The following is a 72,089-nucleotide window of genomic DNA, read 5'->3' on the forward strand; positions in this document are numbered from 1 at the left end:
GCCCCATCCCCCACCACAGTCTGGGCCGACCGACACCAGCTCCAATCAATCGCACTGTTGCTTGCACCGTGACCTATCAGCACTGCCACGAGCACTGCCTCAACCCGCACTGAAGCCCTGGTCTCACTGACGCCGCTGGCCGACCATCAACGAGCCGCTGCCTGCACTGCGACTTGAGGGCACCGCATGCTGCACTGCTGTGCTTCACATCGCAACCACGACGGTTGCCACAACCAGCCCGCACCAACGCAGTCGGCCAGAACCAAAGGTACTGTTTACGAATCTGCTGCACATTAACGCCGGTCTGCACGGATGTGGTCGGCCAGAAGTATCTGATTCTGTTGTTTTCAGCACCTTAGTAGCACCGGACGGAGCTACCGAATTCAAGGAACTGCATTTTTTATATTTTTTTTACGGTCCTCCTATGTGACAACTTGCAAAGGTATATGATCAGGTGTTATACTGTTCTGGCGCTCCAAGCCCACAGCCTGTCAGGCAACTTTTCTACTGATGTACCTTCCTGCTCCATTGTGAGAGGTAAGGGAATCACCCACCCAAGCTCTCTCTGGAAGCAGGTGTCGTAATCCCTGGACCTTTATGTCGCTGTTTTGTGGTTTATTCAGACGTGAATGCAGCTATTGGCTTCCAGGTCTTGACTCTTTTTGGTAACCCGCTTAAGCAGTCTAATCTACCAATGCGTTTACCTGATTTGAACCATCCTGCACAGGACAGTGGTATACATGAGACCCATATAATACAAATTCCCTTTCCTTGATTTCTATGATTATCAAGGTGAATAAGAGTTGTTCTTGCAGCTTCCTATCTCTTCCCATAAAATCAACCTCTTCTAAAACCCCAAATATAATCAGTGGTAGGCTTACCTCTATTCTTCTTTCCATGAGGATAGTCAAAACCTTACCCACATCCTGCCAGTAGGTTTGAATTGCTGGGCATTGCCAGAACATATGAACATTATCTGCTTTCTCCCCATCGCACTTAGGGCAGTGCTTAATTTTCTCTCCTATTTTGGACAGTTTCAAAGGGGACCAGTACACAATATGGGATGTAAACAGATGGTTCTTTCTTAACAAGCATATCTGACAAAAGGGTAGAACTTCCTTCCATCTTTCTTCTGGCAGAGTGTTGGGACCATCTTCTGCATGGAACAGCATCCAATACCAGGTTGAGACTTCTTTCTTTTGTGCGTTGGTATCGCAGATCTTTTTCCACCCACTCCATGGAGAAGCATACATCTGGTTGTTCACGAGCCCAACTTGTTAGTTGCAGATACTTAAACCTTGAAAGCGTATTGTTTGTTTCTAGAGCGAGGAGGTCCCATGAGATTGCATTCTCTAACCCCAACAGCTACCCCCATTTTTCTATCCCAGCCTCGATTAGTGGGGCAACAGTGAGCATAAAGGAGGTCCAGGAGACTACCAAATTGGAGCCAATTGACAATAATAGGCGATTCCAAGGATTCTCCTGACCTGTATCCACAGCTTACATGCCGCGATCAAGACCCTGAGTTGCACCTTTTTGAAATATTTGGGGTGACAAAATTTAAAGAGAAAGTGGCTACTCTGCTCTGCCAAGTCTTTAGTAAGAGCTCCAGAACGAAGCCGCCCCAATTGGAAGTTATCTGTGAACAGTGCTCTAAAATGCTTTAATTGGAAATCCCAACAGTACATTTGGAAATCTGGAAAGGCCACTCCACCCTCAGTTGTTTTTTTTGCACAGCTTCTTCCAGGCTCTTCTGATGCCCTTCTTGGCCCAAATAAAGCTGTTCAGCTCACCCTGTACCTTCCTCATACACTTAGTCTCAAAATGCAGAGGTGACGCATTAAACAAAAAAGTACATTTTGGGAGGAGCGTCATTTTGATAAGGTTTGTTCTGCTGATGATGTGTAAAGGCAGGTGGGACCAGAGTTTTAGGAGCTTTCTGATTTCTTTCATGAGTTTTGAGCAGTTTGTCTCAGCCATGATATCTAAGGGTTTTGTCACTTGAGCTCCTAAGTTCTTGATCTTTCTTCTCTTGTTTTTCCAGGGTTATGTCTAGTGGTATATTCAATGCCATGATCTCGGTTTTCCCTTCATTAACTGAGTAACCTGATACTTTCCCAAACTCTATTAAGATATCCATGATGCTGGAGTAGGCGCCTATGAGGTCTTGTGTGTAAATCATTAGGTCATCTGCATAGAGGGCATTTTTCTTAGTCCATTATTGGTACTGGAATGGCGATATTCGCTGCTCCTGCCTGATTCTCCTGGCTAGGGGTTCGATGTATAAGTTGCAAAATAATGGAAATAGAGGCAGCCTTGCCGGGTGACTCTACCTATCTCTATTACATGTGTAAGAGCGCCATTGACCAGAATCCTTGCCTTTGGGAATCTGTATATATTTTGATTACGTATTGGAAGTTGTTGCCTACCTCTTTAAGTCTTAGAACTTCATATAGAAAGGGCCAGCTCACCCTGTCAAATGCCTTAGCAGCGTCTACCATCATAATAGCTAAGGGGAGTTGTTTGACAGTGGCTAGATCAATTGCACACACCAGATCATGTACATGCTCATGTAGATGTCTATTCATCATGAATCCCTTTTGTGAGAGATTGATTTGCTCTCCCAAGACTCCACCCAATTTTTTGGCCAGAATATTTGTGAACAACTTGTAATCACTGTGAAGCAATGAAATCGGCCTATACAATTTGCATTTTTTTAGAGTTTTTATTTGGTTTTAGGATTAAGGTGATTGTGGCACCATTCCATGTATCAGGTATAGAGGCTTTATCTACATATATAAGATTAAATAGGGAGGTCAACTCTGGGGCTATTTCCTCAGCTAGGGCCTTATCTATCTCAGATGGGATACCATCTGCGCCTGGCACCTTCCCCCTCTTTAAATGCTTAATAGCTTTAAGAACTTCCTCAGAGCTGTTTTTCTTATTAGGATATTGCTCTTTATCTTGTACGAGTTTTGAAAATGTGTCAAGTCTAAGCCAACTATTAATCTGGGAGTCCGTTTCAAGAAAGCTTCCCTGTACAGGTTCTGAAAAAAGAAAGTGAAGGCCCTCCCAATGTCTTGATCGTTCTGGCACCTTTTCCCTGTTTCTTCCACTTTTACTTCTTTAATTGTGTTTCTAATCAGAGTCCCTCTTGCCTTCCAAGCCAATAACTTTCCACAACCTTCCCTGTATTCATAATGTGCAACTTGGCTAGCATTCCATTTTTGTTGTATAACCTCGTCTAAGTGTTCTGTAAGTTCCTTTTTGGCTTCATCTATTTGTTTTTGGATTCTAATAACCTCTCCAGGGTCGACTACTTTGTTTGGGTCTATGTGCCCGGCGGCTATTACACTCTCTTGCTTGGTTAATTTTTGGTTAGCTTCCCTTCTCCTGTGTGCAGCATAGCTTATCAATCTCCCACGCAAGAAAGCCTTATACATGTCCCAAATTATACCTGGATGGATAGAAGTCTTATTTACATCAAAGAAATCTAGGGTGTCTTGTTTCAGGCTCATTATTATCTTCTGATCTTCTAAAAGAGTCCAGGTGTATCACAATCTGGAGTTAACTCAAGTCTTACTGTGGAATGGTCTATTAGGTGCTCTGGTTGGTGAGTGGTTGCGGCAACCTGGTATCGATCAAAAAATAATATATACGGGAAGCATGACAATATTTCTTGTTGTGGTATGTGTAACTTTTGTTGCTGCCCGCCTTGTGTCTCCAGGGATCCATCAATCACATATTCTTCATTACATTCTGTTTAGTATTTCTCATTTTTGGTGTATTGACCGTTGGCCGAGGAGAGGATTTATCTAGAACAGGATTGAGTATTGCGTTAAAATCACCAGCCATTATAATAATGTTCTCATTATCTAGGAGTAATTGAGAAAGATCCTGAAGGGGGGATGGATCATCTACATTTGGGCCATAATAAGTAATCAGAGAATATTTTTTGTTATTGATGTTTACAATGGCGATCAGCCATCTCCCTTTGGGGTCTGCGATTACCTTTATTAATTTGGCATGCACTGTGTGTTTTTATAGAAAATTGTGCCCCCCTTCATGTTACAGTTTTGATTTGTACATGCAAACTGGTTGATCCATCTCTGGCCCTTGATAATTTCTTCCCACTCCACCTGCCGAAGATGCGTCTCTTGCAGCATAAATATATCACTATTTGATTGTTTTAAAAAAAGAAGAATTCTCCTACTTCTGGCCGGCACCTTTTACCCATTTACATTTCAACTTAGTCCTTTCAGACTACGGGTATTATTAGAGTTGGCTATTTTGAGGGACCTGCCCTTTCTTTGAGCCCCTCAGTCTCGACGTGGTTGCCATACATGAGGACCTTATTCTGTTTTCCCCGCTGCTCCCCACCCAATGTGATATTTACATTAGTGTGATCATGTTTCCCCCCTCCCCCCTGAGGAACACTCCCTTTAACTAAACTGGGCATTTCCATTATGCCCTTTGCCCTCACCTCTCCGAATTAATATAAGTAGTTACCTTGCTATGCCCCCGAGCCTAATCCTAGGCTTTCATTTTTTTGATCAAGTTCAAAACTTCATCTGGGTCTTTTATGTTAAACATCTTGTTATTCCACACTATCCTTAATGTGGCAGGGAATTTCAGTTGGGACGTGACACCTAATGATCTGAGCTCCTGTATATGTTTGCCAAGTTCCCACTGTTGATTATGTGTCTCCCTAGCTGCATCCGAGCAAATGCGGAAGGACCACACATCTTTAGTAAATGTACCTGTCTTGGGCTTAACTATGTTGGGGTTCTTCCTGAACAGATCCCTATGCACTCGTTTTATGTCCTGATGTAAATCTAGTGTCCTGGCAGATGGTATAAATTATTTTATCAAAGTTATCACAAACTCTTTCAGGTCCCCCTTCTCTTCCCTCAGGGATATTAAGGATTCTTAAGTTGTTTCTCCTTGATTGGTTTTCTAGTACGTCTAACATTTAGTGAAGTCGTTTTTCACTAGCCTTGAGATTCAAGATTTCTCTGCTGTTTCCTGCTGTTTTCTCTCGTACTGTCTCCAATGCTACCTCTAGACTACCTATTCTTTCTGAGAGGCTCATGAGCTTGTTCTCTAAACTCTCACAGACATCACAAATTTTCGCCTGGTTTGCCTCAGACAGTGTAAACCTATTTCTGATCTCTTCTGAAAGTGTACGCAGTAGGCCTCCGATATCCACCGTCTGACAAAGGAGTCCTTTTGGGGCACATAGGGTAGTAAAAAAGAGCGGCCTCTGGAATAGACGCTTTTATTGGCAAAAGTGCCCACACGCTTGTGCTGACACTGCTGCCTGCAACCTGGTGGTGAAACTGGGCTGCAAAGATGCAGCGCTGCCAGGAAACACCGATTCTTGCGGAAGGTTGGCTGTGGTGCTTGAGTGCCAGAGCAGTGCAGCTGCAGAAGATTTCTAGGGGCGTTCTAACCCCCGTCCCCTTGGTGGAAACATGTGGTTCTCGCAGGGGAGTCGAGACTCGTGTGGGGACCCAAGAAATTTTCCTCAGCGCAGCTCAGCGGGTCTGATTACTCCGGTGAGGTGAGTAGCAACGGCCTGCTGTTTAGCCGGCCATCATGTTCCTCTTGTGTTGTGAATTCTTCGAAGGAACTGCAATTTTTAAGACCAACATACAGTAATCAACAAGCATTGGCATAGCCAATAGGTCTCGCTTTTGGGACCTTATAAGTATTAGTTATGCAGCACAATATCCTTGTTGCAACAACATCAACTGTTGCATGGCTAAACACTTATAAGGTCCCAAAGGCGAGACCTATTGGCTATGCCAATTCTTGTTCTTTTTACTACTGAAAAGTGTTTTAGGGAGTACAAACTATTTAGAAAATATCAACACATGACATATCACTGTTTTAAGTCTGTAAAAAGTATTGCCAATCCACAGGCAGGGAGCCTTCACATTTCATTTTGTCGATCAAAGTACTCAGTATTGTAACGGTTTCAATTAAATATCTGGACTATTGGGTTATAGTTTGCCTTTATAAGTAAAGCATGCACATTTAACAATCTTCTTTCAAGATCAGCTTGGAGCCCGTCCTGTTGCTTACAATTTGTTGGCTTCTGTGGCACTGTTCGTAACTGGTCACTGCAGGCCTAACATCATTTCCGTCCCATTGTCTGTGATATAGAGGATTGCTTAAATTAACATGGTAATACCACCATCATTCCTTTATATTCATTCCAATGACATTACCAGGTAAATCATGGGTACCCACAAACATTTTCTCCGGAGCCAAAAAGTACAGTGTAGGGTGTATTGGAGTGCCGCAACTCCAGAGAGACAGGTTAGAATATGAAACTATGGACATAAAAGAAACACACACTTTTTCAAAACATTATGAGAAAATGCTTTGTTTCAAATCTTTTTGCACAATTTTCAGCAACCTATCTCAAACTATGTGTATCCTATACATTTTTCACATTTTGTAGCCTATGTTATCCTAAAAAAAAACCCACGAATTTCATATTCATAGCACTTACAGACACAAGATGAGATCCAATACCATTATAAATGTACATCACTTTTCCCAAGTGCACCAATCAGGATTTAAGTCAGTAATCTTCCAGTTACACACAGATATCTGAAGTGTGTAGTGATAAACGGAGCTTTCCCACTGAAACTATGCATTTCCTCATATTAAAGGGTTGCCACGTTTAAGCCTTCTTATGTGTAACATTGCCATGTTTGCATGGTGCCTACTTGTGACTTTTTCATATTTTAAGTGTGACACTTCATCCTAAAATGTATTGACCTAAAGCAGAAAAACCGCCATAACTGCAAAACTTATTACCCTCAGTAGTATATTCAATTACATTCAAGCATTAGAATTGCTCCATGCATTACCAGCAACATACCCAGCAGTAACATGATGCCAGAGAGGTTGACATAAAGCTAACTGATTGCTCAAATGTTCTCAAGTTTACCATTTCCATGTGTGAGTAGCTCACCCATGGCAAGACATTTCTTTGCACTCAGTTGCCTGTACTCTTGAATTTATAATGAAATAAAAATGATTGCAGGGGCCAAAATTCAAATAAAAACTCACTCACTAACCCAACCCTGTTTTAGCTCTGTTCACTGTCCCATACTGTTTTCAATGCCTAACCACAATCCACTCAACACACCTTTCACCTTTGAGCAAGTTTTCCTTGTGGACAGTGCAAGCTTAAGTGGCTGTAGGAACAAAGACCACAACCAGAAGAGTATAACAAATGTACGGCTGCAACATTTTTTTCTTTCTTTTCTGATTCTAGCCTGTGTTTCCATAGTCACTTCAGCTTGTTCTACGAGCAGGAGCGCCCTGCATAGAATTACCAAACGATGCAGCTTAGCAACAGGAAAAAAAAAAAGAGTTTGAGAAGCTTTATTTCTATGCTGTGGTTTACAGATTCCCGGGGACAGTCTGTGGACCGCAATAAAAGGTCTTGTCAGGCCGCCGGTGACCTGTAAGTTGAATACGACTGAGTAGTTCTGACAGAGACTTAGTATGCTTGTGTCGTTGAAATGGGGCACAAGCAACTTATGGCGCTTGGTAAAATCTACCTCGCCTTGAATCATGGTGGGCTGTTGTGCCCGACATAGAGCATTATTATTACTTAGCAGCATAGCTGCAGTGGATTGCTAAATGATTAATGGACCCCACAATTTGGAAGCAACTTATGCACTGGTTAAAGCAGGGGAGAGAAAACTGATCAACTTACCTCTGGGCCGCAAGGGCCATAATAAAAAATTAATCAACTGATGGCAGCTGAACTATATTGCTTAAAGAGTTGCTAAGGACAATGACTGAAACAATTTCATGCATCTAACCTCCTGCTAAAAATACTCCTGGGTTAACTGTAATGGAAAGCCAAAACCTACATACATGGGAACAGGTAGGACTGCATACATCAAGTGACCTGTTTACCCATAGGACTCTAGTTCCATTCTCGTACTTTACAACCTCCTAAAATATTTCAAATGGGCATTGACACACAGGAAATTATTGAAACTGGTATAAGACCTGGTTGTGGCATAGAGATGATGGAACGCTCTGCGAACAAAATTATGCACACCATATTGCTAATGGGTGATGGACGGATGGCTGTTATTATACAAACAAATGTAGGAGGAAACCAAAGGTGACCTGGAGGGTCTCAGAGGAATCTGGTCCAGAGACGTGGTGAGAGACTTGGATAACAAGAGTGGAACATAATATTGAATTGTGCTCCCAAAATTTCCTGAAATGCAAGTTTTAAATTTTCCACAGAACGTACCTTACTCCTATGAAGATTGGGGCGATTAATCCGCAGAGCAGCCAATGGTTGCCGTCCGTATGGGATGGGGGGAGTAGGTTTATCTCATGTTGTGATACTGTCCCCACACCTACTGAATTATTGGAAGGACATTACGGGGTTGACTGGAAATGTTAAGGGGAGGTCAAACATGCCTACTTTAGAACAGTGCATAATGGACATCATCACTACACTGAAAAGGAAGGTTTGTTTAAAATGTATACGTTTGGCATTAATAGGAGTAAAGGACATAATGCAAAGCATTGGAAGGCCAAGAGTTTCCTTCAAGTGGAAGCATGGAGGAGAGAAGTGGTGCACTGGGCTCAAATCTAAATGATGGTGTTGAATGGAGAGAATAAGTAAGTAACGGAAGTAGGAAACCAGTTCAGGGCTGGAAAACATAACTCATTTACTGGCGAACAATGATAACAGCCTCACTGCTCCTCTGGAATCCTGTGTACCTCAACGGCAGGGTCGGATTGGCAGGGCAGGCAAATGGACGGAAATAACAAAGGGAAGGGAGAGTAACAAAATGGATAGAGAAAGGGACGTAATGAGGAGAAACACAAAAGGAAAAGTGATACAGGAGGGTGAAGAGTGACAAAAGGGAGTGACAAGAAGGGAAATAGGCAATAAAGAGAGATAAAAAAGAAAAGGTAGAGGGAGCTGGGAAAGGATGCTAAAGGTGCAGAGAGATGGAGGCGTGCAAGGGAAGAAATTAGGGAGAAGTGATGAATGAGAGGACAAGACGGGAGGACACTGGGAAAAGCTAGCAAAAGTGCAGTGACTGAAAGCCCCCCTCATGAGATTGGGCCATTTGCAAATAACATGGGCGAAAAATAAGTGATCAAACATACAAGATCAGGACAACGTGTGAGGCAAAATGACAGGCGGCTAAATAAAAAAAAACAAAAGGCGCGAGCTACAAGCCAGGGAGTTGTGTGCGCGCGCACGTGCATAAAAAAATACAACGCGCGAGTGGTGCGCGCGAAAGGAGAGGCCTGTGCACGTTCACGCCCACATGCATGTAGGCTTTAGGCCACTCTGGTAGCACTTTGAAAATCCGCTTACTAAAGGTCTCGCCTGAGCTAGCACATGCGCTAGCGCTCAGGCGAGACCTAAAAATAGGCACTTTGCAAGTATGACTTAAAAAGGAACTGCATTTTTAAGTCATACTTGCAAAGTGCCTATTTTTGATTACTGTATGCTGGTCTTTTGACGTTTTGGTATTGATTGCACAGATAAATAGTGGTAATTTTTCTAAAACTGGTGTGGTGTCCTTTTGTAGTGTTTTCACTGTAGTACCATTGGTTATGTGCAAATGCTTTCCAAACTGCCTCTGAGATAAGCCTGACTGCTCGAGCCAAGTTACCAAGGGGTTGAGCAGGGGTTATTTTAGGAGTGTATCCTCTTTATCCTGACTAGAAGGAAAGACCTCAATTTGGACAAAAGTGCATACCATTGCCAACTAGAGACCCTAATTTCTAACAACAACCTTGACCTCAGAAGAAAAAGGAGTGAGCTAGGCCGATTGGCCTCTAGAATCCAGAAAGGACTTGCACCAGTCCCACACAATACCCACCACACAAACAGCAGACAGCCAGTGCAGCAAGATAGAGTGTCGGACTGTGTCAAAAGCCGTACAGAGATAGAGAAAATAAGGGCCTAATTTTTCCCCAGATCCAGTGCCCATTTAATATGGTCGTAAATCTCCAAAACCGCAGATTCCGTACTGTGGCAGGGTCGAAAGCCAGACTGACTGGGTGTAACTGCTTGCCTTGCTCAAGATAATAGGATAGCTGGGCATTGACCAGTTTTTCTAACATTTTAGTGAAGGCCAGAAGTAAAGAGATAGGTCTGTAGTTACAGATGATGTTAGGGTCCAGTGCAGGCTTCTTAAGAACAGGAACCAATTTCCAAGTAGCAGGCATAACACCCCGAGGAAAAAGAAATGTTAAAAATGGAATTAATCACTGGATTGAGGACATCTACTGCCACAACTAACAAGGTGGGGGGACAGGCATCCAGGGGGAAGCCTAATTTACATTTGGGAATGGACTCCCTCGATTGCTCCAGTGAGATAGGCCTAAACTGGATAAGCCTGCTACTATAGTTATCAGTTTCCACAGGGCAGACAGGAAAGAATCTCTCCTGCGGAGCAAGCAAAAATCTCAGAATATCAGTGATTTAGTCTAAAAAAAACATTGCTAGCCCATTGCACAAGTCTTGGGAAGGGACAAAAGTCCTGTTGCAAGATTCCGGGGAGAGGAAGGAGTGCACAATCTGAAATATGGAGTGGCAGCTTTGGTCAGCTGAATTGACTTTGTCGGTAAAGTACAAACTTTGAGCCTGTTTAATAGAGGCATTTTAGCTCTGAGAACAATAGTCCTTGTGCCAAATGTTGGAAAACTTTTTGCAAGTTTTACGTTCAGCAGCCAAAGAGGCAGAGAACCAGGGGCCTGGAGTCTAACCTTTCTCTACTTCAGCTCTTTGAGGGGAGCCAGCGCACTCGCTGCACCCGCTAAGCAGGAATAAACAGCCCCCACATTTTGGTCGACATGGTTAGTCAGAAGGGGCAAGTGTTTGCAAGGAGATCCACCCAATCAGAGCATGCGCTATGAAATGGCAGAAGTACCTTTTTAGGTCTCGCCTGGCGTAAGACTGCGCAGACATGCACAGTCTCGCTGGCGAGATTTAATGATTTGAAGAGATTTCTCTAGTGGGCTTTAAGCCCCGCCCCTCTTTTCCATTGGCTGGCGTCACCGTTTATGCTAAACGGTGGCCAGCCATTGGAAAAGAGCGTCTAGTGACGTACACTTTTCTCTTTTAGAGCCGTCCCAGTTGGACTGGCTCGCTTGCTTTACGTTTGTAGTAAAGTCTTTTCTTATCTTTATGGGGCCATGTGTTTCAAACACAGGGCCCCATAAAGACAAGAGATCACCGCCTGGAGCTTCATAAAGCTCCGACGTCACCGCAAGCCGCGCTGGGATTGGCCCAGCCTCGCAGGTTGCCTAGCAGGCAGCGGAGGGGGGGGCTCGGCTGCACGCTTTCCTGCTCCCTTTCCTTCCGAGGCTGCGTGTTGGAGGCCGCGCATTGCTCCGTTCCAAAGCCTCTGCTGAGCCTCTGTTTGCAGACGGCGAGAGGAGCGTCGGCCTCTCGCTGCTTGGCCGATCAGATGCCGTTCCGCCTCCATTGAAAGATTGTGGTATGTTGTAGCAGAGTTATTATTAAACGGCCGCTATTCGTTTGAGTCACTGGGATAGATTCTCCGGTATGGTTTATCATGATTCTGTTTTGCATCTGTTTAGTTCCAGGTATTCGGGGGCTATGTTTGTGAGGGTTCTACTGGGATTGACTGGTGCCAAATGTGTTGAGGTTATGGTGATGGTGCTATCTGTTTGAAGATTAATGTTTGGCATGTCCTGTGTGTTGCTTGTGCTAGAATTTTTTTTATGTCTTGTGTGTTAAAGTTGTGTTTAGGGTGTCTTGTAGTGTATGTATTATGTTGAGACACTCTGGGTGGGAGGTTTAGGGTCTAGATTCTGTCCGGAGTGCCCTCTGTGTTATGATCAGTCAGTGTACTGTATGTGTTAGTTTTACTGGGTCCTGTGTCGTGGGGCACATGTTGGGTTAAGGGTTATTTATGGTGGATTTGTCCTGCCCAAGTTCCCTCCTGTATAAGTTGTAAGATATGACGCTTGGCGATTCAGTGCGTACGTCTGCGCATCCCCATGACGTCGTCACTTAACGACTCAATACGAAATGAACAGGCGCTAAGAAATGAGATTAGAAAGCAATATCTTGTGAGAATAGATTTGGGGATGCGCAAGCAGGGGCGGGTGCTTGTTGGTCGTTGTGTGCCTTGTGGCGCAGACTTTTTTTTAAAGCGTGTACTTCCAGAGGGCAATTGAGCAGAAGGGGATGCAGTGATGGTGGTACGAGTTGGAGGTCCAAGGAAGTGAGGCACCATTGGAGGTCTGGTGTGCAAACAAATCACTGCGGGTATTGTGGCGCATGATGCAGATAGACACAGAGGAAGTGCAGAGAAAGTGTTTGTGTATGAAGGAACGAGAGAAGGGGTGGCTTCCGTCAGTAAATAAATCTGTTCATTTTCTGCCCTGCCAGTCACCGCTGGAACGTGACACCGCTCAACACTGTAGAGAGGCACCCCCGGCCAGACATCTGTGAGGGGCAAGGGCAACAGATGGAGAGAAGACTTGTACACACGGCTTCAGAGCCTGGCCCGGACCGGGCAGAGAGGTGCATTAAGACCGAAAAATCACATAATGGATCTGAGGGCCAATCACTGCCCAGTGGGTACTCGAGCAGAGAATACAGCTCTGTAAGTGCACCTCAGCCTTGCCTACAGCGCAACCTGCTTACCCATCACTGGGGGCACACTTGCATACATGCCAATAGACCCGAATCATGCGTGAGACTCCCGATTTTTGACGCAAAAAAAAGGTTTTATCTCGCCTTTTATTAAGTTAAAGCCATTTGCTTTGCTATGTAATACCATTAGCAAAGCAAATGGCTTTAACCTAATAAAAGGCGAGGCCTATCGCATTTTCAATGCTTGTTTTTTTAATTTACTGATCCAAAATGGATCAGTAAATTTAAAAATAAAGAGATATATAATTAGTGTGAAAATTATTTTTTTAACCCATATATTTGTTTTCTAATCGATCCGTGAGATTGCAGTGAAAGGAAGTGAGTGAATGCTAAAAAAGCTGTCCTAAGGGTCCCTGGGATACAAAATGACTTTTTTAATGAGTGGGCCCTTGGCAGTTAATATTAACTACCAAGGGCCCACTCATTAAAATAGTCACTGAGGTCACTTCTGCTCAATATCACTGCCCCCCTCAATATGCAAATACGAATGGGCCGCCCCATGAGAGAAAGGGAGTGACATCTCTGCCCCTTGATAAAAGGGAGGAAACGGACGCCCATCTGCCTCCAGAAAGGCCACTCAGGCACCCACTGGGCTGCTGGCAGCATCCGAACAACACAGACACCACCCAAATCGGCCTCCCAGGCTGCCCAAAAAAGCGGCCCACAGCTGGAATTTGGATGCCGGCCCCTCGGGCATTGCCTGAGTGCCAGCATTACCAATCCGACCCTGGCTGTGATGCCCCACGGGGGGCAGTGGGGACCAGTGAATATGGTGGACAGGCTGCTCCTTTCTCAATCGTCAGCCGTGTGTCGGCGCAAGCTCTGAATGACTGTCCAACTCTCTCTCTTCCTTTGTGGATTACTCGGTCTTCCTGCTCACTTGTCCGGCAGGATCAGGGCTAGTGCCTGGAGTTTTGCCCACCTCTGGTAACTCAGTGACCACCGAATGGTATTCAGTGTAGCCAGTGTTTGCCTTTGCCCCGAAAACTCCTTCAAAGGGTCGATTTCATCATTGCTCTGTGTCTTTCCTTTTGATGTTAATATTTTTAGGGTCGAGCCTGTGAGATCACGCGTTAATGCATGAGCGTCTCTTGCGAGACGCTGTTGTTAACAAAAAGAGCTTGGAGCCCGTCCTGTTGCTTACAATTTGTTGGCTTCTGTGGCACTGTTCGTAAGTGGTCACTGCAGGCCTAACATAATTTCCGTTCCTTTATGTGGAGAAGGGGCCAAGCACTGATTGATTCAAGTTAATCAGTGCCCCCAGCGTGATTGAAGTACTATTTTGTTATTTTTGATGTCCAGTGCCTTGCAAACAGAAGGCGTGTGACTGGAAAAAAACATGCCCAGAAGGACAAACACAATTGCAAATTATTATTTTCTATAGTTAGCTTTCTTTTATGTTGCCAATTCTTCTTTACTCACTTTGCATTCATGTTTTCGTTTTGTTTTTGCTGGTGGGCAATGTCCTCAAAAGATGAGTATTATCTTGTTCTATATATTGCAAAGCGACATTGTTTATTTCATATGTGTAATTTTCAAAATCCACACCACTCCAATCCACCGACCTCTCCCCACGCCAAACCACTCAATCCAAACCACACCACTCAATGTAATCTATACCTCAGGCCAAGCCAGTCCACTCCACTCACCCCAATTCACTCTAATTCACCATACTCCAAAACTTCCAACCCACCACACTCCAATCTGCCCCACTTAATGCAAAACAATCTGCCCCACTCCAATCCAAACTAATCTGCCCCTCTCCAATCCAAAACAATCTGCCCCACTCCAAACCAAAACAATCTGCTCCACTCCAATCCAAAACAATAATCCCAACTCTAATCAAAAACAATCAGTCCCACTCCAGTTTGCCCCACTCCAATCAAAAAAAATATGTCCCACTCCAATCCAATACAAGTTGCTCCACCACAATCTGCCCCACTCCTATCCAAAACAGTCCCCCAATCCAATCAGTACAATCCGCCCCACTCCAATCTGACCCACTGCAATCCAATCCACGTCACTCCCTCTCAATTCACACCCTCCAATCTTATTCACTCCACACCAATCTAATCCAGCTCAATTCAATCTACACCTCTTTAATCCAATCCATCTCACCCGCCCCAATCTGCCCCAATCTAATCTGCCCCACTCCAGTCCAAAATAATTTGCCCTGCTCCAATCCAAAATAATCTGCCCCACTCCAACACAAAATAATCTGCCCCACTCCAATACAAAACCATCTGCCCACTCCAGTCCAAAACAATCTGCCCAACTCCAATCCAAAACAATCTGCTCAACTCCAACCCAAAACAATCTGCCCCACTCTGTGGCATAGCGAAAGTTCATGGAGGGGGCCCCCCACGGTCTAGACCCAGTCAAGAGCCATCAGGCCGGGGCCGGACTGGGAACACAAAGCAGCCCTGGCATATTTTGTCAGACCAGCCCCCCTATGGTACGTAGCGAGTCAGTCTGACTCCTGCAAGGTGTCTTGGCAGGAGGGATTCTCCCCTAAGAATGTTTTATTTTTAAATGGCAAAAGTCGTGCATTGTACATCATATTTTTCATTAGATATTCAAATGTACTAACTTTTAAAACATAGTAAACAATGACCTTACAGTGCACCTGAATACCCAGTCATACCCACACTCTTAAAGAGAACATAGAAAATAGACCAGGGAAGCACCACTAAATCAGTATCTCTGTTTTTTTGCATGTTTTACATCAAAGTCACTGCTTTGTCTGTAATATTTGGCACCTGAGGTGGAGCTTTGGTGGTAGACAGAAGCCATTTGGAAGTCTGGCTCATTTTGTCCTCGAGGATCTGACCAAGAGGAGCTGAGCCAGAGCAATCATCTGCACGGAGGGTCCAGTCTAGCTGTTGTGCCAGAGCTGGCCAAGGCCCAACACCCATCAGGAAGCAAAATACCAGGAGAGGGGGAACAGGCCAGGCTGAGCCCACCTCCCCTCTAGCCTCATTTGGGAAAGCAACCTGCGCAACACTGAAAACATCCCAAGAGAAGCTACACTTTCCCACCTCCCCTCCCTGAGAAGAGAAACACAGAACCCACAAACAGGAAGACTGCAAAGAGGTTGTGGGACCACTTCCTGCTCAGGGGGAACTCTGCCTCGGAGGTGCTGACACTGTCCACGAAGACTGAGGAGATGCAGCTGGAAAACTGCCGGATAGTGCCCGACACCCACGCAAAGGAGCTGGCGGTATGAACCTTCCTTTGCCACCCCTTTCCCTGGTGTGTCTTAGTGTACTTAAGCAGACCTCTAATTGCCTGCAGAACCCTTGAAATCTCAGCAATGAGCTTTTATTTAAAACACGATCACAGATTTTTAATGTTTTGAAAATCATCTTTCGAATCACACTTTCTGCAAATAATGTACTACACTCTGTCTCATGTTAAAAACAGCAATGGTGCAACCTCCAAACAGGGCCAGTCTGAGGCATCCACTCAAATATTGAGTCCTGCCCCTCATAGGGTTATCCCAGAGGAGGCCCTGCCCAACTAACTGATATATAAGACAGTCTCACATTTGCATCCCGGGGCTCTACAGTCAGGGTTTTGAAAAAACAACTTTTCTGAAAAATGGCTCACATTTTTTAAAATCTAAAATGATGTTAAGGAAATTCATCTTACTAATATGCTTCTTACTATCATAACCACATTATCAATATGGTTTTCAGGCGCTGCAAAACTATATCATAAATATGTCCACCCACACTTCCTGTCACCGGCGCAGGCTGCACTGGCAACGTGGGTCAAGAACACACACATGCTGGAGAAAGTATCTCTTTCTAATAAATATTACAGTCAATGGTGGCTTGCATATTTGAACTGACAGATCACCAACTTTATGTGGTAGCAAACCATAGCATCCTTAGTCAGTTGTTCTCAAAATTGCTACATTGTGGTTTTTTTTTAAACCTCTGCAATGACAAGGACCACTTCAAGAATGCATCATGACGGAAAGGCATACAAGGCACTGTAGAAAATAAGTTGGCGCAGGGGCCTCCAAGGTAGGTCCAGGAGAGCCAAAGCCTTGCCAAATATTCAGGTTATCCAAAACGAAGACATCCACATAAAATGACTCTAAATTTCATTTGTTTACATAGTCTGTAGATAGTTGAGTATCTTGCAAGGATCCGGTTTTCCCCGACCTATGCTGGACACCCCTGAGAGACGTTTGCATTTCTTTCAGAGGAGGCACCGAAAGTTAAAGAAGCAAGAGATGCTTGTATATCAAGTGGATGCTGGATTTTAAAAACTGTTGATTTTAGAGCTGTCAGTTATAAAAACACATCAGCTGTGGTGCCAAATGACCAACCATGGACGGACGCACAGACAACCCAGGCTAACATAAGGACATATGTAAACCAGCCTGCACCAGGGGAGAGCAGTCCGAGCCGATAAACAACGTAATTAGTGCAGTTGGCAGCCTACACAAAAGTTAGTGAAAAATGCTGGTAGGCACTTTTGCAGCCTGCAGATACACTCATTTGTGTAATACAAGTATATATGTTTATTTCAGAGTCAAAGTTGGGAGTGGGGATTTATCTTAAACGGCGTTCAGAAGGTTTTTTTTTAATAAAAACAGTTTCTATAGTTTTCTTAAATACAATTACTGTTTCTGTACTGCTAATGATGAGTTTTCTCAGGTTGAAGTGAGATGGTCTCCTGCACTGTAAAGATTGGTTTAAAATGCTTTTGTTTGTGTTTTTCATTACAGTGAATTAACCCAGAACTCTTGACTGGGGGTGAGTGTTTCTAAAGTTTCAGCACTCCGTGCATCATCTTGCTGTTTTTACTCTCACTGGCCAAGAGTGTGCCCAGATGTGGGTCCCATGTTCTCTATGCCACTGGAGTCAATCTAGTGTGGCTGATGAGAGGTGATACCCCGAAACCGGTCAGGTCCCGTGTTCTCCATTGCCAATGGAGTCAACCTAGCATAGCGGATGAGGAGTGATTACCCGAAACCGGTCCCAGGATGCTTATTTCCGGTCCAGGAAGGACCTGACCTGGCAGTTCGGGATTGATTGTTCTCATGGGAAGCAGGGTCAAGACTGATTTGCTTATGGCTGGGTTTAAACTGGAATGGCGTGGGGAGTAAAGAATCTTGGATTTAGGCCCAGATCGCTGTACTGCAGTGAATGTTTGACATTGTTTAGCATTCTGTCCATTAATTGTTCTTTTTAGGTCTCGTCGAGACATGCTGTATTCAGTATAGGTATATCAAACAATAGGGCAACCCACTCAACCCCAAGGAATTGGGTATAATGTATATCACAAAAATAATCCTTGAGGATTTATTCAACTTATATCAATCAATTCAATAGTCACCGCAGTGAGCTTAATTTATCAAATACTCAGATATAGAAAAATATATATACAAAAAGAGGACCACAGTTCATTCTTTTGTATTTGTTTTCATCTGAAATGAATCTTTTTACTTCATAAATATTGTCATTTGTTTCATACATGTACATCCGAAATACACAAATTAAATTCAAACATTGGCAACACAAACTACTGTCTTAATATAGAATATCAGCAGTAGTTATTGACACTTTTCTCTCCAATATATACCATCCACAGTTGGTCATATAATTTCAGCAATTGTAATATATATTGACACCAAATGAAATTTCTTTGCGTCAAAACAGTGTCATAGCGTCGACGTTTCGGTCTCTTTATCTGTAAGGTTATCCACCGAGACCATCATCAGGACCAAAGTTGCACCATGTATCTAGTACAGAAATACATTCATATAATAAATACCACATAATTTTCAACAACATCTGAGTAATACTTAAAGTATTGTCATACACCGAAGGAAGACAGGTCAGTAGGTATAGTCTCTTAACACCAAAATGGGTGCACAAGTACTAAAACCCCAAGAATTATATAGCCACCAGTGTACAAAACACAGACCACAAAATAAACCGTGCATTATAAATAATGTCACACTTGGACCTTAGAAACACCCTGTAGTGCAAACACTATAAATCACTTACTCCTTCAATAATGATTTCTCTCTCATTAAATCGTATCGTTTTGCAAGGGAGCACTAAATTTAAAAAGACAACCAAAAGTTATATTAAAAACGACTCTGCAGTCCCAATCCTTAGAACAAGAGAACACCTGAACAACACTGTGGCAGACGATTACTTACAATGAAGCAGCTGCTTGCATCAGTGCTTCCGTATTCTGAAAATAACCAAAAACAACGAAGTCAAAAAACGGTCCACTCGGACACCCCTCACTATTCCCTAATAGCGCTAGACTTGTATAACTATATCGCGTGTCCAATTTACCTCATAGGCTACCAAGTCGCCTTCTCCTGTTCCACTCGCCAAACCAGTCCGAGCAGCAAGCTCGGAACAAGGCGGAAGTCGATTATATATCCGGTAGCGTCATAGACTTCCAACAACAGCCGCTTTCTGGTGGGAATGAATCGGCCATATTGGAGTGTAGTACATATTGACTGTAAAGTCTGTCATTCACCAGTATCAACCAAAGATATAAATACAAAAGGCATTGTAGCCAGAACTCTCTAGTAATTGATCTCCCCACTATTGAGCCGTTGTAATAGCGCTTCAGTCTAGAATAACCGATAGTATGAACCACATATCGGTTTATCTTATCGCTCTCCATTTTTTATAAAAGGACTGTAATTACAGACAGATGATGTCCCAGATCTAGATAGTATGCCAAACATTTCATAACGCACTATACGGGTGATGTGGCCAATCCTCAGAAAACTTATGCTGCTCAGAAAACTCTCGTAAAGTCTCATACGCTCAAACACACCAATGTAAAGCAATAGTAATCATGGCTCATTAGAAACACAGAAGAAACCCAAAAGTTTCGTCTATACCAGATGGCTATATAGTTCACAAAGTTGCCAAAGTTTGCCATTCAATGTATGAATTAAGGCCCCTCTCCACTGTTTTAGCAGACCAAATCCACCTGTTTTCCTTCAATGTAAGCGCTCTATCCACATTTTGTCTACGTTTTGTGTTTTTAACAGTCTCTAACACAAACCATTTCATTTCTGAGGGAGTATGTTCTTTTGTCATGTAGTGTTCCACCAGGGGTGCTGTGACTACCTTGCATCTAATGCGAGACTGATGCTGAATTATGCGCTTTTTGATCTCTTGTGTCGTTTTACCAATATAAAAAAGAGCACAAGGGCATTCAATACAATAGATCACATTCCTGGTAAGGCAATTTGTATGTTGCCGCAATGTCCATTCTTTTCCATTTATGACACAAGATTTAACCATCGAAGTTGTAGGACAGGCTACACAGTGTCCACAGGGGTAATGACCCATTAAGGGGGGTAGTCCCCATAGATTAGTCAAGGTAGCAGGGGCTGGTTCTTTATATGCCCTCACAAGAGAGTCCCTCAGATTTCTAGCCCTCTTGAATGCAAAGCGAGGTGTTGTTAGCTGTGGTTCTACCTTCTGAATTAGATGCCAATTTTTTGTCACAATCTTCTTTATTGAATTGGATTCGGTTCCAAAAGTTGTTACACATGTGATTGTTTCTTGTGTAGTTATTGGATCGTCCTTAGTCTGTAGAAGTGCCTCCCTATTATAGTACCAGGCCCTTTTGAGAGAGCGTTTGACCAGTCTATAGGGATAACCCCTCATTGCCAATTTAGTTTGTAATATTTTGGCTTCTCTGAAATAATCCTCCCGTCTAGTACAATTTCGTTTGATCCGGAGAAATTGACCAAACGGGAGGTTATCTCGTAGATTGCGGGGGTGGTGACTGGTGTACTTGAGTAATGTGTTTCTTGCAGTAGGTTTTGTGAATAGACTGGTGGATAGTCTCCCTTCATCGTTCTATATCCTCAAGTCCAAGAAATGTATTGCTTGTTCGTCAAACTCTAAAGTGAATTTGAGATGGTTATTCTGACGATTTAGCCATGTATGGAACTCATGCAATCTAGCAACAGAGCCCTCCCATAACAAGAATACATCATCGATGTATCTAAGATACTCTTTTATCTCGTTCTCAAACGGGTTGTTATTGTAGATCACTTCATCTTCAAAGGCGGCCACATACAGATTCGCTATATCGGGAGCAAAAATTGCACCCATGGCGACTCCCTTGACTTGACCATAGTAGTCGCCATTGAACAGAAAGTAATTTTCTACTAATGCAATTCTTGCACAATTAGTGATGAAGTCAGATGGTACTTGATGGGGGCGCAGTCTATGTTCAAGTGTGGTATTAATCACATTAAGGGCCTCTTCTTGGGGTATATTAGTATACAAGCTTTCTATATCCATCGTGACGAGGATATTTCGTTGTTTATTGAATGCTTGTCCTTCTACCACACCAATCACATGTGTACTGTCCCTAGTGTAGGATTTAGTCAATACTACAAAAGGTTTGATAAAAAAGTCTACATACTCTGCTAGTGGTTGTAGAATGGATTGACAACCAGCCACAATAGGTCTTCCGGGCGGTCTTGTATCGTGTTTGTGGATTTTCGGTAGCGTATAAAACGCTGGTATGGAAAAATCACTTTTGTTCAAATAGTCAAATTCTTTAGGACTCAGCCATAGATTGTCTCGACCTTTCTTTGTTAGTTCCAAGATCTCTTTTCGAATCCTATCTGTAGGATCTTTAGTCAACTTGACATAATGGATCGTATTGTTCAGTTGACTTAGAACCTCAGAATCATAATCAGATTTGTCTTGTATGATGATGCTCCCACCCTTGTCAGCAGGTTTGATAACAATATCATCCCTGCTGGCAAGGGTTTTCAATGTTAGATGTTCCTCCTTCGTGAAATTATATTTCACATACTGTTTATTTTTAAACATTTGTTCTATCTCCATCAAGACTACATTTTCAAAAGTAACCAACTCCTTAGGCATCAGGTTCGTAGATGGATAGAAAGTCGAGGGACACCGTAAACCAGTGACATTATACTGTGTTACAAATGGGGTTTTACTGAACATATACTTTAAGCGAATTGCCCTAAAAAACTTGTGTAGTTCAACCTGTGTTGTGAACATATCATTTCTATTGGTGGATACATATGATAGCCCATGACTTAATAGATTGATCTCTTTTGTACTCAATTCGTGATTAGATAGGTTGAAAATGGGAACTATTTCAAGGTTTTGGGGATTCGAATTCTCCATTCTAGAAGGATCGTCCTGTGCTACTAGTTCTACCACTCGTAGTATGTGTTCCTGGTCTGTCGGAATCCTGGAGTGTATTGATTCCTGAACCACCCTCTCCTGGTGTTGCGAGTTCTGCCTCTCTGTGGGTGGGAGCCCCTTCCTAAAAAAGGAGATGGAGATTGCTGATTATGTCCTCTTCCGTGTCTATAATTGGACGTACCTTCACGGCTGTTCGGTTCGTCAGAACTCGAAGAACCTGTGTCAGAAAAGGTAGTATGCTTTGGTACCCAATTAGATTGGTTAGGATTTTGTTGAAAAAAAAAAATCTTTTTTCAAAAAAGGGTAGGTCCGTTCTCTTGAATAGTTCTTAATATCTTTTTGTAATTTTTCAGTTTTCTTTAGAATGTTGTTTCTCTGAAAATCCAAAATAATAGTCTCCAATTTCTTTAGAAATTCTTGAGCATCTGTGACAGAGTTATCTTCCAGAATTTGCTTTTCTAGATCTGCTATTTCTGCTTTCAACTTATCTATGTGTTTAAGAGCAGTTTCGATACTGAGGACCATCCAGCTTCGTGAGCATTTGTTTGAGACGAAGCTAAAACCTACAAGTCTAGCGCTATTAGGGAATAGTGAGAGGTGTCCGAGTGGACCGTTTTTTGACTTCGTTGTTTTTGGTTATTTTCAGAATACGGAAGCACTGATGCAAGCAGCTGCTTCATTGTAAGTAATCGTCTGCCACAGTGTTGTTCAGGTGTTCTCTTGTTCTAAGGATTGGGACTGCAGAGTCGTTTTTAATATAACTTTTGGTTGTCTTTTTAAATTTAGTGCTCCCTTGCAAAACGATACGATTTAATGAGAGAGAAATCATTATTGAAGGAGTAAGTGATTTATAGTGTTTGCACTACAGGGTGTTTCTAAGGTACAAGTGTGACATTATTTATAATGCACGGTTTATTTTGTGGTCTGTGTTTTGTACACTGGTGGCTATATAATTCTTGGGGTTTTAGTACTTGTGCACCCATTTTGGTGTTAAGAGACTATACCTACTGACCTGTCTTCCTTCGGTGTATGACAATACTTTAAGTATTACTCAGATGTTGTTGAAAATTATGTGGTATTTATTATATGTATGTATTTCTGTACTAGATACATGGTGCAACTTTGGTCCTGATGATGGTCTCGGTGGATAACCTTACAGATAAAGAGACCGAAACGTCGACGCTATGACACTGTTTTGACGCAAAGAAATTTCATTTGGTGTCAATATATATTACAATTGCTGAAATTATATGACCAACTGTGGATGGTATATATTGGAGAGAAAAGTGTCAATAACTACTGCTGATATTCTATATTAAGACAGTAGTTTGTGTTGCCAATGTTTGAATTTAATTTGTGTATTTCGGATGTACATGTATGAAACAAATGACAATATTTATGAAGTAAAAAGATTCATTTCAGATGAAAACAAATACAAAAGAATGAACTGTGGTCCTCTTTTTGTATATATATTTTTCTATATCTGAGTATTTGATAAATTAAGCTCACTGCGGTGACTATTGAATTGATTGATATAAGTTGAATAAATCCTCAAGGATTATTTTTGTGATATACAGTATTCAGTATAGGTGCATGAAGCTCCACCCACTTTCCGCCCATCTTGGTAATTGGCTTCTGTCCCTGTCCTTTGTAAATGGTGACTTTTCATAGGTCAATAGGCTTAGTAGTCCCTCCTTAGTACTGCACTTTCTCTTCTTGTACCCTCCCATAAGGACACCCCCTGTTACATGTGTTGTTACTCGGGCCGCTTTAATTACAGCGTCCGAGCACTATTTTGTTAAATGCATTGCTCTTGCCTCCTGTTGCACACTCTCCCTTCATACTTTTACATTACTTGCATTAATTGACCAGTGCCTTTGACAAAGCATAGCGGCCGCCCACTTTTCTTTTGTTTTATTTGCAGCCATTACAATCCTCACAGGGTGGGTGGGTCAGTTCGTTGTTTAAAAACAGGCTGAACACAACAAAGATCACACATATTTTAATGCGGAGCTTCCATTGCCCTGGAAAGTTAGCATTTGAAAGCACAAATGTTTCATGGAACTGCTACTGTTTCCTTATACCTTGCAGCCGCTCCAGAGTCCCCCCCAGTGGCAGGCAGGTCTATACACAGACCAGTGGTCAGCTTGGCTCTTACAAGGAGTCTGGCTGGCGTACCTCTCCAGAGGTACTGCCCATGGTCCCCTGAGATGAGGTACCTCGAGGGCACAGGTCATCTTTTCCTCAGCTCATGGCCTCGGCTCACATGGGTTATTCCTAACAATTTAGACTCACAGGATCAGTCAACCCCACTCCAATCCACCCCAATGCACTCAAATCCATCACGCTACAATCCACCCCACTCCAATCCACCTACTCCAATCCACCCCACTCTACTCCAATCCACCCCACACTACCCCGTTCCAATCCACCCACCCCAGTTCTGTTCAGTCCACATCCTTCTAATCCATCCGGCCCACCCCACTCCAATCTACTACGTGCTTTATGAAATGTCTCTTGTGAACTCGGAGGTCACGGCTTGAGGTAAAGAGCTCCAGGCGATAAAATTATCGCCGCTTTAGCGGCAGAAAACTGCCGCTAAAACGACAATAATGGGCTTGATAATACTATGGAATTCCAATTGAAGCCCAGGTTAAATGTGAAGGACGTCTAACATGCGCTTCAATTGGAATTCCATAGAGCATATTATCAAGCCCATTATCGCCGTTTTAGCATCAGTTTTCTGCCACTAAAGCGGCGATAATTTTATCGCCTGGCTTGATAATATGCCCCGTGATGAGGAGGAAATACTGCAACCTCTGCTTTTCCAATATTGTATATCTACTAGTGAGCATCAAAAGTTGGACATTTCTATCATCCGAACCACGGGTGAGTCCTCTAAGCACGTCCATTCCATACTTTTCAAATGCTCTTTGTGCTGACCGACACGCCCTATTTTCCAAAACTCAAAGTGCTTTAAAATGTATATCAATTTCATATTTTTGCTCTTTTTCTTTTTAGCAGGTCAGGTTTGGCAAGGGGTCGTTTTAATTGAGATTAGATTAGGATTTTGCAACTATTATAAATAACAAATATTAGGTGGCCACCAAACTATTTTATTGTCTGCAGGCAATTTCTTCTTCAATATGAGTAGATGTGGACCTGGTTTTTCTGCATTGCTCCATGGGGGGGCAAGAGGGCAGCCTCGATAACTTTAAAAGGCAGCAGAGCACATGTTTATGGAAAAGAAAAAACTTTTAGGATCTTTGACAGATCGCTCCGGGTCAGCAGGGCATCATGTTCTCAGTCATGGACTTTCCATTTTTTAGCGCTAGTTCTTATCTCTTTCCCATCGTTTAAAAAAAACATTTTTTTGAGCATGGTTTCTTATCCCTCCCATCAATCTCGCCTTCACTGGCTCACCACCCGCCCCCTTCACTCCTCACTCTGTCCCTCCCACTCTCTCCTCCCCTCCCACTTTTAAGAACCCATAAAATGCTGTAGTTTACTTTGTCTGACATATATTTTCTTTCATTATTATTTCTTAGGATCTCTGCCAATGATTAAATGCAAACTCAAACATAAAGGCACATTTCATGCCTGCGGGGAAGGGTATCTCCTAAAAAAGATACATTACATCCTTTCTGTGCACCAGAATAAGTGAAACCAACAAACAGACCATTAAACACTCCCCCAGCCCCCTCGAAACACTGCCAGTGCAGAGGCTTACAAGCCATTATGCATTCCTGCTCTGCAGACTGCATGTCAGGAGACAAAAGAAAATAAATTATCTACTTTATTACGCTAGGTAAGTATTTGTTAGGTTTCCTTAACAAATAAACTAGATCATGACGGTAGACCGCTTAAAGTTCATGGGATTTATTTAGGACGGTCTCCTTTGATTTTTTTTGTCTGTGTGTGTTATTTTCTGTGTGGAGTTGCTTACCGTTGATTGTATTCTACGCATAGTATAATCTTGCATAAAATGTTTTGTAAAAAATTATTAACTGGTGTGAGTAAGTATTACAGTAGTGCACAAGTAATGCAATTGGCACCACTTTGGCACAAGCTTCTCAACCATACATATGCTGACATCAAACTATACAAAACCCTTTCCAAAATAATCTGCCTCACTCCATTACAAAACAATCCTCCCACTCCAATACAGAACAATCTGCATTACTCCAATCCAAAACAATCTGCTCCACACCAGTACAAAATAATTTGCCTCACTCCAATCCAAAACAATATGCCCAACTCCATCCAAAAAGAACTTTCCCACTCCAATCCAAAACAATCTGCTCCAAAGCAATTTGCCCCACTCCAATCCAAAACAATCTGTGCCACTCCAATCCAAAACAATCTGCTCCACTCTACTCTGCCCCACCCAAATCTGCCCGGCTCAAATCCAAAACAATCTGCCCAACTCCTATCAAAACAATCAACCCAACACCATTCCAAGACAATATGCCCCACTCCATTCCAAAATATTCTGCCCCACTCCAATCCAACACAATCTACTCCCCTCCAAACCAAAACAATCTTCCCCACTCCATTTCCAATGCGCCACACTCCAATCCACCCCACTCCAATCCAATGAGCCCTGTTACACTCCAATCCAATCCAACCCCCTCTCCAAACCCAGACACCCCACTCCAATCCCCCTCACCCCAGTCCAATCCATCTCACCCCAATCCACACCATTTCATCCCAACTCACCCAAATATATCCCAATTCACCCACTCCAATCCAATACACTCCACCCCAATCCAGCCCAATCCAATACACCCCCATTCAATTCACCTCACGCAAATCCAATCCACTCCACCCCACTCCAATCCAATCCACACCTCTCCAGTCTGACGCACCACAGTCCAATCCACCTTAATTCAATCCAATCCAAGCCACCTTAATCCACCCCACCCCACTCCAATCCAATCCACACCAATCCAATCCACCCTGCTCCATTCCAATCCACACCACCACACTTTAATCTAATCCAACCCACTCCACTCCAACCCAAACCCACACTAGTCCAATCAACCCCATTTCAGTCCAGTCCATTAAAATCCAGTCTACTCAAACATAGCCCATCCCACACCAATCCAATCTACCCCAATCCAATTCACCCCAATTCAGTCCACCCTACCCAAATCAACCCCACTTAAATCCACCCCACTGCAATCCACCCTGCCTCAATCCGGTCCTCCTTAATCCAATCTGCCTGAAACCAAACCACCCACATCCAATCAACCCCACTCAATCCAATCTATCCCACTCAATCCAACCCACCTCACTCTTCTCTACCTCACTTCAGTCCACCCCACTCTAATTCACTCAATCTAATTCACCCCACTCAATCCAATTCAATCCCCTCAATCCAATTCACCACACTCCAATCCAATCCACCCCACTGCAATGCAATCCACCCACCTCAATGCAATCCAACCCACTCCAATCCACCCCACCCAATCTACCTCACCTTACTCCAATTCAATCCCCCCACTCCAGTCTACCCCACTCCAATTCCATCAACCCCACTCCAGTCCACCCCACCCTATTTCAATTCACACCACTCCAACCCACCCCATTCCATCCACCCCATGCCAATCCAACCCACTCAAATCCAAACCAACCCACTCCACTTCAATCCACCCCACTCCACTTCGAATCCACACCACTCTACTCCAATCTGCCACACTCAATTCCAATCTACCCACCACACACCACTCCAATCCACTCCTGTCCACCCTACCCCAATCCAATTCAATCCACCCCACCTCAGTTCAGTCCATCCCACTCTAACCCAATCCAATCCATCCAGCTCACCCCACGCCAATCCACCGACTCCAATTCACCTCACTCCATCGCAACTCACTTCTCTAATCCAAACCACCCCACACCAATCCAATCCACCCGACTTCAAACCCTCTTAATCCACGCACCCCAAACCACCGTAATTCACCCATTCCCACTCCAATCCAATCCACCCCACTCCACACTAATCCAATTCACCACACTCAAAACCTCTCCACTCCACTTTTCCACATCCCAATCCAATCCAACCCACTCCAGTCCAGCCAACCCACTCAAGTCCAATCCCGTCAAATCCAGTCCACTCCACCCCAATCCAATCTAACCCAATTCAATCCACCCGAATCCAATCCAGTGCACCCTACCCCAATCTACCCCACTTAAATCCACCTCACTCCAATCTCCTCACCTTAATCCATTACACCCCAATACAATCCACCCCAATCCAAACCACCCAAATCCAACCCACCCATTCATTTCAATCTACCCCACTCAATCCAACCTACTTCAATGCAATCCACCCCACCTCACCCCATTCCAACACACCCCACCCTACTCCAATCCAATCCACTACACCCCACCCCAATCCAATCATTACCACCCCACTCCAGTCCACCCCACCCATATCTAATCCACACCATTTCAATCCACTCCAACACAATCCAGTCAACCCCACTCCAATCCAAACCACCCCATTTCAATCCAACCCACTCTATCCACCCCACCCCTAACCAATTCACCCCATTTCAATCCAACCCACTCCAATCCAATCCAGTCAACCCCACTCCAATCCACCCCAATGCACTCAAATCCATCATGCTACAATCCACCCCACCCCACTCCAATCCACCCAAATCCACCTTTTCCAATCCACCCCACTCTACTCCAATCCACCCCACACTACCCCGTTCCAATCCACCCCACCCCAGTTCTGTTGAGTCCACAGCCTTCTAATCCATCCAGCCCACCCCACTCCAAGCCACCCCACTCCAGTCCAATCCACCCCACTCTAGTTCAATCAAAATCACCCCACTCCACTCCACCCACTCCAATTCACCCCACTCCAATCTACCCCACTCAGGTCCAATCCACCCCACTCTAGTCCAATCTAAACCACCCAATTCCACTCCACCCACTCCAATCCACCCCACCCCACTCCAAACAACCCCACTCCAATCCATCCCACCCCAATCCAATTCACCCCACCCTAGATCTATCACTTCAAACCAATGCACCCACCTCATTCAAATCTAACCCACCTAATCCAATCCATCTCACCCCATTTCAATGCACCCCACTCCATTCAATCAACCCCACTCTACGGCAATCCAGTCCACCCCACTCTACTCTAAACCAATCCATCCACTCCAACCCACCCCACCCTATTCCACCCCATGCCACTCCACTCTACACCACTACACTCTACAATGCTCTCTGATACTGAGCCATTGAACTCTACTCTCCTTTCCTCAACTCTATGACACTCTGCTACTCCCCCTACTCCACTCTGCGATACTATACTCCAACAAATACACTCTACTCCTCCACTCCACTCTACAACACTCTACTCCTCCACTCTATGACACTCCAGGCCCCTACCTTTTACCAATGATGAACAGCAGCCAACCTTGTATAACATCAAAAATACAATGCCAAAGCCAATAGCTCTTGTATCTGTGAGACTTATTTCCTTTGCCAATGCTTGTTTTAATTGAGACACATTCCACATGATGAAACATTGCCTGGTGTGACAGTCACCATTAACCCATCCCTCTTCATGATAACCAACAGTCGGGGCTTAAAATGCTAGATGTCTGTCTGAGCCACCCAATGTATACAGGGGACCTTCTCCATGTTGGAAATGATGCCTGAGATAGCGCTGACTGCATGGCTTCTACCTCAGTATTTAGGGAGAATCCCACCATTTGGAACTGATGCACACACAGGTCATGAACCTATCACACATGACCTTCTCCCTGAGCCTCAGACTGAGAGACAACAGGCACTGGTTTGTTGCTTTGTCCTGCTGCCTGACTAGTCACAAACTGATCACACCTTCCACCATGACTTTGGCAAATATACGTTTGTGTGGATTTTTACTTTCCGTTTACCATCACTTGGTTTGCAAAATGTGTACATTTTTGGTTCTTTTAATCAGAGACTAGTATATCATAATGCGACTAGGTCTCAGCGAAAGTCTTTCCTCAAATACTGATACCGCTCATCAAAAGGTCATCAAGGCTGGTGGCTTCTTCTTGGCTTCTCTGATCAGTGAGTGTTATCCAGGCACATTTCTCTATCAGCAGCTGCCACTGATGGTAGACATGTATCCGCTAGGGAGGTCTACACTGCATTCACCGGGAATGTGGTTTTTGATATACTAATTAGGCTCATATGTAATTCCATTTCCCTGCCTCTGCAGCCATTGTATGCAGGTACAACTAGATATGTTGCCCACCCCTGGGTGATCTCTGAACTAAAACTGGTTTTACTGCAGTTGAATAATCCGTTTTTCAATTCTTGAAGGTGGATGAGGGACTGATTCATTTACCAGTGGTAATAGTAGTTTATAGTCTGTGACACGCAAAATTAGTGGTGGGTCACTATATCAAAGTGTCGATAACCCACACACCCACTCACTCACCGATACAGCCTCTGAATACAGCCACTAGCTCACCCATAACAGTACTGACACTCACTCACACACTCACACACCTACACAACCACTTACATACCCATTCACACATCCATATATGAACTCATACATCTGCTCACTCAAACATTCAGCCATTCACAAGGAGTCTTACTCTGCAATACAGCCACTCACAAACCAACTCACTTAAACAGCCACTCAAACAGCCACTCACACACCCAAATTGCCACTTATGCACCCAGTCACTCACCCATAGAGCCACTGACACCACCACTCACTCACCTATACAGCCACTAACACACCCACTCACTAATACAGCCACTCACACATCATCTTACTCACCCACACAGCTAATCACACACCCACTTATACACCCATATAGCCACCCCAACACCCATACCCACAAAGATACATACAGTCACACAGCCCCTCACATATTAAATGTTAGAAGTAATCTCACTCAGTAGTAGTGCACCTAGTATGCTAATTTAACTTGTGTAGGTTAGTATATATATATTTAACACCCATAAACTCTTAAAAACACCTAAACTCACTTCATGTTGTCATCAGTGATGTCATTTGAGATGTCATCAGTGATGTCATCAGTGATGTCACTGACCATGTCACGAATTATGTAATATGTGGTGTCATAAGCAGAGCATTGCGGGGGCATAAGTTATAGTTAGCCAAGCTAACTATAACTGCTGAATTTCTCTGATTCTGTATGAGTGAAATGTCAGTCTAACTATAACGTCGGTGTAACCTTTGTTTTTTCTGTGAATTTCTAAGGTTTTTTTAAATTCTATTTCCTAACTATAACAGCCTTGTAATTTTTGTATTTCAGTGAATTTCTCTGTTTTCTTAAATTTTATTTTCTAACTATAAAAAAGGTGTCACAGAGCCTCTATGGGTATGTGAATGGGTGTGACAGTGTCTGTATGGGTTTGTGAAATGGTGTAACAGTGTTTCTAGCAGTGTGTGACTGGGTGTGAAAGTATCTGGTTATGTGACTGGGTGTGATAGTGTCTGTATGGGTTAGTAAATGGAGGTGACAGTGTCTGTATAAGTTTGTGAATGGGTATGGCAGTGTCACTATGGGTATTTGAATGGATTTGGCAGTGCCTTTATGGGTATGTGAATGGGTGTGACAGTCTCTCCATGGCTAGGTGAATGGCTGTGACAGTGTCTGCATGGGTATAACAATGGCTGTGAAAGTGTCTGTATGGGTATGTAAGTAGGTGTAACAGTATCTGTATGGATATGTGAATAGCTGTGAGAGGAAGAGAGAGTATATAAATATATGTATACGTATTTATTTTTCAGCCACGCTGAATCTGCGAATCCCCTGTGAAGTTGCATGGGGGCCGCGCTGAGCCCCACGAGGAATCCGCAGATTTCGTGAGTGGCCAAATCAAATGTTTTTTCAGATTCTGACCACCGGACACATGCTTAGCCCTCTTTTATAACATATACAGGGGATAATGAATCTTCTCACCTGACTCCTTCTTTCAGTTTGCAAACACATTTTTAGCCCTTTCCCCGAGAAACAAAATGGCAGCCACAACTTTTCTGTGAAGATGCGGTCAGCCAATCACGAATTCGCTAGTGTGCACAAATCTGGGGAGGGCCCACGGGCTGATCCATGAGTAATCTAGATATACAAATTTGTTTCCCAGTTAATATCTCCCAAACTACTGAACAGATTTACAGCAATACCAAAAGCATGTTCTGCTTACCAACATCTAGCTTCCTGCCAAATTTGGTGTAATTCCATCCAGCAGTTCGGGCTGTAGGCTTGTTTAAAGGTCCTATAGGTATTAACAGTGGGAAAATACATTTTAGGACCTCCCTTTTATCTTGGCCTCCACTTTCCGGACTGTGCCTGAAGTACTGGGCAAATTTCATGGAGATTCATCAAGCGGCGCCAAAGATATAGGCACCTGAAAATTGCCTTTTTGATTGAACCTCCGTCTTAACTATTCCTACTGGCGACTGCCAGTAGCTTATATATATATTCACTTTTAAAAAAAAACAAAGGTTCCAGGGACGTTATAGTTAGGAATTGGAATATGAATAACCTTAGAAATACACTGAAAAAAACAAAGGTTACAGGGACGTTATAGTTAGTTCCAGGTTTCACTTGTACAAAACCAGTGAAATTCAGCAGTTATTATTAGCTTAGCTAACTATAACTCACACCCCCGCAATGCAGTTCTTCTGACCTCACCTATTACATCACTCATGACATCTCAAATGACATCACTCATGACATCATCCAGTGAGTGTGAATGTTTTTAAAACGTTAATGAGTGAGTGTGTGTATGGTTTTGTGGGTGAGTGAGTGGATGTGTCAGTGGTATATGGGTGAGTAACTGGGTATGTCAAAGGCAGTATAGGTGAGTGATGGGGTATATGAGTGACTGTATGGGTGAGTGAGTGAATGTGAGAGTGGCTGTATGGTTGAGTGCGTGCTTGTGTCAGTGACGGTAAAGGTGAGTGAGTACATGTTAGTTTCTGTATGAGTAACTAAGTGGGTATGTGCATGTGTGTAACTGTAAGAGTGAGTAAGTGGCTGTGTGATTGACTGTATGGGTGAATGAGTAGGTGTGTGAGTAGCTCTATGGGTGACTGGCTTAGTGTGTGAATGGCTGTATGGGTGTATGAGTGGATATGTCAGTCAATGTATTAGTGAGTGAGTGTATGAATGGCTGTATGGATGAGTAAGTGGATGTGTGTGTAGATCTATGAATCAGTGGGTGGATGTGTAAGTACAGGTATGGGTTTGTGAATTGGTTTGTGAAAGGTTATATGGGGTGTGAGTGGGTGCGTCAGAGATTCTGTGGATGATGTCAACAGTGATATCATTTGAGATGTCTTCAGTGATGTCACTGCCCATGTCATGAGTGATGTAATATGTGAGGTCATAAGCAGTGCAATGCGGGGGCACGAGTTATACAGCTGGATTCCTATGGTTTTGTGTGAGTGAAACATCAGCCTAACTATAACTTCCCTGTAACCTTTGTTTTTTTAAGTGATTTTGTAATGTTTTTCAAATTCAATTTCCTAACTATACCATCCCTGTAACCTTTGGTTTTTTAAGTGAATTTGAATGTTTTTTTAACTAGTAATCGCATTTGCAGAGTGCTGGAGAAAGGGGGCGGGGCCTCCAACCAGCTCTCAGGAATCCTAATGTGTCAGATTACTGGAGGTAACAGGAGCGCTCCTGGGCCCCCAAGAACGCTCAGCATTCAAAAGGACTTCATCCCCCAAACAGCAGTGCACCAGGAGGCATATTTACATAGTGGTAGAAAAAGTGGGAATGGCATCCGAAGACCTCTCAGTAACCGCGCTCTGTGGGACTTACTGAAGGTAACAGGAGGACTTGTTGACCAACAAGGACCCTCTGGAGCCAAGTGGATTTCATCCCCCAACCAGTAGTGCGCCAGGAGGCGCGTTTGCACAGTGGTGGAATAAGGGGTCGGGCCTCCAAAGACCTCTCAGCAATCATGCTCTATGGGACTTACTGAAGGTAACAGGAGGGCTTGTTGGCCCCCAAGGACCCTCTGGAGCCAAGGGGACTTCATCCCCCAACCAGAAGTGCACCACGCGTCGTGTTTGCAGAGTGGTGGTAAAAGGAGGTGACTTGTTGTTCCTTTTTTTTAAACTTTTTTTTTAATATTAGAGGAGGGGGGCTCGGGTGGCCTCCCCTTTACTGGGCCTATTTTGGCCCCAGGGACCCCATCCCCCAGGGCCAGGCCTTTTCTGGAAAGAGGAGAGGGGCCTTGTGGCCCCCCTCCTTGGGCTGATATCCCCTCTACTGGCCCAATTTCGGCCCCAGGGGGCCCATCCTTCGATCCCCGGCTTCTAGTGTGGGTGCCCTGGTCCCACCCAGGGCCCCCACTTGTCATTGTTCAGGACCACGGGGGAGCCCTAAGGCCCCTGTGGTCCCTGCCGGGCTACCCGCGTCCTGCGGCAGCCAGCTTTGTTTTGGACAGAGGGAGCTGCTGAACATGCAGCTCCATCTATCCAAAATCAATTCAGAGCCGCTTTCAGCAAGCAAGAGCATTTTTAAGCTCTTGCTTGCTAGATGTAGAGCAGTTTGCTATGGGTTGTTGGAGCAGTAAAGCTCCAGCCAAGCCATAGCGAACAGCTACCTCCCGAGGGTAGGCACTTTGGGAGGTAGCAGGAGCTGGCCCTGGGGGAGGTGGGTGGTCCCCAGGGCCATCTATGGCTCCAGGAGGGGGGCAGCACGGCCCCCTCCATTACAGGACACAGCCCTAGGGAGATGGTGGTCCTTGGGGTTGCGGGGGCCTCGCGGCCCCCCACTTTAATCATAACCAATTTCCCCGGGGAGGTGGTGGTCCCTGGGGCTGCTCGGGGGTTGTAGACCCACCCTGCTTTACTATTTCATTTAGCCCCATGGAGGTGGTGGTCCCTGGGGCTGCAGGGGGCCACTTGCCCCCCTATTTGCCTTTTTTAGCCCTATGGAGGTAGCAGTCCCTGGGGCTGCAGGGGGGAGTGTGGGCCCCCCGCATCAGTATGACATTTTCCCTGGGAAGGTGGTGGTCCCCAGGGCATGGATGTTGCTCAGGGCAACTCCAGCATCAATTAATCAAAATGCCCCGGGAGGTGGCGGTCCCTGGGTCTTTAAGGCTCCTAGGAGGGGGACCCTGTGCGTCCCCCTACATATTATAAACATGCCTCTGAGACCTGGCTTACCGGGCGCCAATTGCAAACGAAGTGCGGAAGCCCACACTTTGTTTTTTTACATTTTCAGCAGAATTTGCTGATCTAGCGCTACTCCTGCCGAAAATGTTTAAAAAATGCTTTTTTGGCACTGCGGGGTCCCTGTGGGCCCCCCACCCTGAGAGGCTTAGGGGGTCAGGGGGTTTCTAACCTGCCCCCTTTTCTTTTTATTACGTTTTTTTCCTGTGACTCGGTTCAGATCTCAGCACAAGATCTCGGGAGGGGGTCGCTGATCCTCTGCATCCCCAGTTGCAAATCTGAAAAACCTTTAAATAACCCTGCAATTACGGAACAGATTTACACAAATTCACAAAAAGTTTGCTTTCTGGACCAACATCTACCTTTCTGCCAAATTTGGTGTAATTCCGTTAAGCAGTTCGGGCTGTAGCCTTGTCTAAATTTTCCTATAGAAATTAACATGGGGAAAATACGTTTTTGGACCCCCCTTTTTCTCGGCACCCACTTGACAGATCACCCCGAAACTTTCAAGACAGCAGCTGAAGTGAGCGTCAAACTAGTTTTGAAAATTTCATAAAGATTTGTCCAACTACGCCATTGTTATTGGCAAAAACACTCTTCCTATGGAAACTACATCCTGTCGACCGCTTGCAGATTATATATTCTTCATTTACAAAATGTATTTAACTTTGACTGTTTGGATGAAAAAAATTTCATGAACAAGGCTGTCACAGCCAAAACACGTAGATGTTTGTCTGCCTACACGCCACCATTCAATATAAAGAATATCTCCGTTCCACAGGAGTGCCTTCTCCTTTGCAGTTTCTTGGGAGCTGAACCATATGATAGCGTCCGTGCGCGGACGCCAACGAGCACCTACGGCGATAAGGAAGCACATCGCACACGTCCTCCAGTTTAATTTCAAGACAGCGTGCCCCACACAATTTAGAGCAGATCCGCAGTTCAGCCCCTAAGGTGAGTTCAAGGCGGGAGAAAGCCAGGGGGCCCACACTGGTTTTTAGGCCTCGCCTGACCCAGCGCATGAGCTGGTCTGGCAAGACCTATTGAGAGGGCTCCAAAAAGTGCTACCAGGCCAGCCTAGAGCTACAGTGCTTGTGCGCGGGCGCGCGCGCCGCGCTTTACCGCGATTACTTTCACTTTCGTGGCTGATGTTTGATCACGATCACTTTCGCGGCCGCACGGCCGCTTGACATAGCCAATAGGTCTCGCTTTTGGGACCTTATAAGTATTTAGTTATGCAACTGTTGCATGGCTAAACACTTATAAGGTCCCAAAGGCGAGACATATTGGCTATGCCAATGCTTGTTTGAACTGCCAGGGAACCTGTATGTGTGTTTATTAAATAGCGGGAGCTGTATTAGTCCGGGAGTGTGTACAACACACACCTCAACTAACGTGGAATTGGATTTTTTTTAAGTTTCCTTAATATTTTGGCTGGCACTATGGCAGAAGATAAGACAAGGTCAAGACTAAAGACAGCAGAAGGACTATTCAGGGATGGGCCGAGTAATGAGGAAACAGCGGGCCCTCCAAAGGTGACACTGGAAAGAAGGAATCTTTCAATACTCTCAGTGGTAAATTGGAAAGACTGTCTAAAGCTGAGGTTTCAAAGTGGTGGGAGGTCCAGTCACTCAAACGATACATTGAGGTGGGCAGAGTCCCGCGTGGACTAAGAATAATGATAACCCCAACCTATAAAAATCCGCACCCGGAATTGATAAGAGAGTGGGCCGAATTGAATGCAGAAAGTTCCAAACAAATGACATTACTACTTATCAAATATGCTTCTATTGACAGGGATAATATCCTTGAACAAATAAAAGATTACCAGCTCAACTCAATCAAATACCGGATAAAGATACAGTAGCAAAATACATCAAAGAAATGAAGGAAAGAATAAAAAACATGAGGATGTTATTACTGCAAGAAAGGCGCACAAAGTTCAGCACGATAGGAAGGATTATGAAAACGGCAGGATATATACTTTTTCAAGGAGATACAACAGTATTAGGAGGGAAGGAATGGAGGTAACTAACAAAATCCGGAAAGAGTTATCCCTAAGCGATCTTAGCTCGGATACAGGCTCCGAATCTGATAGGAAAGGGTCGATGGAGAACCTGAAAATCACCACAGTACTGGATGAATTACGTTTTTTACGCTTGGGCCGTTACACCAACAACCGCCCGCAAGCACAACCGAAAAGAGGAAGAGGAGCCAGAGGAGGGGCGGCAAGGGGAAAAGGAAATAGAGAGAAAGAAGGAGCTGTGACACAGAGTCAGAGCAAGGAATAAGGGACACCAACACAGTCAGTAATTAACCTTAGTTCCATTACCCTGACAAGCGCATTTTGAATTTGAGTCTATCATTCTGTTCAGAAATTAAATTTAATTATGGTCAGACTCGAAAAGATTTGTATAATTTTATACGTAAGTTAAAATTGAGGAAATTTTTCAAGCAACAGGTTCAGAACAGAAATAAAGAAGTAATGACAGACATTAAACAGGATGCTAATTTGTCTACCATCGATTCCAATCTTTTGAAAGTTCTTAATGAGTTGGAAGCCGAGGGATGTACAGATTTAGTATACTCTAAAGAAATTGCTACTTCTTCCCTTAGCCCAGACAAGTCTCCCTTCAAGTCCAAATTAAAGGTTAATCCTACCCTACCACATGATAGCATCGATACATTTAAAGAAGCCATGGTAGAAGAGATTAAAAAATAAAGAATGAATTTCAGAAAGGTTGTAAACCTTCATCCTGGGAGTGGCAGCTCACCAATGTTATCAAGAAATGTAGTGATATGGCCATTAAGAATGTATCTAGATGAAGCCACACTACAATTGAAGGATACCACATGCTATAAAAGAATCTCATGGTGAGAGTATGAGAAGCTTAGGAACGATTTTTATGATGATCTTGTAATCTAGTGTGATTGTAGTCTTATCACACTAGAAGAATATAGCTTCCTCAAAATCCAACACCCGAGAGTCCCTATTTTGTACCTATTACCCAAGGTACACAAAAACAGAGACGGGCATATTCTCAAGGAGTTATCGCCGAGTTACCGGCACTTTAGCACAGCCAAAGTCACGCTAAATTTATCGCCCCATTCACAAGCCAGTGCTAACAGCCGATATCACCAGTTTTCTGGCAATAGCAACCTAAAAACATATTGCCACGGATGACCCCGTCAACTATCGCTAATGAGATGCAGAGTAGGCGTTCCCGCGCAAAAACCCGCGACAACACCACACCTCAACATTCTCAATGACCAGCCAGATCGGGGATAAGAACACAAAACATGCGATAAGGCGCGTTAGCAGCAGGAAATTAACACCTGCTCTGACCTGGTGCAAAGTCGGACGACAACCGGCACCAGACAAGGGAGCTCAGGTCACAGCCACACCTGAAAACCAACAGATGCCATGGAGCGACTGATCATGCAGCACGGAGCCCCAACAGAGCCACAACACCCACCGCCACCACACCCAGGACCGCCACCCCCGTACCCTCCGGCCCCACACCTCCGGACCACCACAGAGGCAGCGCAGACCAAGACAGCAGACCTCCAGAAAATGCACCAACCTCACAGACCCAACACCAGGGATTGTCATTGCCCAATACAGGCTCAAAAGAACAACCATCCTACGCATCCTGACCACCATTGCCCACAGGCTGATGGTACCAACACAGCGGACAACCAACATCCCTCCACAGACAAAGCTGCTGGCTGTGTTGCACATGTTGGCTTCGGGGACCTTCCAACCAACAACCGCCAGAGTCGGAGAAGTCTCACAGCCAGGCCTATCAAAGTTCATCACACCTGTCTTGGACAGCTCGAGACCAAGCAAGGCGTCTACACCATAGCTGGCTTCCAGCACATTTCAGGGGGCAATTGACTACAAACATGTCCTACTTGTGCCCCCTGGTGACACTGCACACATTTACCTCAACAGAAAGCACATGCATTCCATCAATGTGTAGGTAACAGTGGACCACCTGGGAATCGCCACCAACGTCGTCGCCAACTACCCAGGCAGTGTGTATGATTCCTACTTCTACCTACAGTCCATAATCAACCAGCGCTAACAGATTGGCACCCATGGAAATGCACTGCTCATTGGCAAGTACTAAATAAACCCACCACACCCCCCAACTTCACAATCATGCAAATCACAACTCCGGGAATGCACACTTCACAGACTCACATTCAACATGCCATACAACAGGCCCACCCACCTGACACAACAGCATAACTTACTGCGGCAACCTGGGCTAGCCATGTACATGAGCCATCAATGGCATGGCACCTCAGCCACACAATGCCAGAATGTGGGGAGAGGTGCGAACCAGGCATGTGCGACTGAGGCAAGTGACCCATGAATGAGAAGGTACACAATGCCAAGTTTCACAGAGATGTGTGGAACAGACTGCATTATGCAGACCACAGACATATCCATGTCCACATACACAGCTGGTGTATAGAGTGTAGTGGACAGTGGACGCAAGCATGTCACCCCAGCCAGTGGCAAAGATCCCGGAAATGTAGCTTGTGACGTCCTCCCCTGTAAGCGTGTGTAGAGTGGGCCGGCCCGGCGTACGCCAAGCCAGCGTAGGGGTGCGAATAAAAAGCATGTAGCTCTGGGTGTGGTTCTTTTCCGAATGCCCAACGTCTCTGCCAGGGCGGCGCTTCCCAGCCCGCCGTGAGGCCGATGCGTCGCATTGAGCGGTGTTGCCTGCAAACCTGTGTGCCCTCTGCACCCCGGGCCACTGGTCCCCGACCCGTCATGCCTGCCCCTGTACAGCCAGGCCTCAATGCTCACCTGCCGACACCGGAGTGTGTCAAGGAGGGCCCACCACGTGCTGGTGCAAGCCCCAAGCCCGAGGCCCGCGATCTTAGCAGCCTCCTCAGACCATCACGGCCTCTGCGACAGGCCCGTAGTACTCCTTTCTCGTTTACATACTCCACCAGCCTACACAGCTGCCAGGTCGGTCACACATTTGGAACTGAGTCTTGATTACGCAATGGCCGAGTACACACTTTATGGCTGAGTGTATGTCACTATACTCCCTTCGATATGGTGCCATCAACTCTGTGCATAGCATCCGCACGACACCTGTCTGTGGTCCCTTTCTGACTACTGCCTTCGGCCTACACTGCAGTCGAGTAGGTCACACATTGGGAAGTCAGTCTTGATTTATTTATGGCAGCTTTCATATCATTGTACTAGCCTCATCGCAGACTGCATACCCCTACAGCTCCGGTGCCACTAAGTCTGTTCCCCGACAGCCATGGGGACTTTCTGGTTGAACTTTGGTGGCGACTGAGCCTATGGACTGGGGGTTGCCTTCATCATCATGTCGGTGATACAGATTTTTTGGCGAAAACGAGGCTGTAGCATTCATCTCCTCAATTTGCCGCTTCCGGATGGCTTCTGCCAGAGTCGAAACAGCCGTACTGGCGGACTAACGGAGTTGCTCACACCTGGCGTGGATGCCATCATCTGCCTGATACCCTGCTCAGCACTCCAGGTGCCACTAACTCAGTGCACCACGACTCATGGACCATATCTGAATGAGTTGTGTGCTGTGGTGAGCTCATGTAGCAATGTCACCTCAGGCAGTGTGGGAGACCTGGGACGATGATGAGGAAGATGATGCATGTGTAACACACCCCACTGCAGCTGCATCAGGAATAAACCGAAGGGACACAATTCTAGAATTTTTTTCACATGAGCACGCTCATCTCTAGTGCCCCAAACTCAGTACACTGCAACTCACGGACACTTCTGTTTGCATATTGGGGGACCTCTGTACTTGCTCTAGCTACCACCATGATGCTCCGCAGTTTTCTCTGTAATGCTGGTGTTTTCTGTTTCCGTTTTGATGGTGTTCACTGTTCAAGTTGTTGCCAGCACCAACCACTCTGTGCGGGCTGGCTTACACTCACCCCACACCCATCCAGCACAGGCGTCACTGTACATGTGATCCTGCCAATAAAGGGGCCGGGCGCACGTGCCCGTAGCCAGGTCCACAGACTATCTGCGTGTGTCCATGTGGTCATGATGTATGCATGAGGGCCCCGGGGCATCCAACATTACATTGTGCTGTGTACAGAAGACGCAACCATGTCACCGCTGGCAGCGGGTAAGACCTTGGACATGTAGTCGTCAGCCACTCAATGCGTAAGAGGAGTGGACTGGGCCGTCGTACGGAGGTCCAGCGTGGGGGTGTGCATGATGATTCTGAGGCTCTGGACGTGGTTCATTGCAGGAAATGTGCACATGCATGTGTATCTGTCGCGGTGTGGGTCTCCTTTGTGGGGTGTATGTGGTAAATGTTGGGACTTGAACACCCATGTATGTGATCTAGTTCGGCTTCCATGAGCTCTGACCCCACCCGCACCAGTTCGGCCACCGCTTTTTGGCATTCTGACACCTAGTATTGGAATGCGATGTGTGCCTAGGTGAAGTGTTCGGAGCCAGCCATGGTTGGGGGTGCTTCCTGCTGTGTGGTCTGAGAAGGGGCTGGGGTCTCCTCTGTATGGCTTGGCTGCCCTTTTCCTGGGGGTGGGTTGCCTAAGATGACCATGGGCAGTTGTAGGGCGTCAGTGTCGAAGGTGTGGTGGTCCTCTCCAGCATCACTGATGAGTTGTCTGGTCTGCTCTGCTGGAGGTGTTGTTTGTCCATCTGCAATGTGAAGGGGAGATGCATGTTAACATTGTGTTGACATGTATGTTGGCGCATTGTTCTAGTTTACATGGTTACTGTATGACTATGTACATTGTGACTGTTTGGGAGGTGCTGTATATTTGTTGCGGGACAGTGGATATTTGGACTTCATGATGGATGCGTGGTTGTACACGTGTATTTCCATCTCACAGTTTCCTGCTATATTAGATGGATTGGCCTGTTTCTGCGAATGAGCGGACCCAGTTGTGTCCTCTGTTCTGCAGTGTTGGTGTTGCACTTTGTGCCACATTGTCGTTGGATGTGCTGTTATTGCTATGTGTGTGTGCTAGGGGGTGCCATGGGGTTCAGGGACATGATCCAGGGTCATTGTGGGTGTGCAGTGTGCTACACATCTTTGTGCATGTGTGCCATTGTGCCCATCACCCCCGTTCCCCCAGGCCCTGGTCGTTACTCACCCTGTTGATGTTGTGTCAGGTCCTATCGAGCTGTGTCCGGACTCCCAACTCCTTGCGCCATCTCAACCCTGATGACTGTGGCCTCCGTTTCCTCCAGCTCCTCCTGTGGCGCAGGACTCCCACCTCCTGTTGCCGTTGCTGCCTTCCTGTTGGCAGCGGGTTTGTGCTTGGTTTGGCTTTTCACATCATGCCAGCGCCTCTTGTCCTCCTCCATAGACCTCCTCGACACTACGACTGCATTCACGTTTGTCATTTTGACGTTCAGTGGGTGGTAGTGTTCTGTTGCCTCCGTTATGCTGATCTGGTTTTCCTGCAGACTGCCCCCCGTCTGCCTCTTCCTCATCTCCTTGGCCTTCCCCGACCACGAGGTTCCATGCTGGTGGTCGGAGGGGCTTGTGGGGTACGCGTTGGCCTCTGCACTCGGTCCGGGTGCATCCATGGTGCTACGCGGTTTCTTTTTTTCTCCCTTTTTCTTTGTTGCTTTTATAGTGCTTTCTCCCGCATGACGAGTGGGAATTGCAGGCCTGTCGCTGGTTTTCGCAGATTTTTGTATCGCCATTGGCCTCATCGCAGATTTTTTTGCGTTCGTGTTTCGCATTTTTCCAGCGTCGCGTTGACTTTATTGCGGACATTTGACTCGTTATCGTGAGCCTATCGCATCGTACTGCCGGCTTGTGAATACCACGTTACCACAGTGTTAATTTCCCGCGATAGACTGCGATGTGAAGAGTTGCGCTAAGCTAATTTTGCGATGGATATCACACATTCTTGAGAATATCCCTCAGAGTGTTTACCCAGAAGACCTATAATTTTAGCCATAGGTAGTCTGTTGGAGAACGTTTCAAAGTACGTTGACTATTTTTTGCAGCCCATGGTAAGAAATCTCCCCTCCTACATCAAGTAAACTACAGATTTTCTGAAGCACATTTTTTATGTTCATTGGGAAACAGATTACCTTATGGTGTGCTTGGACGTTAATTCCTTGTACACCAGCATCCAATGTGAGGATGGACTGAGATCCATTTAACATTTTTTAAGCCATAGACCAAGGAAATATTCTGAGCACAATGTCATGTTGATACAAATAATCAAGTGTAACATTTTCCTATTCAATAATATCCTTTACAAACAGCAACAAGGAACAGCGATGGGCATCTACTTCGCCTCCAGTTATGGGAATGTGCATATGTGCTGGTTGGGAGGAGCAGGTGCTCTATGGTCCAGTAATGGAGCGATGGTCATCACATTTTGTTTTCATTTTATGGAAAGGTGATATCGAATCTGTGGATTCATTTGTGAAATGTATAAATCTAAATAAGTTGAACCTAACATTTACTAGTCGTGTAAGCAACACTGAGATTGAGTTTTTGGATGTCAGAATTGAGGTTAAAAATTCATGCCTTTCGACTACGATTTGCCGCAAACCCACAGCAGGCAGTACCACATTACATGCGAATGGTTCGCACCCATGTTCACTCAAGAATAGTATACCCTATGGGGAACTACTTAGAGCCAAAATAATCTGTGGCTCTACTGAGCAACATGAGACATCAGAAAAGGAGATATGCAACAGATTGGCTAAAAGAGGGTATCAACGAACAGTCTTAGAGTTGGCATAAAACAAAGTCAGGGAAAAAAAAAGAATAGATCTACTATTTAAACAAAACAAACCCGACTTGGAGAGTGGACAGGTCAATAGATTTATCACCACATACAATCCTCACCACAAAGATTTGAGAAAGGCTCTCAATAGACACTCGCATTTGGTAAAGAGAAAACCTGTTATAGGAGAAGATGTCACCACCAGACCAGACATAACATATCGAAGACCACCCACATTTGAGAACAAATTGGTGAAAACATACATTGTCACACACCAAAAGTGGCTAAAACCTAACAATGGTTTCAGAAAGTGCACCAAGTGCAAGGCATGTCAACAAGGCAAGAATATAACTGAGATCAAAACTTGTTTTGGAGAACAGCTGATTATCTCTAAACCACTAAATTGCAAATCAAAATTTGTGGTTTTCTGTTAGAATGTCCTTGCCCAAAGGTTTACATTGGGAATACCAAGCTAGAAGCTCACAAGCGTGTTTTGCAGCTCTTGCGTGCAATCAAAAATGCGGATACAACGTATCGGGTGGCTAGGCACTTTATGGAGTACCACAACAGAGATCCCTCAAAGTTGACATATTGCATATTAGATCAGGTGGAGAAATCCAAAGAGGAAGGGACAGAGAAAAGGCCCTCAGACAATTGGAGTGCAGGTACATCCTCAGGATGAGCATGAAAGAGCCAAAAGGCATCAATATTGATGAAGAAATGTATACCTTTCTTTAAACGATGTCTGTTAACATCCCATGATATTTCTTGTTATCATTTAGAGATATCCGGTTTTCCTTCGAATATGTCTTTATATCTTTGCTTGTACTTTTTATTTTTTATTTTAACATTTCTATAATGTTTACAGTCCTTACGGCAATATAATAACAATAGAATTGTCTATTTCTGTTTTAGGTTGTCCAGGATGAACACCATGAGGAGATTGTAAGAGAGCTAAGATATCTATATATAAACTTTTTTTCTTTTACTCTCTCATATTTTGATTGTTAGATTTGGCAATTGTGTTCTATTCAGCATGTTGCCATCTTTTTCTTTCATGGATCCAGATTGGATGGGTATGGGCCCAATGGAGCCTAATTGACTTCTCTGTTTGAGATATGTGTTGTTAATTTATTTTCTGTTAGAAGTTTTTATGATATCTTTGATACACCATTTACATTTCTCCGCCGATGCAATGATTTGGACAATCCTGAACAAGGGAGGCATCCCTAATAACCATTTACAAGCATGAATAATTTCTCCAATGGGGCTATATTTTGTTTGTACAACCTTTGTAATACGGATTAAGCCCAATGGAGCCATACATCTTGCTTGTTTAGGTTGCATTTTTTTGTGCAGTTGTAATTTATTTCATTTTTCAGTTTTAATTAAAAAATTGTGTTATTGACAGTTGAGAAATGTCAGTATATACATTGTGCAAACATGTGGCCTGCTAATATGGGCAGGGTTTTATACACTTTCCATGCAATTAACCAGGCATGTTTGTACATTAGAAGATGGCCGACACGTATCTGTAACAGTGGTAATGAATGTAGATGCTTCTTTCTATGTTTATCATTTACAAAACTTTATTTAACATTGACTGTTTGGATTAAACAAACGTCGTGAGCAAGGCTGTCACAGCCGAAACTCGTCGACGCTAGTCTGTCTACACGCCACCATTCAAAATAAAGAATATTTCCGTTCCATGGGAGTGCCGTCCCCTTTGCAGTTTCTTGGGAGCTGAACCGTATATATATATATATATATATATATATCCCAAAAATTGTGAAGCGATCCACGTGCGCTCTCAGGAGAAAAACCACAAACAAGAATGATACAGGAAAGGGTTGTTTAATCCACAACGCGTTTCAGCTCGAAAGCCTTGTTCACGTGGAAGATCGTGTGAAACAAGGTAACTGATAAAGTTGTAGTTCATGAACATAAACATAGGACAAAAGGAAATCCTTGTGGACACAAAGTAAGATCATGGCAGACATCTTGGAACATTGGATGCTGAATAGCATATAACTGAATTACAATCAGATTGCCAAGAAAGCTTATTAAAGGAAGATAAAGGGGAAAGTATACTGGTATGTTGGTACAGACAAAAGTAAAATACCTTTGAACAGTGCGACACAAAATTGCATAGTATACTGTCATAGTCGCAACATTTATACTGATAGTGAATCTACTCAGGAAAAAATAAAGTAGAGCTGTTTCAAAAATAGATGCATAGTGCATTTGAGCTAGATGGAATTACCAAAGCCTGGTTGTGTCGTCAGTATACAACTGTCATGTTGCGGTTTAAGTGGCAATATCTACAGCGACCCAAGTGAGTTACTGTAAGGATGCGCAACAACGTGATGCTAGGCAAATATGAAGATGTCATGAATTAAGGACAAATGTACACGGGTGAGAGTTGAAATACAACTGTGCCACGGTCATCCAATTGTAATAGAAAAGAAACAAAGTTCATCAGTTACCGTGCTCAAAAAAGTGAAGGAACGGAAGGAAGGGTAGGTAGCCCAAGTGAGGTGAGTGCCAGTGAGAGGGCACCTTCCTTTCTTCCTAAAAATGAAAAGAGACAAAAGAAAACAGATTGTTAAAATTGCTTAAGCAAATACTTAAAAAAGTACATGGTACACAATCTGAATGAGGAGAAGAAAATCAACCTGTGGTCTGGCAGACAATACAGGTGGGCAAAAGGAGAGACAGTAAGGTCACATGTCACATATGCACATCATGATGATACAAGAATGAAAACACAGTTATTCCTTTAAATGAACAGATAATTCCTCATCATGGTTGAGGCCCCCCGGGTGTTTGGTTTGGAATTCACGCTGCCTCAGTTTAAGTACCCTGTTCCCTCCTCTAGAATTTTTTGTAATCTGTTCTAGGATGAAAAAAGTAAGGAGTTCGGGGTTGGAGAAATGTTTATCTTTAAAATGACGAGCCACTGGATATTTCTCGTCTTTGTGGATTATGGCTCTGTAGTGTTCAAGGACGCGTTTTTTTGCAGGAAGTGTGGTGCTTCCAATGTACCAAAGATAGCAGGGACACTCTATTACATAAATGACAAAAGTAGTGCTACATGTCAAGGATTCCCTAATTTCTTTGGTGATGCCATTGTAATTGAGTTTGTTGCGGAACTTGCTATTCTTACAGGCTTTGCAGTGTCCACAAGGATAGAATCCCTCAAGGCCATGTTGCTGTCTGGTAGGATATATGGTGGCATCACTTCTCACTACCATGTCTCTGATACTCCTGCCTTTACGGTAGGTGATACTGGGTCTATTGGGGATGGTCTCACCAATGGTGTTGTCACACTTGAGGATGTCCCAATTTTTGGCTATGATTTTATGTATGTTATTAGAATCTGAGTTAAACGTCATAATCATCCTGGTGGTTTCATTAATGTCATCAGTGATTTCAGCTGGTTTATCAAAAATGGTTAGATCCCTTGGTGTGGCGTCTGCTCTTTCTTTGGCTCTCCGGAGAACCCAATTAGGGTAACCCCTGAGTTTGAAACGTGACATCATCTCTCTGCTGGTATTTTCGTACGCTGCTGGGGTGCTGCAATTTCTCTTTGCCCTCAACAGCTCACCGTAAGGAATACTCCATTTGAGTGTCTCAGGGTGACTGCTGAGGGCATGCAAGACACTATTCCCTGCAGTTGTTTTTCTGAACAGGGTGGTCTGTATGGAATTATCAATGATCTCTACTCTGACGTCCAGAAATTCCCCGCTGGTTTTGATAATGTGACTAGTCAAGATAATATTGTTGTCATTGATGTTGAGTTTGTCAATAAAGTTGATGGCTTGTCCTTCGTTGCCACTCCATATGACGAACAAGTCATCAATGTAGCGTATCCAAGTGGTGATTTGGTCGAGATCTTGTTTGTATTCAGGGTTAGAAAATACTTGCTCCTCCCACAGTCCCATGAAGAGATTGGCCAGACTAGGGGCAAAGCAAGAACCCATAGCAATCCCGACCACCTGTCTATATATTTCACCATTGAACAGAAAAATATTGTTGGTGAGACAATAATGGATCATCTCAATGATCATCGTACTGTGGTCTCTGAGGCGTAGGGGTCTGGTTTTAAGATAGTGTTCACACGCCTCTATGCCCTGACGGTGGTCAATAATAGTATAAAGTGACTGGACATCTAGAGTGATGAGACAAGAGTTGGTTTCCCATGTGATGTCACCTAGCTTCTTAAGGAAGTCTTTCGTATCCCTGATGTGACTGGGTAGATTGCTGACATAGTCTCTGAGAAAGTGATCAATGTATTTAGAGACGTGTTCTGATACACTGCCTCTGGAAGAAACAATGGGGCGCCCAGGGTGGTTAATGGGGTCCTTATGCAGTTTAGGTAACAAGTATAAGGCTGGAAGGATGGGATGATCATTCTTCAAGTAGGTGTATTCTTCCCATTCAAGTAAACCCTTCTCTCTCCAGGTGGTGAGCTTGTCCCACAAGAGTGTGATGCTAGTGTTGTATTTGTCCACCTTTATATGCTCGTAATATCTAGTGTCAGAGAGTTGTCTGATAGCCTCTGTAATGTAACTGTCCCTATCTAGAATGACAACATTGCCACCCTTGTCCGCAGGGCGGATGATGATGTTACTGTCCTCAGTCAGTGATTTGAGTGACTGCCTTTGTGTGTATGTTAAATTGTTACAGTAGTTTTTCTTCTTACTGTGTCTAAGATTGCACAGTGACTTGGTAACGCACTCATGAAATGTGTCAATGGGATCATAAGGAGAAATAGGGAAGAAAGTGGATTTAGGTTTGAAGCCTGAGGAGGCATGGTTATCAGTAGTGAGACCTACTATATCTACAACTTGTGTTGTACTAAGCTGTTCTTCATTGCTGGTGGCATTGATTCCAGAGCTGTACTCCTGATCAAGATGTATCATATCAGTCAATATATCAATATCACCTAGTGTGATGTTACCAAGGTGATGAGATGTATCGGAAGAGTTCTTTCTAGAGTCACCTAATCTTTTAAGTTTATGCCATTTTTTTAATTTTAATTTTCTCACAAACTTGAAAAGATCAATTCTGGTGTCAGTAAAGTTGAAGGGGGCAGATGGGCAGAATGAAAGGCCTAGACATAAAGTCGCTTTCTCAGTTTCATTGATGTTTCTCTGAGATAAATTGACTACTGTCTTGTTTACCGTGATGGAATCCATTAGTAGTTTTTTCTTGGGCGAGTTCTTGTTCCCATGGTGCTCCTGGCTCTGCCTCTTCTGCCATCGTTGCTGAAGTCTCTTGTTCCTGTTTCGTCGTTTCCTCGGCCTCTGCCGCGACCTCTCCCCCTCTGTCCACGTGTTCTGGTTGCCGGAGTGTCTTGTTTCGTCCTTCTGCTCCGGCGCAAATGGCGATACTCCTCTAAAAAATTCACGGGTCTGTTGTTAATGTCAGTGATAGGCGCTGCTTCAGCTGATACATCCGACTCTGTTTCACTGGCTGTAGAGGTAGATGCCATTGAGATGACTGATTTCTCACTTGTAGGTATGGTAATCATTTCTTTGGTGTTATAAAGATGGTCAAATTTCTTACTGAACGTGAGAATCCTCCCACTATCATAATCATTATAATCCCTGTTCAGCTTACGTTCTTTGCGTGCTTTTTTGGGATTAAATTTACCGGCACGCTCCGCCAGAGTGTGCGCCACCTCCCCCTTTGGGTCGTTGCAGTCGGAAGGAGCAATTTTGAGTCTATATATATATATATATTATTATTATTATCCTATATATATGCAGATATAGATATAGATATAAAAAACATCTCTGTCTCTATCTAGAGAATCACGTTTCAGCTGTTAGCACAGCCTTTGCCAACCATATTCACAGCCTTTGTCAACCATGGTTATCAAAGGCTGTGCTAACAGCCGAAGCGTTTTTTACAAGTGTTGTCTTTGAAATAAATGAATTATCCCAGAGACTCCAGTGTGGGCTTTCTCTAGATGGAGAGAAGGATGTTTTTGCCTTTTAACGAGGTGTATGTGGTATCGCCTCTATCCTGCACCACCGGCGATTTAGATGCACTCCAGCAAATATATATATGGATATTAACCGTATAAAAATTGGTTTTTATTCTGTACACATGTACTTTGAATATACTTTTCATCATTTTAATTTTTAGTGTTCATGCATTAATGAACATTTTAAACATTGATTGTGTCCTCTGTAGCTGCTTATTTTTGCACTGCATCTAAATATGAATTCATACCCACTTGGGTTATATCAGCTAGTGCTCGCACTTTTTTGAATAATGATCCTACAAACTTGGTTTTTATTCTGTCAAGTTATACTTTGAAGTGTTTTTAGTTATTTTTAAAGGTCCATGAATTAATGTACATTTTTAATAATTATTACATTTCATGCGTTTGCTGTATTTGCACACATAACCTGACTGCTGCTTTACTAATTGTATTTTTTCTATGCCTATTGCACTGTGCTTCTATATCATCATGTACTTTTGCACTGTCACTTTAAAAGTGTGGACACTCCTCATGGCGTCATGTGATCAAGGCCTCCCAAAGGCCGAAACGCGGCATGGTGGTAGTGCCGGGTGTCTAAAACAATAAAATACCTTACACGAAGAATTGGGTCCGTATTTGTCTTTTCCTGGATAGTTGGATAAACTTGGCGAAGTTCGTCTGCATATATATATATATATATATTCACTGAAAAAAACATAGGTTTCAGGCACGTTATAGTTAGGAATTGGCATTTAAAAAACCTTAGCAATTCACTGAAGAAACCATAGGTTTCAGGGGCGTTATAGTTAGCTGGACTTTTCACTCGTACAAAACCATTGAAATTCCCCCATTATCAGCTAACTATAACTCGCGCGCCCGCAATGCACTGCTGATGACGTCACATATTACATCACTCATGACATGGTCAGTGACATCACTCATGACATCACTGATGACATCTCAAATGACATCACTGATGACATCACTGATGACATAATCCAGTGAATGTGTGTTTTTCTGAAAATTACATATGTTTTATATATATATATATCAAGGTCGATGGAAGAATAAATGGGTATATAAGTGTCTAAATGGATGATTTGTTTTCGAAAAATTGATTGTATAACTGACTGATTAAGTGTATCTTAGTGAATACATGGCTTAGTGAGTAATGTTTAAATATGTAAATATCTGTATCAGTCTCTCACTTTGTGTATAAGTGGCTGCATGGGTTGGTGAGTAGCTACATGAGTGTCTATATAGGTTATTAGTTGTTTTTTTTAGTATGAGTGTCTGAGTGTCTGTATGGTTCGGTGGGGGGTATTACGTAGTGCATAGGTGCATGAATGAGTGACTCACTGTTTGTATTTGTTGAAGACAGCATGTGTGCAGCACTGTATGGGTGGATGAGTGTGTACATGGGTGTGTTAGTGAGTGAATGACTGTCTCAATAGCGTCCTTATGAGTAACTACATATGTTTTAAACTAGTATATGTGACTATTGGTGTATATAAGTGATTATATGTGAGAGTGAGAGATTGGAAGAGTTCCTGTATGAATAAGTATGTGTTTCTATAAGTGATTGTTAAAAAGACTAAGTATGTGTAAGTTTCTGTAGAAGAAAGTGTGGTGGTGTGTGTATAACTGTATATGCAAGTAAATGGATGTTTGATTCTTTATTAGCATGAGTGACTATGTGTGTGAGTAACTCTATGGATGAGTGGCGTTGTGTAACAGGATGTATAGGTGTATGAGTACATATGATGAGTGAGTACATGTATGAGTGACTGTATAGGACTGTTGGTGAATGAGTGTATGTGTATGTGGATCTTAGAATGACTGAATAGGTATGGGAATGTCCATTGTTTTGAAAATTTTAGTTTCTATTTTTGAATGTGTGTATCAAAGGTTATATTAGGGGGAGAGGAGGTCTGCCACTCTATCACAAGGATGATGTCATCAGTGATGTCATCAGTGATGTCATTTGAAATGTCATCAGTGATGTCATGAGTGATGTCACTGACCATGTCATGAGTGATGTAATATGTGACGTCATCAGCAGTGCATTGCGGGCGCGTGAGTTATAGTTAACTGAACTAACTATAATGGGGGAATTTCAATGGTTTTGTACGAGTGAAGAGTCCAGCTAACTATAACGCCCCTGAAACCTTTGGTTTCTTCAGTGAATTGCTAAGGTTTTTTAAATGCTAATTCCTAACTATAACGTGCCTGAAACCTATGGTTTTTTCAGTGAATTTCAAAGGTTTTTTAAATGCTAATCTCTAACTATGCCTACAGAGATAGGACATGTGAAGAAAGAAGAAAAAACGCACAGAAAGAAAAAAAAGAAATGCAGAAAGAAGCAACAGAAGTCCTCAAAGACGAAGAAAGTGCAGGAAATAGGATAACGTGCAGAAAGAACAAACAGAAGAGCAGAAAGAAGCCTTGTTGCAAAATCATCCTGTACCCTCAACTTTTTCAGACGGATACTGGTGGTAACTGAGTCTGACTAACCAGTCCTAGAGCCAGTGCTATGTTAAAAGACACTCAGAATACAGTGAAAACACCTACATACACTAGGGAACACTATGCGTTGGGGTCCCCTGTGATTAGCATGACCTCCTCTGTAAGCCCCTAGTATATAATAGGGCAGGGGATTAAAACTACCTCTTACAACGCGCCACAGGGCGTGTTTGCACACGTCACCTCAGGCCCCGTCCCCTCCCTTCCCCACTGTGTAAACATGCCCTGTAGCCGTTTTAAGTTGGGAGATTAAGTCCCCTTGAATCCTGAGGGTCACTAGGGTCCAACTAGACCACTAGGTACCTCCAGTAAGCGCCACAGAGCTGCGTTGCAGAGAGGTGTAAAAAGTGGCACGGCCTGGACCACCACTCTGCAACGCAGCTCAGTGGCGCTTACTGGAAGCACCTGGTGGGCTAGTTAGCCCCCAGGGGCCCTCAGGATTGAAGGGGAATTATTTCCCGAACAGGGGATTAAAACTACCTCTTAAAACGTGCCATTGGGCGTGTTTGCACACGTCACCTCAGGCCCCGTCCCCTCCCTTCCCCACTGTGTGAACACGCCCTGTGGCCGTTTTAAGTTGAGAGATTAAGTCCCCTTGAATCCTGAGGGTCCCTAGGAGCAAAATAGCCCACTAGGTACCTCCAGTAAGCACCACAGAGCTGTGTTGCATAGAGGTGTAAAAAGGGGCGTGGCCTCAGAACACCTGTCTGCAACGCAGTTCCCTGGCGCATACTGGAGATACCTGTTGGGCTAGTTGGCCCTCAGGGACCCTCAGTATTGAAGGGGAATTAATTCCCCAACTTACAACTGGCCAGGGGGCGCGTTTACAGAGTGCTGCAAGGAGGGGGCGTGGCCTCCGGCGCGATGCCGGTCTTTTATTTATTTTATTTTTTTAAGAAGGAGGGCTGTGTGGCCCCCATTCTTTTTCTAATTTATTGGCCCTGGGGACCCCATCCCCCAGGGTCTGCACCCTAATTTTTTTTGTTGAAAGAAATACATTTGGAAGAGGGCCGCGTGGCCCCCCTCCCAAGGCCTTAATCGGCCCCGGGGACCCCAACTCCCGGGTCACGGCCTTTTTTTTTTTAATTCTTTAGGAGGGGGGCTGTGTTGCCCCCCTCCTCAGGCCACTTATGGCCCCGGGGACCCCATCCCCCGGGGCCGGCCTATGTTTTTTATTATTTTTAAAAAATATATATTTATAGAAACACCTAGGACATGCTGGACAAACCGTATGTACCTATTACCATGACGATTTGCGTGATATTCATTAAAAGGCGACTATGCATACAATGAATCCACGTTTCCAGCCGCTGCATGAACACGTCGAGTCCCTGTGAGATTACCCACCTCGCGCTCTGCACCATCTGCCTCTGCCTTGCCGGGTGCTGCCTTTCCGCTCCCCGCAGCCGCCACCTTCACCAGCAGCAGCTGCGGACACTTCGTGGGGCCAGGACCACAACTCCCATCATTCTGAGCGGCAAGGGAAGCCGCTGACGCAGGCTACGCGCCAGGAGGCGCTTAAAAGGTCGGCGCCCCCCCGCGACGCGGGACGCGCGCGGGCGGCGCCGGGAGAAGCCCGGGACAAGGGCGGGACCGTCTGTGGCCGTCAGGGGCAGGAAGAGGCAGGGCAGGGCTACCCCCCTTAAGTGCCGCGAGACGGAGACCGTATTAAGGTACTGTGACTATTGCAAGCGGTGGGACTTTGGCATTCTGTTGCACGCTGAGGACGGAAGGGGGCATTACCTTCCTCCTGACATGCTGTGGCACTAACTGGGATTTGGCTATCGTGGACTGAGGAGAACACGAGAGGTTTGTTAGGGTAGAGAACTGCTTATCATCTATTATTGACTTGTAGTAGTGTGGTATTAGAGCACCCCATGTCTAAAGTTAAACCTTCCTCGGCTAAATCAACCATGGACAATTATTTGGTGAAGATGGTTGATAAAATAAATCAAGAGCGGAGAAAATCATTGGGGCGGGTGGAGGTTATCGATCCTATTCTTTTAAATATCAACCCTCCTACCCACTTACCTGCTGTAGATAACGTTAATGATGAGATTAATGATCGGATCCATGATACGGTTGACATTATTGTGGTTGCCCCCGCAGATGACAATAACTTAGATGACCCCCCTACTGAGGACCTAACATGTACTGCAGACCCACCGACTGCTGTTTCAACGGCTACTACATCGCAAAGAATATTACGCTCTAGCAGGACACATAATAAGACACATAATAAGACTGTGCATTCTAAGAGGGGGGGGCGATCATTACCTAAAAGAATTGATCCTTTAACCTTGAATTCTGTCCAAACCCCTACCGTAGTGCAGGATAGTAACCCAGTCACTATCGAAAGTGGACAGTTGGATCTCCTAATTAGTATGATTGACGCCAAGTTTGATTTATTAATCAAACCATTAATGAATAAATTAGATATGGTAGTTACTGAGGTGGCTAGATTAGGAGGTCTGTTAGAATCTCATCTTAACGTGAGTACTGGTACCAAAGTGAATGTTGAAACTACAGTAAATAGCCATGTCCTCCGACAGGCCTCTGAGTTAGTTAAACCAACGGCCAACCCCCCTAAGACATCATATGGTGCACAAGGTGATGAGAGTAGAAATGCCACTGATTCCCTGCAGACCCTAGGTCAACAAAGATTGTCATACACCCCCACTGTTGAGAATCAATCCGGATCTGGTGTAAAAAATTCTGGTACCTCTAGACCCGACTTGCCCCCAGCTTGTGCTCCGTTTGTGGCGGTTCTTACCAATGTCCCACAAGTTAAAGAAACTGGCCGTAACCATAGTGAAACCCATGTTTCTTTGAAAACCAAAACTGTGGATTGGTTACACCGGGAATGCGGCTTTCCAGTAGTCTTGGCAAAGGATATCATAAGTACAAGAAGAGTCGATTGGATTGGGAGCTCGCGCAAGACTTGTGGGGGTGACTGTATTATAGTTAATTTCCGTAACCCCCACCTTGCATCCACAGCTTTGTTAAGAGCACAGTCCTCCTCCTCATTGGACCAAGGGATATCCCTTCGGCCTCTAGGGTATTTTTATAGGCATCATAATACCCGTCCAAATATTGTGTACACTGGGGCGAGAGAAAGAGATAAGCTTGTTTCCACTGGTCCTATCTTCACTACGGCAAACCGATTTGAAGCTTTGAGCGGACTGGATGGGAATGATTGACTGGTGCCAGTTTCGTCTAAATCAACTAATGTGGCTGATACCGCGGGAGGTAAGGGAGGGAATGTTGCTGTGAGGGCACCAGACTCAGTGGATGCCAGTGGGATTGTCATTACCAGCGGGAAGATTGGCTACTGTGAAAGAGAGAACTGTGCCCCCTTGTCCGGTAACCAGCCCCGCAGTTCCATGCCTTCTGATCTTATTAGTCCCTCTCCTTGTCTTAGATCCCGGAGGCAGAGTGTTTGCTCGATTGCTAGTTGGAATATTGCGGGACACTCCTCTAAGGTCACCTGTCTGGGATGGGTAGAATTTATTAACACTTTTAACATTTTATGTTTTCAGGAAACCTGGTGTGTTGACCCAATCAATTACAATGGTTTTGTTTCTTATAACCTACCAGCCGTGGCCTCATCATCGGGCAGAGCAAAGGGTGGGTTATTGGTTTTGATTGCTGTAGATATACCTATCAAAGTCAAAAAACATGTTTTGGTTGGCACACATTCCCAGATTTTATGGCTTCAACAGGAGCAGGACAGGAATATCCTTTTAATAAATTTTTATAACAATGTCTTTGACCACTCAAGGTACCAGGTCGTACTTGCATTGGAATCCGCAATGGAAGATATTGTAACTAAATTTGATATTGTCTTTGATATCATCTGGGTGGGAGATTTTAATACAGTGGTGTGTCCTCTTGCCGCTCAAAGGGTATGTGGCTTTATTGATTGTTGGGGGGATGGTGTCTTCCATTTCCCTCACAACTCTTATGGTAATTCTCTGAACAAAACTTTAACAACATACGACATGGAAATATTGGCTAATCAGACTAATAACTCAGGTGAAGTTGTCCCCACTTACACGGGAAGGAACGCTAACACAGTGATTGATTTTATTTGTATATCATCTGGTATCGGCCCAAGGTGTTCTACCCCTGTGGTTGTAGACAACATAATTAGTGATCATAATTGTATCACTGCTGAGATAACCTTATGGAAGGAACGACCTGCGTTTATTCCATGTACTATTACCAACATTGAGCCCCATCGCCCTAACGGTATTCGTATCAGATGGAAAGGCAACAAAGCGGACATCCAGTCTAATGCCATTGTGTCAAAATGTCTTACAGAAATAGTTACTATTTTAGAATGTGAGGAGGGAAATGCTGAAATCGTGCATACTTTTACCAATCTTAATTTAACTATAGACAGCAACTTCACTATATCTCATAAGGGTAGGAAACCCCAGCTCAAGGGATGGTTTGACCATACCTGCACTACCGCACTTAAAAGGCTCAAAATAGCATTGTCAGCCGAGAAGAGAGATACTGGAACTATTCGGGAATTACGAGGGATCTACCAGACCGCTATTAAATCTAGGAAAACCGAACTAAGACAAGAGGCTTGGGATAAACTGGATCAAGCAGCCTCTACTGCGGATTCTTCTTTATTTTGGGCAACAGTTAACAGTCCCTTTTTGAAGGACGATAAGATCCCAGAATTAACAGCAAATGTCAGTTCGGAGGGTCACCCATTTCTCCCAGATTTTTGATTCAACCAGAAATGGTGAATTCTATGATGACAGGTGGCCTGTTATATCCTTGGACATTACTATTGCCGAAGTGTGGGATAGTATTAATTCCAGCAAGGGTGGGAAGGCCCAGGGACCTGATGGGGTTCCTATTGATGTATACAAAACAGTACCAGAGATATGGGGCCCGCTGCTTACAAAGGTTTTTAATACTGCCGTACGCGCTGGGGTTCCACACACTTGGGAAGAATCCATCATCGTACCGATTTACAAGAAAGGAGACAGGGGGGATGCAAAGAATTACCGCCCAATTTCCCTCCTGGACTCCTCGGTGAAAGTCATGAGCCGGGTACTTATGGTAAGGTTAGAAGAATGGGCCGAGTCCAATAATATCCTGGCTGATTCCCAATACGGCTTCTAGGAGGGGCAGAGGAACATTAGAACAATGCCTCAACCTTGACTTAATCATAGGCAAATATACTAAGGCAAAAAAAGGATCTCTCTATCTCTGCTTCGCAGATTTGAGTAGTGCCTTTGATATGGTGGATCATAACATTTTATGGACCACGCTATTGGAAATGGGGGCCCCAGAGGCTATTGTTTACTTTTTAGCGAGACTTTATGCCAAATTAAACTCTAGTGTTCGCTATGGTCAGGCTGGGGAGTGTACCCCCAAGTTCAGTGTTAGACGGGGAATTAGACAAGGGTGTGTGCTTGCCCCTCTACTTTTTATTCTTTTTATTAACAAAGTGGACACAGTTTTAAAAGAGATTGTGGCTGACGCACCAAAAATTAATGATTTCAGCGTTCCCGTACTTCTTTACGCGGACGACGCTGTAATTTTGTCTAGGACCCCTATTGGCCTACAGCGCCTGATGGACAGGTTTTTGCTGTTCATCAACGACAGAAAGCTGTTGATCAACAAGACCAAAACCTTTATTATGGAATGCGGTGCGGTATGTAAAAAACCTCACGCCTTCTTTTTAGAAGGCCATAAGGTGTTAACAGTGGATTCTTTTAATTACCTCGGCATCACCTTTTCTAAATCAGGCAGCTGGACTAGCGAGATTAATAATGTCCAGGCAAAGATGGCAAAAAGCTTGCATGGGGTGTTCAAATTCGCTACAAACATTGGAGATAAAAGGATTAAAGATATGCTGACGATCTTTCAAATGAGATGTTTATCTGTGGCCCTTTATGGAGCCGGAGTGTGGGGGCATATCAAGACAGGGAACCTGCAAGTGGAGGAAAACCTCTTTCTAAAAAGGTTGCTATGTTTGCCTAAATCCGCTACCAATGATTTGGCCCATAGAGAACTAGGTATCTCCCACCTCTCCGATTTACTGGCACTAAGGCCCTTAATGTTGTGGCGTTCTGTATGGTTAAAAGAAGAGACCTCCCTAAGCAGAGCAATTATTGGAGATTGTCTCTCCATTGATGGCCACCTAAAAATTCCCTGGATTAAATATGTCATAAATTGTTACTTCGAGATTTATGGTATTAGCCTTAAAGATGACTGTAACGCCCCCTCCAGTTTGTCTAAAAAAGTGATGAAGTCGGTTTTTATGAATTTTAAGCTAGAGCAAAGGGAAAGGACTAGTAGTAACTTAAGTACATGTATGTTTTACAGCAGATTCTGTGAAAACGAGGGTTTTCAGCCATATCTGAGTCTAGTTACTTGACCCTCCCATAGGTATGTTATTACTAGATTAAGGTTTGGGATAGTTCATCATTTGGTGGCCTACCCGTGTATTAAAAAACATCCGGTAGGCCCATGCCCATGTGACAACGTATCAGCTCAAAGCACTATGCACTTTCTTCTGTCATGCAATCTTTATGACAATTATCGTCAAGCCTATCTTAAACCTATCCTGTTAAAATACGGAGTCAGGAATAGACAAGATGCTATGAAGCTGCTTTTTAAACCGTACCCCGATGTATGCTTTTTTACTGCAACCTTCCTCCTATCAGCTATTAAAGTAAGGCCTGGTATGCTTTTTTAATTATTTAACACCCTTATGCATCAAGCCAAAATCCAGTCGGTAAAATACCGATTCCTTATTAGCTCCCGGTATTAAGTAAAAAATACCCAATCCCAATGCATCAACCCAAAAGCAGAAATCGGTATTTAAGGAATCCTTAAATAGCGATTCTTTAAATAGGGATTCCTTAAATACCGATTCCTTAAATAGCTCTTGCATTTAAGGAATCCCAAAGTGAGATTCCTTAAATGCAATGCATCAAAGTTAAAAAATTAGCGATTTCGCTAATAAGGGGAGCAAATTACCATGAAGATGAACTGCATGGTAATTTGCAAAAACTTTGAAAAATGCACTTTTGTGCATTTTTCAAAGTGTCATGTTGCGCACACACATGCCCTTAGAGCATGTGTGTGTGCAACATATGTGCACATATCATTTTCAGGGGTGCAACAGGGTGTCCTTTTGACACCCTGGCACCCTTGAAAGTGCTCCAGCTATTAGCGATTCGGTAATACCGAATCGCTAATACAGAATGGCTTTACATTCATTCCTATGGGCCTCCAAGCCCATAGGAATGAATGGGTAGGTATTCCTTATTACCGATTCGGTATTACCGATTCGGTAATAAGGAATGTTAAGGAATCGCTATTTGAATAGCGATTCCTACATGCATAGCCTTTTGCTATTCCTTATTAGCGATTCCTTATTTTTCGCTAATAAGGAATCGCAAATGCTAATGTTGATGCATATGCCCCTAAATGTCTTAATCATGTAACCTGTCTACAATTTTTATCATGAAATGTTTATTGTATTTGCTGTGTATTTGTTTTGCTTTTATGGACTTGTGTTTTAAGCTCCGAATAAAGCCTTATGAAATGAAAAAAATGAAATGAATCCACGTGGAATGTATTTATACCGCTAGTGAAGCTCTGACATGTCTGACGCCCTACCGTGCCTAATCCCGGCACCCCCGCCGGTGGGTACTCTCCAAGTAGACACCCTTGCCGTATATTTATACAAACATGGGTAGCTATTGACGGGCACATTTAATACACACGCACACCAAGCCATTCAAAGGAGATTCGACAAAAATTCGACCAAACTATGCAAGAAACCCCCCTCACGGTTAATAAAACACACATCCACCGCCGGATGTGTAATACTTTTTATTTTACTCTCCGGAAAGGAGACGAACCTCACTTGAGAGTCACAGCGTGCTCCTGGCTGAGCCCAATGCTGTGTTACACCCACCAGTGCCCGCCGAGTGCCACACACCTCTGTGTTGTATTCCACCAGCTAGTGCGTATGCTATGATACTCTCTAGCCCATGTGCACTGTAACACCACCCCGTGAATATGACATGCCACACTTGCCTTCGCATGGGTTATATTGCCCCATCTAACGTGCCTTCCTCGATGCCTATGTTATAACGCACAGCGCTATGCCATACATAATACAATCTGGGATCCATATCTTTGTCACAGTGCATATGCAACGTTACACTCCCCAGCACATATTTTATATTACAACTTTAGAGACTAGTTAGGTTACACAACACTGCCCTGTGCATATTACACTCCAAGGCGCATATCGCATAGCACGCGCTAGTGCCTGTGCTATCTCGCGCTCTAAATGAATCTGTCATTGCGCACAATGTATTGCATATTATATTTCACGCCCCGGTTCATCTTATATCACACTTTTTGGTGCATAGTTTATACCATATACTATATCTAGTTTTCATTTTCAATCGTGCTCTCAGGACTATGTTCTATATAACACTGCGTCCACCTACCCTTTTCACAAGCATTACATTTTGCAATGGGGGGTGGAGGGTCAGGGGGTGTTTCTGCCAAGTGAGCCCGGAGTCACAGTCACAAACGTCCTCTTCTTCCTGAATAAAAGTGAGATTATGCTGCATACTTGTTCATATTTTAAGTAGTTTGCACAGACACGCATTTTAAAAACAATAAAGTTCCTAATACCCACCTTCTCTGAACAGTTAGCTTGCTGCCCCATTCACCTCCTCCCTATCCTCTGTTGTCTGAATCCATGGACTAGCCTCCTCCCTCCTGCCATGCATGGTCTGATGTGCTGCCACTGCCCTCCATTTAGCATGATGTACCAGTCCACTCCTCCTGCCCTCCATTGCCCAATTCTATGGCCCATCATTGACCTCCTGCTTAGCCTCTGTGCTTAGCTTGCTGCCACTATTCTCCTTCCCCCTGCCCTCCGATGTCTTTGTGCATGCCCCTGCTCCATCCTTTTTGCCCACCATGTTCCATGGACCTGCCACTCCTATCTACTCTGAGTGTTCTGTTGAGCTGCCACTCCCCTCCCACCTGCCTAGCATTGTCAGATGACTGTAACCTGTCCCTGCCACCTCCACCCTGCCTATCCACATGCCATGCCCCTATCCCCTTCCTCCTGTCCTCCATGGTCCATTTTACTGCCACACCCATCTGCCCTCCCTGGTCTGTTGTGCTGCAACTGCTCCTCCTGCCTGCCCCGCGCGGTCTGTTGTGAGGCCCCTTCCCCTGAACTCTCTTGTCTGTGCCCAGGTCCTGACCCTCCCTTCTATCCTCCATGGTCCTTTGTGCATGCCCCTGCACCCTCTTTCTTGCCCATCATAGCCATTGTGCTGCCACTAACCCTCCCGCTTGCCATGCATGGTCTTCTGTGCTGCCATGGCCCCTCCCACCTTCCCTGTGTGATCAGCTAGCTGCCCCTGACCCCCTCCCACCTTCCCTCCATGGTCTGTGTGTAGGCCATCATAGTCTCACTGTTGCTTTCCATGGTGTGTCTTGTTTCTAGTGCCCATCCTGCCTGACCTCCATGGTCATCTTGCTGCTCCTGCCCCCTTGCCCCCAGCCCTTTGTTTCCATGTGCAGACCCCTATTTCCTCCCTCCTGGCTTGTCTGTTCCATTGTAATGCCCCTGATCCATCCCTCCTGCCCTTTATGGTCTGTTATGCTGCAGCTTTCTCTCCTGTCTGTCCATTATGGTCAGCTAGCTACCATTGCCTCTTTCCCCTCTGTTCTCTGTTGTCCATGTGCATGGTCCTGTCCCCTCCCTATTGCTTTCTATGGATTGTTGTGCTGCACTCCCGTCCTGCATGCCCTGTGTGGTGTAGTGTGCTGCTGCAAACCCTGATGCCTGCCCTGTAGGGTCAGTTTGGTGCACCTCTCCATGTCCCTCCTGTCCTCTGTTATCCGAGTCCATGCCCCTACCCCAATTTCTCCTGCCTACCATGATCCAATGTACCATACTTGCGAACATTTTGAACTTGGTAAGAGGGAGATTTTGAAAAAAAACTGGGGTATTGATTTCCCCCTTTGAGTTACATTGAAAAAGAGGAGATTGTAGACAGGAGACAGATCAACTAAAGCCCATTTGAGCTTAAAAACATTGGACGTTTCCTGCCTGAAACGGGTCTGTTGGCATGTATGGTTGTACTACCACTGCCTCTTCCTTCTGCCCACAATGGTCTATTATATTGCCACAGCCTCTCTTGCCAGTCCTGTATTGTTGGTTTGTTGTCCCTGCCCCCCTTTCCACTGCCCTCCATAGTCTGTTGTGCTGCCACTGCCCTTCCTGCCTGCCCAGTGTGGTCAAATTGTTGCCTCTGCACTCTCCTACCTGCCTTCAATTTTCAGAGTCCGTGCCCCTGGCCTCTGCCTCTCAACAGTATCCCAATGAACAACTAGATTGCTAACATTCTATATTTATTACAAAAGTGTGGAACGCCTGACGTCATCTTGATGTAATCAAAACTGTAATACCTAGAGCATTTCCTTTAGAAATTACATATATGAGAGGGTCTTATTTGCATCAAAATTATGGTTAGTGCTCTAAAAAACTTAAATGAGGACATATGTTCTGAGTTTTCAAATAGCGACAAAGAACTTTTAAATTATTTGTAATATTTATGTTTTTTTATCCAGTTGACCACTTGATTAAATGTTGCACTTAGGGGAGAGGATGTGGTGTTACTTCCAGAGCTGCAGACTTTGCAACTGGGGAACCAGGTTGGAGTTTATGCTTCAGCTCAACATGTGATTCTGGTCAAATCACTTAATCTCCCCATGTCTGCAACCAAAATGAATTTGATCTTGTGTGATGTAACCAATGCTCATGTAATGCACTCCAATACCTGACAAGTCTGCACTATATAAAACTGCAAATACACAAAAAATAAGTGTTTTGCACAAGGCTGTCATTGGGCTACACGTGGGCTACATCTGGGTGATATTTGTGCTGCATTTGGGCTCTTTTGTCTCTGTTGGCCATCTTGGGAGATTTATTTGCTATGAATTTTCCTAATTTCCTCATTTACTGCTGTCTCCTCAGTAGGAAATGCTTTCAGTTTTTTACTTTGATTCCATCAAGAAGGCATTCATATAAATTCAGAATGTTAGCACTCTAGTTGCTCACTGTAGTAAAGCTACTGCTCACCACGGAAGCCTGCTGCTGGTATTAAAAGTGCATGTTTCAGTCTGCATATCAGAATTTTTTTATGAAATAGAAGAGGATTTGAGAAGTCACTCAAAATGTGCCCTAATTTTTCTTTCTTCAGCACTAATCATAATTTCTATGGCAAAATGAACCCCCTCATTGTGTTCCTTTTTAAATTAAATGTTTTAAGTGTTGCCAGTTTATTCCAATCAAGATGGCTTCAGGTGTGCCATACGTTTGTCATAAGTAAGAAGACAGTACGCGCTCTAGTTGTTCTTAAGAACACTCTGTCATTGGGCTATACTTGGGCTACATCTGGGTGATATTTGGGCTACATTTGGGCTCTTTTGTCTCTGGTGGCCATTTTGGGAGACTTATTTGTTATGAAGTTTCCTAATTTCCTCTTTTACTACAGTCTCCTCAGTAGGCAATACTTTCAGTTTTTTACTTTGATTCCATCAAGAAGGCATTCAGATGTGTCACACATTTGCCATAAATTCAGAGTGTTAGCACTCTAGTTGCTCATTAGATCACTGTAGTAAAGCTACTGCTCACCAGGGAAGTCTGCTGCTGGTATTGAAAGTGCATGTTTCAGTCTGCATGTCAGAATTTTTTGATGAAATAGAAGAGGATTTGAGAAGTCACTCAAAATGTGCCCTACTTTTTCTTTCTGCAGCACTAATCATACTTTCTATGGCAAAATGAACCCCCTCATTTTGTTCCTTTTTAAATTAAATGTTTTAAGAGTTACCACTTTATTCCAATCAAGAAGGCTTCAGGTGTGCCATACGTTTGTCATAAGTAGGACTGTTAGCGCTCTTGTTGCTCTTTGAAACACTCTGGGAAGCTGCAGTAGAACACAAAGGAATCAACTGACAGTCTCTGCCCTTGTTGGATGTACATGTTTTACTGAGAATGTCAGACTTCATTCTCACATGACTGAGAAAGATAATGTGAATTTACAGAAAATATGCTCTCAGTTTAGCTTATAGATCACCTTCCAAACCTCTGTGGGAAAAGCATGAGAAAATCGTTTTCTCTCAAACATGATTCATGATATCACAGCAGAAGGCTTTTTCACATGGTAAAATCACCTTAGAATACACCACAATTCCTAAAATGAGTATGGTACCATCAACAAATGATTTATAATGTAACTAAAGTCTTAAAACCTTCTATTAACTGCAATGCTTTTTAATGAGGTGCTATCATGTATATTGGTCCCAAGATGGCTGCCAACACTTCTTGGATGAAGTACTGACAGCCAATCATATCTCACGATGAGATGTGTGGTTAGGCTCTGCCCATATATATCTATCTTATTAACTCTAATTTTCTCAGGAACTACTGAACGGATTGACACCATTTACGCAAAAGGCACGAGTCTGAACTGAGGACTACCTCTCTGCCAAATCTGGTGTAATTCCGTTCAGCAGTTCGGGCTGTACCTGCATCAACAGGTCCTATGGGAAAATACATGGGGAAAATGCCCCCGCTTGACGAATCACCGTGAAATTTTCAGGATAGGAGTGGACTGGAGCTGGCCAAAAGTTTGGAACATTTTGCGAAGATTCGTCAATCGGCGCCAACGTTATTCCAAATAGAATGTTGCGGATTTCCTATGGGAAATAGGTCCTAACTATAACTACCTACTGGCGAATGCCAGTAGGAAATATATATATATATATATTGTATGTGTGTATATATCTTTACACAGTGGTAAGGGAGTTCGAAGGACCAACCTACCTACCGGAAGGGGAGGGAGTTCTTTATGTACACCAAGGGATGAGGGGGATACATTCTCCCTGTATTCAAACTACTGATAAACAAAAAAGTATCCTAATGCGGGAAAGGGTGTGCTCCACAACAAGACACCACCTCTGTTAGAGGTAGGGAAAAGGAAAATTAATCCTTTTTTATATACAACCCTCACTCACTCTAGTAGTGGCATGCTTCATCGCCGGCTTCACCCTAACCCCTAGAAGTCAGGGAGGACTCAACCATAATCAAGGGAGCTCTTTGTATATTGGTGTGTCTGGGGTAAGCTACTTGTAAAAACAAATACCTCATCCATTCCAAAGATATCCCTTTATTAGTGGGGTAGATGGGAAATGATTAAAATTAAATATAGATAGGGCAACAAGGATGCATTGGTCCTATGACCCTTATGGTGCCAACATGTTTCTGCCCTACACCTGATGGCAGTAGAAAGTCCAGGGCATTCTTCAGTTTGTTTTGCTAATACTTACCCGGTGACATTTCTGTAACCTGAAAATATTATTGTGGCATGCACTCTAAATTTAGCCATACAAAGGGAGTGAATACTTGCTGGTCCAATGCTACCCTGGCAGTGGGTATTTTCAGGCCCGTCTGAGGTGGAGGGAGGTTGGCCCAGTAGTCAAACTGTCTTCAGGGGCCCCTTGTGTGTGTGTGTATGTATATATATATATGTATATATAATGTATGTATATGTATATGTGTGTATATGTATGTGTGTGTGAGTATATATATATATATATTCACTGAAAAAAACATAGGTTTCAGGCACGTTATAGTTAGGAATTAGCATTTAAAAAACCTTAGAAATTCACTGAAAAAACCATAGGTTTCAGGGGCGTTATAGTTAACTGGACTTTTCACTCGTACAAAACCATTGAAATTCCCCTGTTATAGTTAGTTCAGCTAACTATAACTCGCGCGCCCGCAATGCACTGCTGATGACGTCACATATTACATCACTCATGACATGGTCAGTGACATCACTGATGACATCATCCAGTGAATGTGTGTTTTTCTGAAAATTACATATGTTTCATATATGTATATCTCAAGGTCGATGGAAGAATAAATGGGTATATAAGTGTCTAAATGGATGATTTGTTTTTGAAAAATTGATTGTATAACTGACTGATTAAGTGTATCTTAGTGAATACATGGCTTAGTGAGTAATGTTTAAATATGTAAATATCTGTATCAGTCTCTCACTTTGTGTATGAGTGGCTGCATGGGTTGGTAAGTAGCTACATGAGTGTTTATATAGGTTATTAGTTGGTGTTTTGAGTATCAGTATGAGTGTCTGAGTGTCTGTATGGTTCGGTGGGGGGTATTACGTAGTGCATAGGTGCATGAATGAGTGACTCACTGTTTGTATGTGTTGAAGACAGCATGTGTGCAGGACTGTATGGGTGGATGAGTGTGTGCATGGGTGTGTTAGTGAGTGAATGACTGTCTCAATAGTGTCTTTATGAGTTACTACATATGTTTTAAACTAGTATATGTGACTATTGGTGTATATAAGTGAGTATATGTGAGAGTGAGAGATTGAAAGAGTTCCTGTATGAATAAGTATGTGTTTCTATAAGTGATTGTTGAAAAGACTAAGTATGTGTAAGTTTCTGGAGAAGTAAGTGTGGTGGTATGTGTATAACTGTATATGCAAGTAAATGGATGTTTGATTCTTTCTTAGCATGAGTGACTATGTGTGTGAGTAACTCTATGGATGAGTGGCATTGTGTAACAGGATGTATAGGTGTATGAGTACATATGATGAGTGAGTACATGTATGAGTGACTGTATAGGACTGTTGGTGAATGAGTGGATGTGTATGTGGATCTTAGAATTACTGAATAGGTTGTTGTAACTGATATTGGTATGTCCATTGTTTTGAAAATTTTAGTTTCTATTTTTGAATGTGTGTATCAAAGGTTATATTAGGGGGAGAGGAGGTCTGCCTCTCAATCACAAGGATGATGTCATCAGTGATGTCATTTGAGATGTCATCAGTAATGTCATGAGTGATGTCACTGACCATGTCATGAGTGATGTAATATGTGACGTCATCAGCAGTGCATTGCGGGCACGCGAGTTATAGTTAGCTGAACTAACTATAACGGGGGAATTTCAATGGTTTTCTACGAGTGAAAAGTCCAGCTAACTATAACGCCCCTGAAACCTATGGTTTTTTCAGTGAATTTCTAAGGTTTTTTAAATGCTAATTCCTAACTATGACATGCCTGAAACCTATGGTTTTTTCAGTGAATTTCAAAGGTTTTTTAAATGCTAATTTCTAACTATGCCTACAGAGATAGGACATGTGAAGAAAGAAGAAAAAACGCACAGAAAGAAAAAAAAGAAATGCAGAAAGAAGCAACAGAAGTTCTCAAAGACGAAGAAAAGTGCAGGAAGAAGGATAACGTGCAGAAAGAACAAACAGAATAGCAGAAAGAAGCAGAGAGATACTGGTGGTAACTAAGTCTGACTAACCAGTCCTAGAGCCAGTGCTATGTTAAAAGACACTCAGAATACAGTGAAAACACCTACATACACTAGGGAACACTATGCGTTGGGGTCCCCCTGTGATCAGCATGACCTCCTCTGTAAGCCCCTAGTATATAATAGGGCAGGGGATTGAAACTACCTCTTAAAACGCGCCACAGGGCGTGTTTGCACACGTCCCCTCAGGCCCCGTCCCCTCACTTCCCCACTGTATAAACATGCCCTGTGGCCGTTTTAAGTTGGGAGATTAAGTCCCCTTGAATCCTGGGGGTCCCTAGGGTCCAACTAGACCACTAGATACCTCCAGTAAGCGCCACAGAGCTGCGTTGCAGAGAGATGTAAAAAGGGGCACGGCCTAGACCACCTCTCTGCAACACAGCGCAGTGGCGCTTACTGGAAGCACCTGGTGGGCTAGTTGGCCCCCAGGGTCCCTCAGAATTGAAGGGGAATTATTTCCCCAACTTAAAACGCACCACAGGGCTTGTTTGCACACGTTAACTCAGGACCCGTTCTCTCCCTTCACCACTGTGTAAACACGCCCTGTGGCCGTTTATAGTTGGGAGATTAAGTCCCCTTGAATCCTGAGGGTCCCTAGGGTCCAACTAGACCACTAGGTACCTCCAGTAAGTGCCACAGAGCTGCGTTGGAGAGAGGTAAAAAGGGGCACGGCCTAGACCACCTCTCTGCAACGCAGCGAAGTGGCGCTTACTGGAAGCACCTGGTGGGCTAGTTGGCCCCCAGGGTTCTTCAGGATTGAAGGGGAATTATTTCCCCAACTTAAAACGCGCCACAGGGCTTGTTTGCACACGTTAACTCAGGACCCGTTCTCTCCCTTCACCACTGTGTAAACACGCCCTGTGGCCGTTTATAGTTGGGAGATTAAGTTCATTTGAATCCTGAGGGTCCCTAGGGTCCATCTAGCCCACTAGGTACCTCCAGTAAGCGCCACAGAGCTGCGTTGCAGAGAGGTGTAAAAAGTGGCACGGCCTGCACCACCTCTCTGCAACGCAGAGCAGTGGCGCTTACTGGAAGCACCTGGTGGGCTAGTTGGTCCCCAGGGTCCCTCAGGATTGAAAGGGAATTATTTCCCCAACTTAAAACGCGCCACAGGGCGTGTTTGCACACGTCACCTCAGGCCCCGTACCCTCCCTTCACCACTGTGTAAACGCACCCTGTGGCCGTTCTAAGTTGAGAGATTAAGTCCCCTTGAATTCTAGGGGTCTCTAGGGTCAAACTAGCCCACTAGGTACCTCCAGTAAGCGCCACAGGCTGTGTTGCATAGAGGTGTAAAAAGGGGCGTGGCCTCAGAACACCTGTCTGCAACGCAGCTCCCTGGCGCATACTGGAGATACCTGTTGGGCTAGTTGGCCCTCAGGGACCCTCAGTATTGAAGGGGAATTAATTCCCCAACTCACAACTGGCCAGGGGGCGCGTTTGCAGAGTGCTGCAAGGAGGGGGCATGGACTCCGGCGCGATGGCGGTCTTTTATTTTTTTTATTTTTTTAAGAAGGAGGGCTGTGTGGCCCCCCCCCCTTCTTTTTCTAATTTACTGGCGCTGGGGACCCCATCCCCAGGGCCTGCACCCTAATCTTTTTTGTTGAAAAAAATTAATTTGGCCCTCCCAAGGCCTTAATCGGCCCCGGAGACCCCAACCCTCGGGTCATGGCCTTTTTTTTTTTTTATTCTTTAGGAGGGGAGCTGCGTTGCCCCCCTCCTCAGGCCATTTATGGCCTCGGGGACCCTATCCCCCGGGGCCGGCCTTTGTTTTTTATTATTTAAAAAATATATATATTTATAGAAACACCTAGGACATGATGGACAAACCGTATTTACCTATCACCATGACGATTTGCGTGATATTCATTAAAAGGCGACTATGCATAGAATGAATCCACATGGAATGTATTTACACCGCTAGTGAAGCTCTGACGTGTCTGACGCCCTACCGTGCCTAATCCCGGCGCCCCCGCCGGTGGGTACTCTCCAAGTAGACACCCTTGTTGTTTATTTATACAAACATGGGTAGCTATTGACGGGCACATTTAATATACACGCACACCAAGCCATTCAAAGGGGATTCGACAAAAATTCGACCAAACTATGCAAGAAACCCCCTCACGGTTAATAAAACACACATCCACCGCCGGATGTGTAATACTTTTTATTTTACTCTCTGGAAAGGAGACGAACCTTACTTGAGAGTCACAGCGTGCTCCTGGCTGAGCCCAATGCTGTGTTACACCCACCAGTGCCCGCCGAGTGCCTCACACCTCTGTGTTGTATTCCACCAGCTAGTGCGTATGCTATGACACTCTCTAGCCCATGTGCACTGTAACACCACCCCGTGAATATGTCATGCCACACTTGCCTTCGCACGGGTTATATTGCCCCATCTAACGTGCCTTTCTCGATGCCTATGATATAACGCACAGCGCTATGCCATACATAATACAATCTGGGATCCATATCTTTGCCACAGTGCATATGCAACGTTACACTCCCCAGCACATATTTTATATTACAACTTTAGAGACTAGTTAGGTTACACAACACTGCCCTGTGCATATTACACTCCAAGGCGCATATCGCATAGCACGCGCTAGTGCCTGTGCTATCTCGCGCTCTCCAATGAATCTGTCATTGCGCACAATGTATTACATATTATATTTCACGCCCCGGTTCATATTATATCACACTTTTTGGTGCATAGTTTATAGCATATACTATATCTAGTTTTCATTTTCAGTCGTGCTCTCAGGACTATGTTCTATATAACACTGCGTCCACCTACCCTTTTCACGGGCATTACATTTTGCCATGGGGGTGGAGGCTCAGGGGGTGTTTCTGCCAAGTGAGCCCGGAGTCACAGTCACAAACATCCTCTTCTTCCTGAATAAAAGTGAGATTATGCTGCATACTTGTTCATATTTTAAGTAGTTCGCACAGACACACATTTTAAAAACAATAAAGTTCCTAGTAGCCACCTTCTCTGAACAGTTAGCTTGCTGCCCCATCCACCTCCTCCCTATCCTCTGTTGTCTGAATCCATGGACTAGCCTCCTCCCTCCTGCCATGCATGGTCTGGTGTGCTGCCACTGCCCTCCATTTAGCATGATGTACCAGTCCACTCCTCCTGCCCTCCATTGCCCAATTCTACGGCCCATCATTGACCTCCTGCTTAGCCTCTGTGCTTAGCTTGCTGCCCCTATTCTCCTTCCCCCTGCCCTCCGATGTCTTTTTGCATGCCCCTGCTCCATCCTTTTTGCCCACCATGTTCCATGGACCTGCCACTCCTATCTACTCTGAGTGTTCTGTTGAGCTGCCACTCCCCTCCCACCTGCCTAGCATTGTCAGATGACTGTAACCTGTCCCTGCGACCTCCACCCTGCCTGTCCACATGCCATGTCCCTATCCCCTTCCTCCTGTCCTCCATGGTCCATTTTACTGCCACACCCTTCTGCCCTCCCTGGTCTGTTGTGCTGCAACTGCTCCTCTTGCCTGCCCCGCGCGGTCTGTTGTGAGGCCCCTTCCCCTGAACTCTCTTGTCTGTGCCCAGGTCCTGACCCTCCCTGCTATCCTCCATGGTACTTTGTGCATGCCCCTGCACCTTCCTTCTTCCCCATCATAGCCATTGTGCTGCCACTAACCCTCCTGCTTGCCATGCATGGTCTTCTGTGCTGCCATGGCCCTTCCCACCTTCCCTGTGTGGTCAGCTAACTGCCCCTGACCCCCTCCCACCTTCCCTCCATGGTCTGTGTGTATGCCATCATACTCTCATTGTTGCTCTCCATGGTGTGTCTTTTTTCTAGTGCCCAACCTGCCTGACCTCCATGGTCATCTTGCTGCTCCTGCCCCGCCCCCTTGTCCCCAGCCCTCTGTTTCCATGTGCAGACCCCTATTCCCTCCCTCCTGGCTTGTCTGTTCCATTGTAATGCCCCTGATCCATCCCTCCTGCCCTTTATGGTCTGTTATGCTGCAGCTTTCTCTCCTGTCTGTCCATTATGGTCAGCTAGCTACCATTGCCTCTTTCCCCTCTGTTCTCTGTTGTCCATGTGCATGGTCCTGTCCCCTCCCTATTGCTTTCTATGGATTGTTGTGCTGCACTCCCGTCCCGCATGCGTGGTGTGGTGTATTGTGCTGCTGCAAACCCTGATGCCTGTCCTGTAGGGTCAGTTTGGTGCACCTCTCCATGTCCCTCCTGTCCTCTGTTATCCGAGTCCATGTCCCTACCCCAATTCCTCCTGCCTACCCTGATCCAATGTACCATACATGCGAACATTTTGAACTTGGTA

Source organism: Triturus cristatus, chromosome 1_2 (genome assembly GCF_964204655.1).
Source record: "Triturus cristatus chromosome 1_2, aTriCri1.1, whole genome shotgun sequence".
NCBI classification, from domain to species: Eukaryota; Metazoa; Chordata; class Amphibia; order Caudata; family Salamandridae; genus Triturus; species Triturus cristatus.